The 67,587-nt window shown below is 39.8% G+C and overlaps 5 protein-coding genes across 5 annotated transcripts in view; 1 reads left to right on the top strand and 4 right to left on the bottom strand.

Moving 5' to 3' along the window:
• Positions 1–5,766: 5,766 nt before the first annotated feature.
• mapkapk2a (MAPK activated protein kinase 2a) lies at positions 5,767–41,479 on the top strand. Its single transcript, XM_034082568.2, has 10 exons — positions 5,767–6,524; positions 28,354–28,493; positions 34,398–34,462; positions 34,693–34,772; positions 37,091–37,217; positions 37,343–37,418; positions 38,015–38,139; positions 39,033–39,118; positions 39,244–39,324; positions 39,668–41,479. Exons 1-10 carry the CDS (start codon positions 6,306–6,308, stop codon positions 39,815–39,817), a joined length of 1,149 nt encoding a protein of 382 aa, XP_033938459.1. The 5' UTR covers positions 5,767–6,305; the 3' UTR covers positions 39,818–41,479.
• Positions 41,480–41,537: 58 nt separating this feature from the next.
• LOC117447349 (nanos homolog 3-like) lies at positions 41,538–42,466 on the bottom strand. Its single transcript, XM_034084056.2, has one exon. It carries the CDS (start codon positions 42,306–42,308, stop codon positions 41,694–41,696), a length of 615 nt encoding a protein of 204 aa, XP_033939947.1. The 5' UTR covers positions 42,309–42,466; the 3' UTR covers positions 41,538–41,693.
• Positions 42,467–48,049: 5,583 nt separating this feature from the next.
• Positions 48,050–50,137, bottom strand: il10 (interleukin 10). Its single transcript, XM_034083525.2, is given in 6 exon segments — positions 48,050–48,374; positions 48,376–48,441; positions 48,552–48,614; positions 49,344–49,508; positions 49,676–49,735; positions 49,860–50,137. Coding segments are annotated over 6 exon segments (552 nt in total). The 5' UTR covers positions 50,025–50,137; the 3' UTR covers positions 48,050–48,341.
• A 6,674-nt stretch (positions 50,138–56,811) lies between these two features.
• On the bottom strand, positions 56,812–60,449 carry il19l (interleukin 19 like). Its single transcript, XM_034082153.1, has 6 exons — positions 60,361–60,449; positions 58,305–58,484; positions 58,038–58,100; positions 57,752–57,904; positions 57,598–57,660; positions 56,812–56,904 (listed from the first exon to the last, which is right to left on the bottom strand). The coding sequence occupies exons 2-6, from the start codon at positions 58,461–58,463 to the stop codon at positions 56,812–56,814; spliced, it is 531 nt and encodes a 176-aa protein (XP_033938044.1). The 5' UTR covers positions 58,464–58,484; positions 60,361–60,449.
• Positions 60,450–62,208: 1,759 nt separating this feature from the next.
• Positions 62,209–67,587, bottom strand: part of prelp (proline/arginine-rich end leucine-rich repeat protein) — an 8,097-nt gene continuing 2,718 nt past the window's right edge. The window contains exons 2-7 of the mRNA XM_034083304.2: positions 65,586–66,021; positions 65,310–65,495; positions 65,029–65,186; positions 64,724–64,920; positions 62,949–63,024; positions 62,209–62,765 (exon numbers count right to left, since the gene is read on the bottom strand). Coding sequence (XP_033939195.1) covers positions 62,675–62,765; positions 62,949–63,024; positions 64,724–64,920; positions 65,029–65,186; positions 65,310–65,495; positions 65,586–66,017 — 1,140 coding nt within the window. The 5' untranslated portion in view covers positions 66,018–66,021 and the 3' untranslated portion in view covers positions 62,209–62,674. The remainder of the gene's footprint in view (positions 62,766–62,948; positions 63,025–64,723; positions 64,921–65,028; positions 65,187–65,309; positions 65,496–65,585; positions 66,022–67,587) is intronic.

Here is a 67,587-nt window from a genome sequence, read left to right on the forward strand (position 1 = left end):
TGAAAAAGGCCGGCACGTGCTACCTCTGAAGTCCTTCATGCCTCTGCTGGGACCCGTGATGTCCAGGCTCTGTTCCTAGATGAAAGGGGGATTCCAGTGGTCACATGGTCCCTGCAGGGCTATAGAGGAGGCCGACCATTTCATGGATGACGAGCCATACATGGTTTCTTTTGTCTCGACGCATGTGCACATTTCTATGGCATTGTGCAACTCTTCTGTTACAGGCAACCTGTACAGGAAGAATGCCTTTTCATGTTTGGTTTCACATGTGCAGGTGTGTGTGTGTGTGTGTGTGTGTGTGTGTGTGTGTGTGTGTGTGTGTGTGTGTGTGTGTGTGTGTGTGTGTGTGTGTGTGTGTGTGTGTGTGTGTGTGTGTGTGTGTGTGTGTGTGTGTGTGTGTGTGTGTGTGTGTGTGTGTGTGTGTGTGTGTGTGTGTGTGTGTGTGTGTGTGTGAGGGAGGGAGGGAGCGATAGAGAGAGAAAAGATAAGATGTGTGTTCTTGGTCCTCAAGGCTTGTAAGTGGAATGCACTAGCAGGCAAAGGTGTTCCAGGAGAATAATGTGAATGAACCACTATTGAAGATATACTTGAATATGAATGAGCTTTATGAATACATCATAATCAAAAGACTTCTGCAGCAAACCGACACACACAAACACACACAAACCACAATCCTCCCCTGCAGGCCGTGCTTCACTTGCACCTCGAGAGGCCTGAAAAGCAGAATTGTGATTGGAAGTGACTTTTCACCCTCTGTATTGTTCCACCACAAGACCGGTTTGCCTTGTAGCTGATAAAGTCTGTGACTCGGCTGTAAAAAAATGTTTACGACCTTAAATATGTGTTCGAAAAAGCAGAAAGCGAGAGAGAGTGCAAGAAAGGAAAGGGAGGATAGAGTCCTTGGGGATCTGGACATCCGTCTTCAAAGCAAGAAGAACACGGAAACCACCTCTTCTGTCCTCAGAGCGTTTTTTTATCATGCTTCCCTGAGGTGAATGAGTCCAGGCCGGGAGCGTATCACGACACAAATAGACGCACAAGTAAACAGGCTGACAGACAGACTGAGTGATAGACAAAGTCTCTAGTTCTAGTTTCTGCTAGTCTCTTTTAAGGCTCTGCTAAGACAGGCTATGTGCAAATAAATGCATTGCCGTGTCTAAAAGACGCAGATAAAGCAGGGATAGAATGAGATCATGTGTAAATGTGGACCCTTGCTGCTCTACATAGCAATTAGAGAGATTGGACGAACAAAGAGAAAAAAAAGAGTGAGTGAGAGAGCATACAGAAGGGGATCGTGTGTGTGTGTGTGTGTGTGTGTGTGTGTGTGTGTGTGTGTGTGTGTGTGTGTGTGTGTGTGTGTGTGTGTGTGTGTGTGTGTGTGTGTGTGTGTGTGTGTGTGTGTGTGGGTGTGTGTCTGTCTGTGTCTTTGTGGGTGTCTGTGTGTGTCTGCAGGCATAAGAGGGGTGAGCAGGTTCAACAGGTCCCATGTTGGGAGGCTTGCCAGTGTTCAGGTGCTAGAATCCTATATCAGAGCCAGTGCTGACCATGGGGCTATATCAAGTGCCGGCTAGGGTTTCAGCCCCAGGCGGCGATGGAGGATTATTTTGACAAAGACGGGTTCTGGCCAGCCTGAAATAACTGATCCAAACTTGCTCTGACTTTCGTGCACTAATGAAGAACAGTGGGAGGAGAAGAGGGAAAGGCGAAGTGAGATGCACCCCCTGCCCATTCCTGTCAGGAAGTTAAAAGAAGTGGTGTGAAACGGGAGAGCGTGTCAGGGGAGAATTCTGGGAAGCAGTGGAGAAAAGGGAAATGTCAGCACGCCAGATCTTCCGTGTATAGGCCTCGCATTCCTGATGCTTGTAAACCAGGGGTGAACTTTGGGATATTCATGCATAATCAATGTACAGAGTGATGTGAGCTTTCTTGCCTCTTTGATAATGAGAAAAGAGGATAGTGATTGGAGCCATGGCACCTTTCCCAGGGAGGACGATGTAACGAACAGGCTGTCCCGAGTGTCTGGGGAGCAGCTATAAGTGAACCTGCAGCTATGCAAAGTAACCGTAACTCAGGAGCGTGTATTAATTCATCAGCACAAAGCTGTCAAAGCTCAGGCAACAGTTTCCAATTTCAGAGCCTTCTCTCACATAGCCCGAGGTGCATATTATGTGAATGTGTGTGGACTCGAGCACATGTGGGGTTTTAAAGGTGTGTTCTGAGCATATATATGGGATCCATAAGGACATGTGATGTGCTTCTCTAACATAACAGAGAATAGTAAGAGTGAAATGTATGAGATGAACTATGCACAAGTATAGTGTCACTTGCAAAGTTAGGAATCTTGAATAAGGGAGTTATCAGATCATCTTAGCCTAAGGTTATGTGTACATAACGAATATTGTTTTCAAAGAAGATAACTCAACTTTATCAAAGACATGATGTACTGTCTGTCTAGCTGCCAATCAACAGGCAGCTAGACAGACAGCATTTCATGAATAGTTTTTAATTCCATCATACTCTTTCTGGCGAAGTATGTAAATGAAAATGAAAACCGTTTTTGACAGTCAACTCTACAATCTAACATAACAGGTATGAAGTGCAAAGTTATGGAAGGATCACATCACCGATTTTACTCATCAAGATCAGTTTACTCATCATGGGAAGTCATGACCCATTGCAAGAGCAAGACCCATAGTCAAGAATACAACTGAAAATGTCTCTCTATGCAGCTTCCAATGTGAACATTTTGTTTTTAAACATGAGGCTTGTGAGTCTGTGAACTTTATGGAAGTGCAGTACTAAATTGCTGGAGCGCCCCTTCATTAATAAAAGAAGGTCACAGTGTACTTATATACAAACACATTGGCCTTCAAGGCTACATAATAATGGCCAGATAAGACATATATTATAAATACCAAATGTGGATGGAGATGCAAGCAATCACTGGAACCCCTCTTTAACTTTGACAGTTGTGTTGATTTCCAATTACACCACATACTAAAAGCTTTCTTGTAAAGTAGCGAAACTTTGGATTCATCTATACATCTTGGATTGACAACTTCAACTTATTTTAGCAATATTTTTTGACCTAATGCAGTCAAGAAGAAGCACTGGGAGTATAGGGAAGCTTAGTCTTGGCCCCTTCATCCTATTTATACATTGCATCCTACAAGACTAGTGCACACTGTGGAAGCACATGATGGCCCAGAACAATGTCATCACACATAATGTTTATTCTCTGAATTCAGTAAACATTTTCTTGTCTTATATGGTGTTATATGTAATAATAATTCAGCTGATCTAAAGTCCTTTAAAAAAAAAAAAAAAGGCCAATGTGATTGAAGACAAAACACACACAAGTTTACTGTGTTAATGCTTAGCTGACAGTAAAATAAACTGCAATAAAAGCATTGTTGTGAAATTCTGTTTGCAGACATTTTCCATTTGTTTGAGTCACAGCTCGGCCTACATACACAACTGTGTAAATAGTTACCTGACATCCTGAGGCATTTAAAAAATGTATTCTTGGCCTTCATAGCTGAGAGATTTTCACGTCAATGTCACTGTTTTGTTTTGAGAACAAGGTGTTTGGAGTGTTTCTCCAGAAGGACAATTCCATTTTAGTGAAGTGTAAGATAAATACTCAATGCTGATAAAGAAACCTACTTCTGAATACATAAAAAAGTGATTATGTGACCTACAATTTACTGTCATATGTTACAAACCCAATTAATTTGCTTTTTGCACAATCACTTTAAGTGCAAGTCCTGAGTTAGGCTCTGCTATCATTCAAGGCACGTATTTGTTCTAATTAAACCTTAGACTGGTCTGCCATCTAGTGGTGACACAAAGTGCTGCATATAAATTCCAAATGTACCACAGCCAATGAGCTCAAGACATACACTGACTAGAGGCAGTGAAAATGTTCAGAGCAACCAATACAGAATATCAGTTTTATGGGCATATTAATGTGAAATGAGATAAAATACAATTCGACAAATAGAAGAGCAAGGTATAACTGGGATTCCTGCCACCCTCCATGATTGTGTGACTAAAATAAATGAAAGCCTACATTGCCTGATAGCCCCCTAAACACATTTGTATTTAAACATAATTGTAGAAAATAAGCTACTGTTCTGGAAGTCAGTGTACTGATGTGTTGCCAATGGTTCATTTGTATGTATAGTTCAATCTGTATAAGGCTTTCTGATGTCCAATCCAACTATGATTAGGCATGGGTCATAGACACTACCATAGTAAAATAATAATGTTTGATTAATTTTTATTTCTCAATATTATTTATTATGATTTGCCTACAGACCTTTCATTTACATTCTGACTTACAGGGTGAGGATGAGCCTAAAGGTTAGATTAGAGGGTTTAGGTTTTTGCAACACTGTGAACAGGCCATGATTGAATTAACATATTCACTGAAGGTCAGGGCCATGACTACTCATTTCATGTCTTTGTGGTTTTCCTAATTGTGGTGGCTTCAACAACCTAGTGGAAGTTTCCATTACACAGTTAAAAGTAAAGCGGTTGTTTAATAGGTTCATGTTAGTATTTTTAGACTTTTTTTAGACCAACAAGTTAACATTGTTGTATATAATTGGATTGTATTTTGGCAGCAAGAATATTTGAAACATACCTTTCCACACTGCCATTGACCTTCATATTTGGGATCAAAAGTTACAGGAAATAGCTAACTAAGAATTTAATTAAAAAAACTAAATGCAAATATTTAAAATGTTAAAGGAGATTACCAATAGTATCGTTATTATAATGTTTTGAGGCAGATATGTGTTTCACCTTATCTACAGTGTCACATTCTGGGCTGTCATCAGTAAAGCCACAATACGGTATAGTAAAACTAATCAAATTCAATCTTTTTTATAGTGAATTATCTTCAGATTATGAACAGCAGGCTGAAAAATACCACAGCTCTCTAACCTTGGGGTGTCCTGCTCTGGTCAGAGTACAGGATCTATTTGTGTCCGTCTCTTTTACTATCAAAACATTGCCAAGTGGCTCTCTTCAAAACAGCAGAGGGTTAACATGCTAATTTAAGACAATGATTCCCAAAATGAGGTCTGTGGACCCCAATGAGTCCATGACACTCTACCAAGGGGTCGGTGGGGTACATTTTCAGATGTATTCATTTAAATGATCATGATTTAATAACCTTTTTTTTACTTCATAGATGAACAAATATCATTTCAATTTAAAGAAAATAATAATTTACTTCATAGATCATGTTCAATTCCACACACTGTGTATTAATTTATACTGCCATTATCCATGTTTAATTTAGCTTGTGTAAATAACTTTTCACTTCTTGCCTTTAATACTTCTTTTTAGGTAAAGAGTTACTAAGCTTATTCAATTAATGTAAGTTGCATTATTTGTAGGCTATTGTGTGTTTAGATGTATTTGGAAGAAACATATATTTGTAATTCATATCTCTGGTGTTATTATTTTAATGTCAAATAAATTATTTCACAGAACAAAGGTCATTGATCAGGGGACTGGTGTCTTGTGAAGGGCTCCTTGACTGAAAGACAATGGTAAGTGAGATCTGATTTAGGACAACATTTCGTTTTCTTGATAGAATATAAAGGTGACTGGTTACTTTTGGCTGCATTGCGTCAATCCGCTCATAACTTTTTGTCATGTTTAACTCGCTCCCTGTCTTGGTGCCTCGGTGAGTGGCTCTGTTATAAACACTTCCTCTGTCGTACTTCTCCTTTAAGCGCCGAAAAATCCCCAGCCATGACGTCAGCAGTTAAACCTGCTGGGTGTCTGTCGGTCGGAAAGTGAACTGTGTGTTTGGCGTGCTACTGCTACTGTCGGAGTTTTACCCCTGTTGTCTGTCTTTCGTTAAGTGTTTTCGTCGTTTTTTTACTTGACTCGTAAGCTTCTACCTTTCTAATTTAGAAACCCAGTCCTGTCGCCGATTTATGGGCTGTTTTAGAAAAGTTCCTGAAGTGCTCTTTGAGGAACCGGTGGACGGCGGACACCACCGGAGATGGATAAGCTAACCGATAGCTGAGTTGTTAGCCGAGAATCACAGGTCAAGAATAGGATCAAGCTAGCATGCTAACTTAGCATTTAATCGGCTAACCAAGTGACTTTGTTAACCTGTAACGTCAGAACTACTGCCTGTTGTATCTCGGGCCTGGCTGCTACACCGTGAACACCGGAGGCCAGCTAACCCAGGAAGAAGACTCGGTCTGTAATTTTAAGGAAAAAGACAGAAGTGTTGTTAAGAAGTGGCTGTTGTTCGCCTCTCAGCCCAAACCAAAAGCATGCTATCCAACGCACAGAACCAGCCACTGTTTCCCAACCCGGCGGGGCAGCAGAACCCAGGCCAGTTCCTCCCCTTCAACGCGAGACCCTCCTTACAGATCAAGAAGAATGCCATCACAGACGACTACAAGGTGACCAGCCAGGTGCTGGGGCTGGGCATCAATGGCAAGGTGCTTGAAATCTTCCAAAAGAAGACTGGAGACAAGTATGCGCTGAAGGTGAGTTATATTTCGGGAAAATATGGGCCAGAAAGCTATAATGTTAAGTGTGGGACAACAAGTTGAAATACAGCAAGTTTGTTGTCCAAATGTGGGTCTAATCCAAATGTCACCAGCTACACACATTCATGTTGAGTTTCACGAAAGAGTTATTAAGACCTGGGAATATTGATTGATCAATTAGACCATTGACAAAACATGTATTGGCATTGGCAACAACTATTTTAATAGCTGATTTAATTCATTTTTTTAATGCAACATTGCCTTAAAGCAGGGGTCTCCAACTTTTCTCCACTACTACTACTGCTACTTTGAACAAATGAAAGTGGCCAAGAGCTACTTGCATCGCTTACATTTATTCACATAGCACTCATCAGTTGAATTAAGCTACTTTTGTGTGAAATCAATACCTAAAGCTTATCTAAAATCTTAACTACACATCAAGGTCCAAGAAAACGACAATTTCTAACATATTAATATGGACAACATAGTAAGTACTTCACTGAAGATTCACATACATGTCCAAGAGCAAATTACAATGTTTTCACGTCTTAGTATGGCCCACATAGTAAATACATCGCCTTAATCACCACCTTGCAAGCATCTTATGGCACGTGTGTAAAATAAGTACATTCACTATTTTTTACAGTTAGTGAGATGACGGGCGCTGCATGGAGTCCACCATAGAGGTGTATGCTGGACCCACTTAGGTTCACTCTAATGGAGTCATTTATGTTCATCAGTCAGTCTTGTTCTGTATTTAGATTTCATTCATGCCAGAAAAAGCTGCTTCACAAAGGGATGTATACAGAACCACATAAAGCAGACAGGTTCAGTGCTGCTTGGTGAATGTTCTTATAGTTGTCTGAGTCTACAAGGCTCCAGAAATGTTGTGAGTTTTGCTGAGACTTAAGCTGAACATGATTTTGGAGATTTATAACCTCCATCTCCACAGGATTGACACTGAACAGTGCAGTCATCTTTTCTTCTTCTTCGTGTTGACATGAAATTATAAACCATAATTAATCAATTATAGGTCTAGCCTCCATATATCTGTGTGTGAAATTGTTCCATCCTCAAAAACCAAAAACTAATACTTCTGCTTCTAGCAACGGTCTTCTGTTAAAAAAAGGACAGTGAATGTCTTGAATGAGGCTCACACACATGAAGTCTGAACACAGCAGACAACAGGAGTATTTACAACAGCATTATAAAAACAAAAATAGTGCATGTGGGTGCACACTTACATTCTCTGTCTTACTGTTGCATGAATCCCATGAATGTATGAGATTAAGTTAGCTTCATTATATCAATCAGTGATTAAGTGAATAATAAAGTTTATATCGGGTCACTATCAGCCATTATTTTCAGGAGGGGGCGGGGTTTGGAGGAGACGGTGATCGCGGAAGCTTTCCTCCTGCCTTCACAAACATTACACACGTTTTTATCAACTGAAAATAGCAAGAGGACATTCATACTCTGCAATCCAAGACTTGATTAAATCCACCAAAAACCTGACATGACGATAACGAGTGTTTTTCAAAAACTCAAATCCCTCCCTGTGTGTCTCTGAGCCGCAGCGACGCGGCCTGATTCAGAGCGGGTCATTCTGCTGTTGGTTCTGGACTGGTGCTGCTGGATAAAGCAGACTGCTCCGTGTGTGGTGTCGCTGTGCCGCTGTCACGTCTGCTCCTTGATCTCTGCGTCACAGACCAATTTTATATTTGTGTGACAGAAACAATTCTAAAATAAAAGGAGCAACGTTACTATGCTATAATCGAGAATCGAGCGGCGAGCTACTGAAAAGCTGCCCGCGAGCTACCGGTAGCTCGCGATCGACGTGTTGGAGACCCCTGCCTTAAAGTCACTGATTTCAGCTGCTTCATGTGAATAGTTGATAGTTTTTTTGTAATATTTTACTGAATACATTCACATTATTGGTTGAAGACACAACTTGACGTCATCCTACAACCCTTTTCTTACGTTTTTATATACTGACTGGAGAACATTATTTGCAGATTAGGATAACATTTCTTTGTGATGTTTTTGTTGTCCTTATGGGTCATTGTGATAGTATTGTTCTCCCCATCTTTTTATCATCCCTGTTTGATAACTTTAACTGTCATACACAAATGATATTGACAGTGAACCATGACTGTATGAATAGTTCAGGGTCTTGTCTTAATGGGTCAAAGCAGAATGCAGTTTTTAATGGTATTATTTTTTCTCAACTGATATAATCACCCTCCGCTCAGAAAGAGATTTTTTTGTTAATTAAGTCGTCTGTGATTTAAACCCCTTATATAGGATTAAATGGATTTTCATAGTCTAAGTTGAGTATTTCTTTCACCTTCCAAGCATTGATTTGTTAAATCTTATCATGTGTCAAAGTGTTGTGATCAGTGGAGTCCAGAGCCGGATATGTGATGTTGAAATTGTTTCTCAAGCTTTTCAATTGTAGTTGTTTTGATCATCCACCATTGAGTGTGATGATTCAACCCCGTGATAAACAAATATAGTTTTGTAGTTTCATCCTTGGATTTACATGTAGGTACTCTCCTGTGTCCTGTTTATTACAAACAGCTGAGGGGGGGTTGTAATGTCACCCTGCATCGTCAGGAACTACAGCTGGAGTTAAACCTCTGTATCGGTCAATGATTGATTAAGGACACACGTCACAACAGCTATACACGCACTGGTTACCAACATATGACCCAATGAAGAAGTTTATTACTATAGCCCAATTCACTTTCTTTATTATGATAGAAGGGATTCTTTTATAAAGGTTGTTATAGGTGTTGCACAAAATCTCCCCCAAGTGAACAGGGTCACCTCTTTCTGTTTGTGTTTGTTCTAAACATGATCCCACACACAAACCTGTCGGTTGTTGGTGTGTTGTCAAGTCTCTATTCACATGGCTTCTGCGATTCTTCGGACACTATTAGTGCTTTTTTAGAAAGTTGTGTTTGGTACAGCTTTTATTCCATCTAGTGTAACATGCTATTATTTGTGGTAGACATGGATATTGCAACTAAAGAGCTCTCCAACCCAGAGTTCCTGTTAGAATATTTGTTCGCCGGTCAACATGTCCGTTAAAGTTTAAATCTTCCGGACACAATTTTGAAAAGTGCCGGTCAAAGGTCTTCTTTGTTATTTATTGAGCTTTAAAACAAATTGATATGATTCGATTTTAAACAAACTAATAATAGTAGATTAACTACATTATTCAGAAGTGAACAGTAACTTATAATAACACAGGAATAATAAACGGAGCGCTCTCTCTCTCTCCTGACAGCCCGTCAGTATCATGCAGCTCGCGGATCAGTAATGAGTGACCCGACAGTAAAACTAAACATATCTATAACTAGTTACGGTAGTTTGAGAGTAGGGCTGGGCGATTTGGCCTAAAAATAAAATCTCGATTTTCTTTCTAACTAATGGACAATTTTCGATTTAAACCTCGATTTTTTTCTGTTTTTTTCTAAACAAACCAGACCAAGGCAACATTTAAATACATATTTTCTTTATTAACACAATAAAAAGTAGTCTAGGCCTATGTGAACAAATCAGTTGTTCAAGAATAAAAAAAATAAAATAAAAACAGCACCACGGCACTTGGCTGTCATTAATGTGCAAAGATTTTTTTTAAATCGAACTGAAAAAAAAATCTCTTGTAGGCCATCCCTGAAAAAACTTGTAAAATGAAATACAACAAATAATAAATAATGATTATGAAATTAATAATAAAAAAATACCCTCAAACAAAATAACATCCCTTTAACTTTCTAGGAAGTTGTCTTTCCACAGACCTTACACAGAACAGTTGTTTGTTCTATGTATGACCGCTTGTACCCGAACCACTTCCATACAACTGAAGTAGCACCTTTTTTAGGAATGAGTTCTTCATCTGTGTTCGTGGACATTTTTATGGTACATCTGTCGGTGAAGCGGTGAATGTGATTGTAGTAGGCTATGTGACTACCCGATCTGCAGCTCTGAACATGCGCACAGTGTTATAAATTAAAATCAATGTTTTTGATGGCATAAAGTACCTTAAACATACCGTCAGTTTAAATGCTGTTTTATACTGAAAAACCAGAAGTTCTCGTGCGCAGTTGTTTAGCTTTTATTCTGAAAATCCTTCATCTCCGGTTAGCATTTACCATGTGGCTAATATACCATTTACTATAGAGGTGAATTTAGTAGCGATATGACACGGAGTGTTGCACACCGAAACCTACTGATTTCAACACTACAACTACTGTATAGACGTTGAGATATTATTATTGCTGAATATTAAATGAAGGTACAGTTTATTTGAATACGTTTGTTTATAGACGTGGGTAGCATGAGACAACAACCGGAACTACCAGAAATGAAACCAGCCGTGAAGTTTTTCCTGTCTTGAGTATTGATTACAGCGTTCAAAACCATATTAAATGAAAAGTCATGAAAGAGATACGGAGGAGAAAAGGCGTGTTTAGTTATATATGTAATGTACAATGTCTGAGTCCTCTGTTATGCTCAACAACGAACACAGCATAACAACAGCAGATCGGATCGGGTAGTCACAGGCAATGTGGCTGAGTTTTGTGCGCGTTCTGGAAAGTGAGAGAGTAAGCTACTACGGAGTCCCTTAAAGCAAAACAAATCTGCGGAGTCTAGAAATGTTTTAAAATCGCGATTTTTCGGTTCAGCCATTTCACAAACCGTAGGAAAGTAAAAATGCAAATTAATCGTGAAAACCGAAAAAATCGCCCAGCCCTATTTGAGAGGTAATTAAAATATCTACGTGTGATATTCTAACCTGAAGTGTGTGTTTTGTAGGGCTGTGCAATTTAATCGATCTTGCGATATATATCGATATTTAATTTTCCGAGAAAGTATCGATATTTCAGCCGCGGGTATCGATACATTAAGTCTGATAACTGTGTTCGTTATACTCGCGTCCAGGAGAGAAGCTTTAAAAAGGAGACTAAGTGAGTCTCTGAGAATGTTCAAATGTATACTTTAATTAATAAAAAGCGCGGTAATGTTACAAGCAGAAGATGGTTCAGTCAGAAAAACAGCTGTGTTCTGGCTCTCGTGAGCGAAGGTAAGAGAGCGAGCTCCACCTTTCCAGCTGTTAAATATCCTCTGCTGAATCCTCCCTGTGGGCCGGTTGGCGCTGCTGGGGATCGGCCCTCCACGTCTCCAATGTTCGTTGTTGCGCATTACAGAGGATTCAGACATTGCACATTAAATATATAACTAAACACGCCTTTTCTCCTCCTTATCTCTTTCATGACTTTTCATTTAATACATTTTAAACGCTGTAATCAATACTCCAAAAATACCTCACGGCTGGTTTCATTTCCGGTAGTTCCGAATGTTGTGTCATGCTACCCACGTCTGTAAACAAACGTATTCAAATAAACTGTACCTTCATTTAATATTCAGCAATAATAATATCTCGACGTCTATAGTTGTAGTGTTGAAATCAGTAGGTTTCGGTGTGCAACACTCCGTGTCATATCGCTACTAAATTCACCTCTATAGGAAATTGTATATTAGCCACATGCTAAATGCTAACCGGAGATGAAGGATTTTCAGAATAAAAGCTCAACAACTGGTTGTGCACAACAACTTCTGGTTTTTCAGTATAAAACAGCATTTAAACTGACGGTATGTTTATGGTACTTTATGCCATCAAAACATTGATTTTAATTTCTAACAAGTCCCATTCAAATCCCCCGTGTTCCGCCACCTGCTGCACCTTTTAATTCTCCATTGTCCATTGTGATACTGCACTTTACAGCTAGAGTTTGCACTGTTTCAATAAATGAAACTAATTTTCTCACCACATCTTTTGATTAATTTTGTCCAGTATTTGCAAGCTGGAGACTCTCTGTCAGAGCCATATATTGTATAATGGATGCTTTCAGTTTTCAGTTGAATTAATTCAATCCAAGTCAATGGAACACTCACAAGATGTCACCAAAATCCCACTGTCCGTTTAAAATCTTTCAGAAAATGATATAAGTGTATCGAATTATATCGAATCGTATCGAATCGTATCGTTGGCTGAATATCGTGATATATATCGTATCGTTGGCTGAATATCGTGTATCGTATCGTATCGTGAGATTAGTGTATCGCGACAGCCCTAGTGTTTTGCTGATCTCTCTCTCCCGTCAGATTAGACTTTACTCGCGTTTATGTCCATATCGATCAGATCTAGCTAGTTCTAGATAATGATATGACTACCTGCTTATTAAAAGACACCTAAACAATAAGCGTCGCTATGCAACCGGGTGAGGCCGCAAAGTATAGCACAGCATTATGCATTTGTTTACATGTCGACCGGAACCCCGAGGCATTACCAACAGATCAACGCACAATCAACCCATCCAGGACATCTCTTTCTCCACATTACGTGTTAGACATTAGAATTGACTATTCTTGTCTGTCACATACTCTTTTGTCTGTCACATAAGTGCAACTGATGCGGTATTGCGCTAAGGGGAAATATATTTTGACCGGACGCTTTGACCGGGAGGATTTAGATTTGCCGGTCTTCAGCATATTTTACCGGTCGTAGTCCGGTAATTACCGGCTAACGGGAACTCTGCTCCAACCGCACATCAACGCCAACAAAGGTTTGGTACAAATCCAAAGCAATATCGCTGAATTGTGAGCTGTTATAAGTTCCCACATTTTTTTAGAGACACAAACATTTTACCTTCAGGGTCTTTTAAAGCAAGGATTGAACACCCTACACATCTTTTTTAATTCCTTTGCAGGTAGCCAGTAGCCACAAACCTTAGACATATCTTCCATTTCATCCCGGCTTAAATGTCCGGAGTCTTCAAGGCCCAAAAAATATACGAGGAGTAAAACATTTCAAAACATTTAACATATCATCCATAGGGTTTCAAAGGGGCGGAACATTTCCATGGGAAGTTAAGCTGGGGAATTTTAGAGATATTCCATATTTTAAATAAATAAAAGTTTTCCGCACTCTCGTGGGAATATCTCCCAGAGCGAGCTTAAGTTTCACTTTCGATTGCAGGATATAGCCCAGCGCAACACCTTCGTCACACATGTTGCCACTTGTTTGTACCATTTTCCGGTGATTTGTAATCTGTTCTAGAAAAATGTGTTTTTGGGGAGTTAGGTGGTCCGCGAGTGTATTTTTGTATTGGTTAAGTGGTCCTTGGTATGAAAAAGTTTGAGAAACACTACTAGATGAATACATTTGTATGTGATAATTGCAATTTAAAAATTAAATACATATATTACCCCATAATATCATCAAAACTTACTTCACTTTGTGTAGTCCACAGGCTCAAATGTGTGGCTTCATTTGTCTTGTGCTTTGGGCTCAAAAGTGTGATCCAGTCTTCTAGAAATCATCTGTGCATGTGATGGAGGAATGCACAGTGCCTGTAGGGCAGGGGTGCCCACATTTTTTTGGCTGGTAAGCTACTTTTGAAATGACCAGCTCACGAGGTCTACCAACCAAAATAAAATCCCAAATTGCAAGGGTTGCTGAATAACACGTTTTATTTATACATGGGATAACTACAATAGGGCTGCAACAAACGGCTAATTTGATAACCGATTAATCTATCTATTCATGAAACTATTCATTACTGTATGCCTTGCACAATTTCTCAAACGCTCTTATTTAGCCATCAACTTTTAGATTTAGCTTGAGGTTGTTTTAGGCATGTGGAAACTAACAATGAAGACAATAAAGATGAATACTTGATTCAAAAATACATATATTATTAAATTAACTAAACGGATTGTGAACAAAATTAACATTGCTTTTTATTTAAATTAAATAAATAATATTTCACATCAAAAGAAACAACAATGTTTTAACAAATCGTATTAAATAATCTGATGACAGAACTGTAAACGGAATAGCTGAAACTTTAACAAAATAAAGAGTAACTCAGTTACCTCTAATCATTAACCCATGTTTGTATCATTGTGTTAGCTCTGTGTTGCTGCTAGCATACATAACACCTGACGTGGAAACGTTACTCGTGGATGGGACAGCGCTACTAGAAAGACAGTCGAACCCGGTGCATTCCTCCGTCTGAATGTGGTGCGCTTTTGCTAAATGTTTAGACAAATTGCTCGTGTTACTGCCCTTAGCTAAACACTCTAGGCAACGAGCATTGTCCACCTCAAGACGGGTAACATTTAACCACACCTTGGAGCGCTTCTCTCCGCCATCCCCGCCTTGTGTTGCTGCATGTAGCAGCCGAGTGTGTGTGTAAACCGCCCCGCCCCCTCGCACACAGACGGGGGAGAGAGATCTCGTCTGGATTGGAAAGGTCGAAAATACACCGACCATAGATGCATTTGTTTGTCTTTTTGCATGTTAGAAACGAGTTGGCGACACTAAGACTGCAAGATAATGTTTTTGTAGCAATAATACATGACCTTTCTCAACTCGCTACTCGGAGGGAAGTCGCTGTCATATGCCTTGTGAACACTCCGATAATGCCTCTCCACGTTACCTTTCTTTGGCAGAGCGACGCTTGCTTTACAAATAAGGCAAATAACCTTTGAATGTGACATCACAACAAAATATTCTTCCTCCCATTCTGGGTGGAAGTGGTATATCTTTAGCTTCTTGCTCGGTCCCGCACTCATTTTGTTGTTTGTCTCTTGTTTGTCTCTTTAACTTAATTTGAGTTTTCCCGGCACTTGACTGATTTTGTATCGCTTTGCATTCTGGGTTAACAGACTGGAAAGCGATAGGTCGCTTTTTCTGTCAATCAAGTAAACTCCTGAATTAAGTGGCAGGGAGGCCAAGGGAGGAGGGATCAAAACCTGTCTTGTCTATTTTAACGGGGCTGGATTTTTTTTATGAATGACTTGCGATCTACCAGCATTGCCGCCGCGGTCGACCGCGGGGGCAATGCTGGTCGAACGCTGGTCGACGTACTGGGCACCTCTGCTGTAGGGGGTGTGGTCTCAATAGCCATGCAGTGTGCTATGGCATGGATATTCAAGTGTACTTGAATCGCATCTGTTTGTTTTAGTCAAGATTATGCTAAAATATACTTTCCCCAACTATATTTAAGTTCCCTATGAAGTGCCAACCTTCAATTTAGAAAATTCCCAGTTAATTAGCATGGAAAGTTTCCATCTTTGAAAATTCCCGGAATTTTGCAAACCAAATCATCCATAAATGATAATTACAGTGAACCATGACCGTAAGAACAGTGACAAAATAAATGAGTCAACGCGGGATACTGTTTTTGTATTAACTGATATAATCTCCCTCCTGCTCAACCTGTATTAGACGTTGGTTTGACACTATCTGGCTACGGTGATAACTCTGTGATAGAGAAGTTTAAAAGTGTCTCTTCACTGACTCCCTAGAAAACAGGAGAAACAATTAACATGGAGGAGAGTGTGGATGATATAGCAACTTTTTGGTATTTATGTTTTGGCTAAATTATCATATTACACGCTACAATTTAGGAAAATAAATGCCCAAATGTCCTTGCATCATACATGTACAGTGTTTTAATGATTTCAAACTGTCTTATATTATTTGGCCAATTTTGATATATGTGATTTGTCGTATCACTTTCAGTTGTGGCTTAAAACTATGTGTACAAAGCTATATGCTCAGTATTTGTGGAACTGAGTATGTTTTGTGAAAATCAGTGCTGCTTTTAGAAACTTTGATTTTGGTCTCAAAGGCAGTGTCAGATCAGGAAATATGGGGATACTTGAGAAAGTATTTATTGTTTATGATTTCACCCTGCATTTGCTTAATTTCTAGGGCTATGGTATCCCTTTGTGCAGAATATGAACCTATAGATAAGTATAAGCCTTTTTTTAGAACTATTTTTCTTTTGTATTACTTTTAATATAATATACTTTAATATTGCTTTACTATTGTCTGCTTATCTGTATTATTGTGTTGCATTGTTGGAGAAGCCTGTGACCTAAGATTTTCAACGACATAATTACTAGCTATGTTAGTTTGACAATAAAGAACCTTGAACCTTGATGATCAGGATTGCTGATAATGGTGAGTTTAACATTTCAAATTAATTTGAAAAATGCAGAAAGGGAATGTACACGACAGCTCATACGATACATTTCCTGAAGAGATAAAGATTTGATAAAAGCTAGTGGCGATATAATAGCAAAAGTGTGACAGGACCCGCTTTTGTTTTTTATGTCGACACAGCACCAACCAGTTGTTGCTTCTGCCTCTTAGACATTTGTGGCTTCTTTTCACTTCCTTGAAACCCTTCACATATTATTTTGTTCCCTTGTTGCACTATTGGCATGTAGTGTGCTGACTTCTCTAATATCTTGTCTTGCTGCTGTAAGACAGACTGTAACCAAGTAGATTGATACCTCAACTGAATGTAACTGTCCTTGTTGTTCCCTTCGCTGACGTCAGCTGAGTCAGCCCCCATCTCATTTATTGTATTCATTAGGTTTGCAGTAGATGCCAGGACAAGGGAATCAGCCAGACTGGCCCAAGGTGAAACTACCTTGTAAAACTTGTCTGTTGAACTGTTTGTGCTTACAGTGCAACTGAATAATGTGTGTCTCTCAGATGTTCTGTGGTTGTGGGAGAGAGACTGTGGCAGCGACATGGAGTCCAAAGGAGACTAAAGTTTTGAAAGTCCTGGAAATGCACATTTAATTTATAATGAATCCTTTTTGACTTTGTTGCTTTTGTTAGTAACGAAGCTACAGTATCTGCCCTTCTGTGCTGATTGATCTGTGTCCTGCCACACACACTTTTAAAGGGGTAGAGGCATCTATCTTACAGTGACTACAATTATATTCACACAACAAAACAGGTTATTGAGAGCAATCAGGTGAAAGTAAAATAGTAGTGTTAAAAGACACATAGAAGTGTGTTTCTGTGGCCTTGGCTGATACAGCATATTGGTCAAAAAGGAAAGTACAGTTTCAATAATCCATCCACTAGGTGCCAAAACACTGCACAGTTATGCAGTTTGCATTACAAAATAATTCTACCTTTTTAATCTGCACTTGAACCCAACACACGGTCTTACTGGATACCGTTGCATTTGGTTGTGGTCAAATTTGAGCGGTGTGTTTTTCCCAGAAAGCACTGCATTTCTTGTGTACGGACCTCCCACCTTGCCAATGCAGTGGTTAGATTGCAGTAAATGGAAAGATTTTCTACCAGATTTCCTCTTGATGATGACTCACAATGTTCATTTTCTTGAGTTGCCAAAGTGTTTGTAGTTGGCTTCAATTTGTGTACAATTATTATTGACACTAAACATGCACTCATTGGGATTACCTTAGTGACATATGGTATGTCCTGCTTTAGGCTGCTGCGCCTCTGACGTTTGTTCTGTATCTATTGATTATATTTAGAGGAGAAAGCCTGGCTGTTCCTTATGCATTCAAGCGTTTCCCACACAGACTTCATTTGGGCGAGCCGCCTCGGTATGTTATAAGCTGCGGAGGTATATTGCGAAACATTACCATTCAATGTTCAAGGTACTAGCCTCTTCCACAAACTATGACTAGAGGGGGAGGGGCAAACGAGGACAAGCAAAATGTTTTAAAAACAGATTCTTGTCTTTAAGCTTCATAACATTTGGTGTTAATACTTGTCTTTATTCTATTGAATGCTTAATAGTTTCTTTAACATATTTATTTTGTATTACCTTTTTATATATCTTTGAGCTGATATTGCAACTTATATTCTTAGATTGTTTATGTTTGCTCCACCAGATATACCAAAGAAAATTCCTTGTATGTGTAAAAGTGTTTGGTAAGAAACTAGGTGAATGTCGTTAAGGTGATGTAATCAGAGACAGAAGGACTAAATGTTGAGCCACATTTTGAGAGTCGTTGGCGTTGGAAATATGGATGTGGAAGTCACTGTGGTGAAATAAACACACCTGTCCAGGGTTGGGTAAGAAAAGAGGAACTGGAAACACTGGCCAGTTTGAAATGGCAGCGTTTTCTCTTTTCTTTATGGGGTTTTGATTTCTGAAATGTTCTCTTGGATTTCTACTGAACAGAAAAATCCAAACTTGATTTTAAATGGTGTCCTAAAACAAATGATTTCTAGTACACAATATACATCTGAGTTTAGCATTGACAGTGTCAGCATGTCGAATTACAGGTTAGCTCGGAGAGGAAGAGCCGTGCCCATGCTTCAATCATAAGATGGTGAGAGAAAGGAAGGAAAAGGAGGGAGGGAGGAAGGAAGGAAGGAAGAGGTTCTCTGCGTGCTCCTCTGTTTCTCAATAACTGTTCCATTAGAAGAGTGGCATCTAGAAGATGTCTTTTGATCATTGCTATTAGAGTGCCTCTTCATTATTCCACTATACAACTGATCAGCATACAATTAATAAATCATTTATTGTTCTCTGTTGTTGAAAATCAACAGTTTGATCTTTATGACTTTACTGGTTATCTTCGCTATTTCTGCAAATTACACTTTCACAAGATTTGCTGCTGCAGAAAATTATAACTAATTGCTAATTTACTGACCGAGCTAATGTTTAAGAACACAATCCAACACATCGATATATTGGTAGTTTGGATAACCATGTTCTTAATTCAAGTTTTATTTTGAATCAGACACTACTGAATTTGATTTTACAAACTGGCACATTGCTCAACTGGAACTTGTTTTATGTGTGAAGTAAACATTTTTTTTTATGTCTGAGTCATCCTGTAAAGTCATGGGGACCATTATCGTCACCAATCGGTATCGTATAAAACGATAAACTTGTCATAACGCCCAACCCTATTTAAGGCTCACGCTGATTGTCTGGACTTAGAGACCCACATTGTGTGCGTGTGTGTCTAGAGGAATGTGTACTTTCCCTTATCTTCAGGGAGATTGTTCTGTATCTGTTTGGCCAGTAGTTACAGCTAGACAGACTTAGGCTGGAGCCACCCAAGGACGATAACGCAAACGGACCGCAATCGTTATCAAAAAAGTCTTCCGTCCACAGGCACCAGAAACGTGACCGCTTGATAGAGCTGGAGACGCTGTAGTACATATGCCAGGCCTGTTAGTGGCGCTGTACTCCTGCCACAAAAGCAGCGAAGACGACTTCCCGCGCATAGTTGCCATGGTCGCCCTTCTGTTTATTCTCCGCTGTGGGCGCTCTGGCTCTTTTTCTCCCTCCCCGAGGCAAGCGTGTGCTCCTGCTGTAATTCTCTCCGGTAGTCCACCAGCAGATGAAAAACACCCTCCTCTCCGCCTCTTCCAAGGAACGAGGGGACCGTGCAGCAGAGTTTCAGTTAGATTCTTTTTCGCCGGTCAACATGTCCGTTAAAGTTGAAATCTTCTGGACAAAATTAGAAAAGTGCCGGTCAAAGGTCTTCTTTGTTATTTGTTGAGCTTTAAAACAAATGAATAACGACTCTATATAATCATATAAGAATAAAAAACGGAGCCTCTCTTTTCCTCCCTCTCTTCTGACAGCCCAGCAGCTGATCTCTGAGCAGGAGAGGTGGGGCTATTGCTTCAACGTTATTTATAGTCGTAAACACGGAGCCGTTTGCCCCCCCAAAGCGTTTCGTTTGCAGATCTACCCACCTTGGGACCCGTTAGCGTTTTCATTTTCTGCGTTTCCTTATCGTCCTCGCGTGGCCGGGGCTTTAGGGACTGTTAAGTGATCTAGTGATTGAGAAGACATTTTGTTTTCTTTTTCGTTATGCTTCTCCCGTTGTCCAGACAAGTGCTTATGCATAAACAGGACGGGCTATACGTTTGTGATATTTGACATTGTTATTATGGCAAAACTGTGAATGGTGTATACTGCTGTACCATCTGATTTCTCCTATCAGATTATTGTAAAAATATTTGTTAGACATCGGTCACAAACAAACGGATTATCTTAAGTTAAAGCTCCTTTGGTCAACATTCATCTTGGTTTTTGTAAGCTCTTTCAACATAATATGATTAACTGAATTGCAATTGATATGGCCTGTGATTGTGTGCAGTATTTACCAACCCCCACACATTGAACTTCTCTGTTGGGGGAAGTGTAGTTGGAAGGATGTGGTGTTGTAGTTGTGATGGATGGACTCAGAAGGTAACCAACTGTATCTGATGCAGAGTAATTTCCAAGCAGATTCAGCATCCTGTCGTACTGAAACAACAGTGTGTTTATGAATGGCTGTGGGTACTCTCAATTGACCCTTGAGATATCACTTTGTTTCTAGTAGTCTACAAACTATTCTCAGTATTTTTTGTTTGTTCTGCTTTGGTCTTATGATCAGATTTCAAATAAGGAAGCAAAATGGTTGAATTATGCTGAATGGTTTTAACGTTTAGGGGAAGTGAATGTTTGTCGCACTTCCAGAATTCATTCATTTAACTTTAAACGCTCTCTGTTGCACTTCTATAAACGTTGGCCAACACTGAAAACACTCATTTGTAGACAATCAGGTTTTGGTACATACAAAGTTGCTCAATCACATTAATTATCGGCGGTTTGCTATAACAGTGGTGTCTTCAGATTCTTGGGAGAAATAGAATAGGTAAATATTTGTATGTTAAATTAGGGCTGCCTTTAAAATAGCACTTTACAAACTCTTCTCCTTGTAGCTGTTAAATACAGTCATAAAGCCATAAAACCATCTGCCTGCTACCTTTTTCAAATCCATTGATCAAGCGTTTGAAGGAAAAACGTTGCACCACGGGCAGTAACAAAATATGAATGGCAGCGTGAACCCCCTGCTATTTGAAATCAGCTGATTACACACCAATCAGTTTGTATTCATTCAGCTGAACACACAAGTATCATCTGTTTCCTCAGACACCGTGGGGGATTCACACCATGAATCATAAGGTGAACTTCTAAAATATACCAAATTCCCTGTTTCACTTCTTTAGTTACAGTGAACTGTTCATTATTCCTATCTATCTTTGTCTCTAGCAACCCTGCTGTTGTTCTTTAAAGACTCTCCTCAATCTCCTTCTTGGTGCCCTGACATCTGTATCAGGAAGTGAGGCAGCTGTTTCGGTCTGTCGTACAGATGTCACACTCTCTCACTCCTTTTCCCCCTGTCAGCCACCCAATGTTTTAATGAATGCTTTGTGTACTAGGACACCTGCTGGCTAAAGATACTAATCTACAAGCTAGCTATCTGTGTTGAGAGCTGGATGTGTCTATTTCTCGCACTACTGGTAGTTTTATTCTGACTGGTGAGATCTTCAAACATGGAGCAGTCCTTTTTAAGAAGGCATTTTTTTTTTTAAAGGTGTGTCCATGCTGATTGTGAAACATATTTGTCAGTGGCATGATTGACAGCTGGAATGTTTTGAAGCTCTATGTACTTTTATACTGAGATATTATGTATGGTTCACTAGGATCGTGTGCACAAACTATGTGGAGTCTATGCTTTTTTAATACAGAGTCTGTGAGTAGAGTCAATATTTTTATACAGCAGGAGTTTTTCAGTAAAGTAGAAAAATGTAAAACTAGTTTGAATGCATTGGTGGTGTTCACGCCTACTTTGTGCAGCCCTGCGCGAATGTAGGCTTTTTGTATCCTCTTGTGACTATAGATTAATTGCTGTTTTACCATTTTAAATTCCCTTCACCTACAGTTTTACACCTTTATTACTTGAACATGCTAACATGAATACTTCCCCTTTTTAGTCCAAAAAAATAGTGCAGTTGTTTTTATGCATTTAACACACAGACGCACCAAACAGATGATACCAGTGTACACACACACACACACACACACACACACACACACACACACACACACACACACACACACACACACACACACACACACACACACACGCGTATATCTGATGGTTTTGTGAGGCCTAGCAGATGCCTTTAATCAGATCATGTCACATTGACACAAACATGTTTGCTGCCTCACTAAGCGCACACTGAACAATACACACACACACCCCCCTTCCAGTGTATTGTTGTTTAACCCTATTTGTCAGGTTAAGAGGCTTTCCTATTGAGCCAAGCTTAGCCTGTCACCCCTCAATAATATTTCCACATTTCACTGCCCCATCCACATGTCATGTATATTTTTCTCATACCACCATATGATTCCTGGCTTACGAGTAGACGGCAGGTGGAGGATGGGTGCTCCTTCAGCTTACACCCATCCCGCCTCCCACTGTCTTGCCCTGGGCTGGGGAGCTTCAGTGTTTACCCTCAAAAAGCCAACAGCAGATGGGGGGCTTTGCGGGCACACAAACACCAGCAGAGAGGTGACGGGGTGTGATCTTGTATGCGTATAGATTGAGCATGTGGGACGGTGTGAAGTCTTTGTTTGTGAACGGAAGTCTGCTATATTTAGATGTGCTAATGTTAGTTTCAGCACATGGTTCTTGTTTCCAGAACATGCATATATGCATCTTTGAGTTCCTCATGACCGTTAGGACTCAGGGCAATAATAGTTAGACAGCGGGTAACATTTTCTGAAGAGTCTCATAACGGGAGGAATTAAATATGAACATCAGCCATAAATGCATCACAAAAGACTGCCTCAAATGGAGTAAATACATGCATCTAAACAAATGGCAACGAGAGGAAACCATGTTATATTTATTATCAGGCTGCTTCCCACAGAAGTAGAGAAGTTAACCAGGTGAAGTGGAGACAGTCGTCAGTGACGTGAGTCACTGCCTGCAGTGCTACCTGCAGGCAGTGACTCGCGTCAGGAGAGGGCGGGATGGATGACTGACGCTGAATAACATCTGTGTTCTTTATTATTTCCAACATCACTCAATATTTTGACATCACAAATGTTATTTGTTTTATTGACATTTTAGATTCCGTTTTTTTGTGCGATAATCGGTTAATATTGGGGCTTTTCTGTTGTTAACATTAATGTTGCTTCTCTAGAATGTAACTTATTCCAAAAAATACCCCTTCATCACAAAACAACCCACAGAAAAATTCAACCCTAATAGGCCAGACTCAAATGAATGTTTGGGGGATCTGGGAGGATATCCTGACCTTCACGCCCTTCCGGCTAAGCTCCTGGCTGGCAGTTGAAAAGAAGCTGCTGGCAACACACGTGTCTCCGATATCACATGTCCATCTGCCCCAATGTCAACAGTAGAGTTGACAAGGGTCTCTTTGGCCTACCTCCAAATTGGGTCAAAAACGAAACAATGGTCATGGACGTTTATTATGTCTTATATTGGATCATATGACTGAACCTTTCCTAATTAAACCATTTCATACATGTGCTTGAGTGTGGGTCAGTGTAATGGTTTAACAGCGATACTCCAGATTTAACAATATTTGGGAAAACTACTAAAACTGCTCAGTTTATAAAAAGAGTAGCTCATTTTCAACCTATTTGTCAGTTTTGGCAATCAATTATTAACGTCTGTGTGATTGAGGTTTCTTCGACCTTAACATGTAGCACACTGATGATACAACAAGAGAAATCATTCAATGTCTTAAAGTACTTTATATTTTCGGTCATGTTTTTTCGGGACGGGACTTAATCAAGCTATTTGTGCTGTAATATAACTTTGAAAACCTTTAACATATTATGCAGAATGAGCTGTTGTTCCAAGTAATAACACAATATTATCTGCTTATAAATGGATTGTTATATTCACCACATTATTTTTGTGGCTTGTCTTTTTTTTTTTAACGTTATGGGTGAAAGGTGAAAGTATGCAGGAGCACAGTGCGTCAGTTCTGTCCGATGCCTAATGTTATTGTGTCCAAAAGGTCTTGTGTCGTATTGAGTTGTTTCACTCTGCTGTGACGCAGAAAGTCAGACCCACCTCTATTTGTTCAGTCCCAAAGTGTGGTTGAACCCTCTCACTGTTGAGATAAAGCAGGGAGTAATACAACATTATGCTATACCAACTCTACCAGGTAACAGAAATAATCATCTTTTATTGGTCAGTCACCCAACACTCAAACGTACATGCTTGTTGTAAGATTCAAGTATATAAAACAAGCCTTATTGTGTTTGAAATATAAAATGACGTCAGTGGCAATACTCAGATAAGAGGTATAAAAACAGCACGTTATCTTTGATGACCTGTCTGTTAAACTAGTGTTGTCGCAATACCAACATTTTGGTTTTGATACCGATACCAAGTCAAGAATTGCGATTCCGATTATTTTCCAATACTTTTCTTAAAAAAAGGGAAACAGTCTTAAATGTAATTATTGTGCTTTATTTCACACCAGAACCATAACACAAACTTTTAAACAATGAGAACAATAAACAAAATAAATGACAATAATTCGTATTCAGTCAAATTAAGCATCATCTCAAACAACTTCTTTGTTTTATAAACCGTTTTATAAAATATAATTTTTGTTGTAATAGTACAGTAATATAAATAATCATTGACAAAATGTACATTGCAGATGTTGGCCACATTGGTAAGTTAGCTAAAAAGATTGCCATATTAGACAGTTATCATTAGGGTTGGGTATCGTTTGAATTTCCACGATTCCGATTCTACTTTTCGATTCCGGTTCTCAATTCCGATTCTTTGAGGGGCAGGGTAAAAAAAATGATTAAGTTCTTGTTGAGAAAAACAAGCATATCTGCCTTCTCATGCATACCAGGAAGAAATGTTTGAACATTTTAAAGCAAAATGCTTCAATCTGGTGCACTTTAAGCAGAATTACTAGAGACTAGATCTAGGGGGTACAACTCTAAACACCCATATGAAAAAGATCGGTTTACATTTGAATAATAAAATAAGTATGTGAGCATAACCAATAACCCATAGCCAATAACAAATACATGTAACGTATTTTATGTTTGTTGTTCATTCATATCTTATTTTACTATTTTATTTATGCATATTTTTTTATCTCCAGTTTAAAACGATGTGTCTGGTTTACTGTCCTATAGTTTACATTGGAATGATTTCAAACCTGTTTTATCCCAATAATTATAAAGGAGTGCCTTGGAAATATGTGTTTACATAAATTGTGATCAAAACGTTTGAGACCCACTGAGATAACTTAGACTAAAGTGAACTATCTAAACACTCAGAGTCCTTTACCTCACCGAGCTGTAGTTATCAGCCTCAGTCTGACTGGAGAGGACTCTCCCTCCACATCATTGTAGAAACATCTTCTTCTTCCGTTAGAGCAGCTAGCACCAGATGCTAATAACAACAGCACCCTCCCTTTCTCCCTCGCTCACTCGCACTTTGGCTGTGAGCTGCGGGCGCCAGATAAGCCAACATCCCCCATTTTCATCACTTGCAGCGCCCATCGTACAGGGCGAATGAAACGTGTAACCGGGGTGAAAAAGGGTGTTACATTTACTTAATTATAAATGTTGTTACATCAAGGCCGAAAATTAGGATGAGCACCAACGGTCAAAACATTTGTTTTCCCTCCCAGAGCGAGGTGCTTAGCCAAGTTTGATGTGTTGGCTCCCTTGGTTTGCAGGGATCTAAAACATGTCTCACAGAAAGGCCTCGTGGTGTCCGTAGGCTTGCCCTCACTGTCAGAGATACAGCTCGAATACTTCCAAATTTCGCACTCCCACTTGCAGCCATGCTTCTCGTTTTCTCACATGCTCTGGCAGCTAGCGCGTGCACGAGAGAGGGGAGGCACTAGGCTTGTTTGAGACGAGCAAGACCTGCGCAGACCTGCGCAGTTGCGATCAACGTCTTGCTAGTGCGTTGCATGATGGTTAGTCATTTTGTCCGACTTGCTCTGGAGGCTCGCCCACATGAGTCTTTGAAATCTCGCGGGACAAAGACGCCCGCAGCCTTGAGAGCGAGGCGAGGCGAGTTGGCGCAGTTGCTCTCCACGAGCTGCGGAAGCGAAATGCTTGATGGGAAACGGCTCGCTGGTATCTCGAGCTGAGCGCTCATTGGTGGTTTTTACCACGTGCTGCTGATGAAACTCTCCAATTGGCTGGCAAAAGTTTGTTGTTGTTTTGTGTCAGTTTTACGTCGCCACATCCATTCCCATTTTTCATCATTGTTCCACAATGTTTATCATCATGAAATTAATATCTATATATTTTTTACTGCTTACCGTTTTCATACTTTATATATCTTAGCATATTCATACACACTGTTCATACTGCTCACAGGCTGATATCTAGTGTATTCGTACCCCACTGTTTATTCATCATTCAATTCATTCTATATGTTATTCTGTAGATTGTGTACATTACTTTCCACTTCACTGCTTGTTGCACCTGGTTAGAAGCTAAACTGCATTTCGTTGTCTCAGTACCTGTAATATGTGCAATAACAATAAAGTTTCTCTTTAAGTTAAACCAAATCATTAAAATAAAATCTATTGTAATGATTTGGACACGGTATCAGTTTCCCTTTTCAGCAAACAAAAAAATAGTTTTCAGACACTTGCATGGATGTTTTCAAACCAACCGCATGAACATGTTTATGGCTTTTTTGCTGCCTGTCAGAACAGTCACTTCAGCAGAGCCAGACATTCACCTCCATCACGGTCACCTGGCTCCTTTCATGTGCATGTGCTCATACTGACACTACTTTTTGCAGACGCTTCACTCTGCTGTCCCTGCAGTCGCTGCCCTCTGGACCGCGGCCCGCTGCCGTGTTGTGACCGTGGGCAGCGCTGGAATGTGAGACAGCAGAAACACAGACCATGGCTCATTGTCAAAACGGCAAGGCTGGATTTGTCCAATGACTGGCAAGGATATTTTAGGGTTTTACTTGTGGTATTTTATTGTTTATTATTCATCTATAAACAATCACTTGCACTTGACATTCCTACATCACTTATTCATAACTTATATCCAAAGTGCTTGTAGAACGTGGGAAAATACTACGATGACTCTGTTTCTTTAAACCTGAATTATTTATTTGAGTAGTGTGACCTGCTACCACATTTTTGATTTTGCATTCAACATTTGTATGCATTTCTACGTTAAAGTTAACATTACACTCTGTTTAGCTGTGTAGTCAATATGGTCTTCTTTTTTATTTACTCATAAACTTTAAATGATCTTATATTTACTCTTTGCGCTTGGCTGCATCTCATAGGTCAGAAGTTCAGGCCTATATTCGACCCAGCATCTCTTTACTACTCTCAAAGAAAAGGCTAGTTTCCCGTGACATCTCTGCAGAATTTTACATGCATTTACATTTACGTGATTCACAACTGGCAAGGTCATAACACATGATCCTATGTCCGATCCTTTTTTTAATAAAAATGTCATACTGGGTAACTTTGTTTTGCCGCAGTGTTGTTTGATGCATTGCAATACTGAATGCAACCTGGCAATAAGGCTCGAATCATGGCAGGAATCATAAGGCCAGGGTTCCTGAGTGTCCTTGAGCGGCATGCTGAATATCAGAGTGTTTCAGACATACTTCTCTGCAACTGAAGCTCATGTTTGACTTCCTGGTATCGGGTAGAGTAGAGTAAAATGACACTTTAAGGCAGTATTAATGTAGCATTAACAAATGGATACATATCTGTGTAATGATACAACTGTTTAAAGCGGTGCAATGACCTAGTGACACACAAAGAGGGTGCTACATTCACACGAGACCAAGTTTGAAAAACTCGACACCTTCTTTAAAACATTTTGCCAGATGATGGCAGCATTGGACCTGGTATTTAATGTTCTTTAATGTTTCCTACTGATGGGAAGCAGTAGTGGCAACCTGTTTGTCCGCAATTGGTTTCATGTCACTTAGTACAATATATCATTTACACCTCACACCCAAACAATGAGACCTGGTGTCCAGTTCTGTCACATTGACCAGTGCATATATGTAAAGGAAATAGGCAATTAAACAGTACAGAACTGTTTTGTTTTTATTTGATGTTAACCAGCCTCCTTTCATGTCCCCTGTCCAGATGCTGCAGGATTGTGCCAAGGCCCGCAGAGAAGTGGAGCTCCACTGGAGGGCGTCACCTTGTGCCAACATCGTGCGCATCATTGATGTCTACGAGAACCTCTATCAGGCCAGGAAGTGCTTGCTTATTGTCATGGAGTGGTGAGTGCACGGTCTGTGACACAAACATTACAATACCTATCCATGTGTAGTGGTTAATCAAATGACCACATGTAAATGCAGCTCCTTACCCCTCGCTCAAAACACTTTAAAGTGCACTTTAGCAGATATATTTGGGCAGCGATGATCCTCCTGACAGATATATATATATATACAGTGGGGCAAAAAAGTATTTAGTCAGCCATCAATTGTGCAAGTTCTCCCACTTAAAAAGATGAGAGGCCTGCAATGTTCATCCTAGGTATACCTCAACTATGAGAGACAAAATGAGAGAAAAAAATCCAGAAGATCACATTGTCTGATTTTTAAAGAATGTATTTGCAAATTATGGTGGAAAATAAGTATTTGGTCAATAACAAAAGTTCATCTCAATACTTTGTTATATACCCTTTGTTGTTTTCATAATCCTTGCAAGCCAAAATTGTAATTGTGATTAAAATACGATTAATTCAGCAGCCCTTAATAAAAGTAAAATGTTTAGATTGTATACATCCATCTGATGACTTCTATACATCCGAGAAGTACAACTATTTCCAGACTTGGGACTCATGAGCAAGAATGCCTAAAGGTGAAGCAATACCCATCTTAGTTGTTATCAGCAGTCACATTCATCATTGTAAATCTGTAGCGTATGACCGTTAGAAGAAAATGAACCATTTCTTCTAAATGAGATGGGTGTCTTTTCTTCGCCTTTAGATGTTCTGTATGTAGCACTTTAAACCACTAAACCCTCATCCACTTGTGACACGTGCAATTAGGGCTGTGGCTACTACAGTGCGGAGGGAGTGGACTTGTCCGCCTACACATTCAAGCAAAATGCGGCAAATGATGACTAATTTCCTTAAGAAGATGATAGCATGAAATGTCAATAATGAAAAGTAATTCTGATGAAACAAAAACATTTCCTTGAATATCACAGAGACGTAACACTTAAAGACTGAGGTATTCAGGGTGATTGTCTCCTGACACTGCACACATTGAGTCGTTCTGGTCACCTATATTCTGATATCTAAGTATTCTTCGATGTTGTGAAACGGGTCCCAATGACACTTTCACACCAACGCGTTTTCAGCTCCGGCTCGGAGCTGGAGCCTGAAAAGTGCCGGTTTTTCCTGTTCACACCGCAGCGGTGCCGCCTCTTAGCCCCGGAATCCGGTTCACTTCCAGCTCCAAAAAATTGTCGGTCTAGAGGCAAGAGCTTCGAAGCTAAGAGGTGGCGTCGCTTACGTCTCTCTTACGTCGAGGCGTGCATGAAACTAAACCCACCTCCCCTGAACATGGGTCGACTGTCATGCCTGCCTACAAGCAGTAGTGCTTATAAACACACTTTATAAAGTCAGGCAACACTAACCAGGCTTCGTGTGATTCTGTTTATTTGTACCTTACTTTGACCGTCCGTTCACTGTTATTGATCATTGTGGAGAGAGGCAGACGTTTTGTTTTGTATTATAGCAGCTATCGGATGGAATCAATACATGGGCTGCACAGGTTGTCGTGTCCGACTATCACAAGTAGAATCATAATAAGAATACGCCGGTAAAATGTGCCTGTAGAAAACGGCTTATGCCACAATAGGATAGCAATAGCAAGTAGTCAGTTTAGCTTCGGTTGCTATGCTAACATCACCCATGTTATACCAGAGAAACTTTCATAACAGCGTTGTGATGCCAAACAGCGTCAATTCAGACTGACACACATTCACTTAGGCTAAGGGGAACTGGGGATATGCATCAGCTGCTTGTGTGAGTTGGACAGTGAATACTTTAGAGCGGCCGCTGCAGTGTGAGCTAACCGGGAGCTAACGGGAGAATAAACAGCCAGCACTGCAGCGGTCGGTAAATGCTGCAGAAACACATTAATAAACAATGAACCACGGCACTCTGGAGAAAAGCATAAGGTTGGAGAAGTCGTTATTCAATTTAATCTGGATTCGTGTGATTTAAAAGCAACACGATCATCGACCCGACGCAGTTCCCCGTTGTTGTTGTTGTTGTTGTGAGCGCCGTAACGCCGTTGGGGAGCAAAGCAGCGATGTAAACGGTGACGTCATGACACAGCAGCGGCAGCACCAGTCGGGCTCTGGACGGTGTGAACAGAGCGGGAGCAGAAAAGGGAAACCGGAGCTGAACCAGAAAAGCTCTAGCTCGGAGCTAGAAAGGGAAAAGCGCTGGTGTGAAAGCCGCATATGTTGAGTCTGATATTAGTTTGATATTTCAGTGATGGTCCTTCGTTTCTATAACTATGTGCAGTGCTCAAGAGCACACTCAAGTACCACATTTGGATTGGGGCTGAGAGCCACAGACAGGCATTAGAAGTCGAAGTATTGATATGGGATGTTGCACGTAGTTGTGTTTTGTCTTTTAACTATAATGGTTCTCTTCAGCCTTTAATGATAATTTGCATAACCCAATCGTGCAGTGCTGCAATTAATGACATGTATCATATTCAGATTTAGTTGAGACGACCACAGGTTAGATGTGTTAAAGGTAGGGTAGGTCAATCAATCAATGTTTATTTATATAGGGTAGGTAATTCACTTCAGAAACACTTGTTATATCCCATGGAATGCTTAACATCCCGATAGCAATGAATACGTTAAATACTTTGACAATATATACTAGGGCTGTCAAGTTAACGCGTTAATAATGCGTTAACGCAAAAAAAAAATTAACGCCACTAATTATTTTAACGCATGTGTATTTTTTTTTCTCGGCCGCCCGTAGTTTCAGAGCGCATCGGGTTTAAAATACCATCTACAAGCTGATGCTGACAGCCCCGCTCCTGCCGCCCGCTTGTGGCAGACCACACTTCCACGCTCACCGGCAGGCACCGACTGGCCATCGGGAGGACCGGGAGGGTGTGTGTAATGTGGCCCGAGAGAGACCTTCCATGCATTGTTGTTGTTGTTGTTAGCATCTGGTGCTAGCTAGCTGCGCTAACGGATATAAGGAGCTGTTTAAATGAAAACAGAGGAGCGCTCTATCCACACAACTGCGCCGAGCACTTGACTTTATGCAGGAAGCCAGACAGCGGGACATTGTACGAAAAGTCAGCACACTCAGCACGGATAGTGCAACATGATTGCAGCGTCCAGGCAGCTCCCGTTCGAGCATATGCCTTGAGTTGCACATACTGTAGCTCCAATGATCCATCACACACACACACACACACACACACACACACACACACACACACACACACACACACACACACACACACACACACACACACACACACACACACACACACACACACACACACACACACACACACACACACACACACACACACACACACACACACCATTTGTATTGGTTGAATTGAGGCGAATATTTGTAATGTTCAGAGGTTGTTGTGTTTAATATTCATGAGAATATTTGTCATTGTTCAAATGATAATAAACATTAGCATAAAGCATATTTATCCACTCATATGTTGATAAGAGTATTAAAAACTTGAAAAATATTCCTCCTAAGGTACATTTAGAACAGATAAAAAATGTGCGATTAATTTGCGATTTAACTATGGACAATCATGCGATTAAATATTTTAATCGACTGACAGCCCTAATAAATACATAAAGTCATCTGTGGAAGCCGTGGCGCTGTAAAAAGTACAACCAATCTGAGCCGGCCCGGGGCAGATAACTGGATGGCCTACCTGCCTGTCAGCCTTCCATCTCGTGCACAAACTTATCTCGTGCCCTCATTGGTCATGTGCACGTTTGTGTGTGTTGAAGGAGGGGCTCTGTAAGGAACTCTGAAGGAAGGGACAGATTTGTTTTCTTTAGCAGATTAGAAAGGAAACATTGAAACACATTTTCTTCAGCACTCAGATCTTTTCGAATGAGGGCTACCACGTAATACTTTCAGGTCATTTGACTAGTTTCCCTAGGTAGATAATGTAGGTCATCTTTAGCAAAAAAGACTTGTCCATTGGTGTCCAGATCTCTTCAGTGATGGCTTCATCCCAGTGCTACCAGATGCTTCTGTTGTCCACCAGCAGACTAAATAGCTAACACACGATCTTACTCGATCAGAATATGGAGGAGGGGAGAACCTACGAAATGCAAAGTACGTATCATGATATCGATCTCAAAAAGATTTGGAAAAAAATAGCTGATGTGCATTGGGGCCTTTTCTAAACCGTTAGGATATGTTATTAGCACATTTCATCAGTCTTACTGACGCAGTGTCCTCACACAGTACACGAGACTCGACATGATGTAGACTGAAACTTTAGGGTGTTACTGGTTTCTGCCGTGATGGTGTCAAGATGTGCGCTCTTAAGAACGCATTGATCTAAGTATCTATTCTGCTGAGAATTCACACTTCACCACCAGACATGTTCAGAAACACAGGGTGTAGTCAGGAGACTTCAAGTTTCTCTGCCTTTGACCACATGAGTAATGTCAAACCACTGCACCAATTCTCACATTGCAACCTGAAATACCATTACTATGGCAAATGTGATTGATTTTTGGAAGTTAAAAGCATGTTGTGGTTTTGCAGGGCTGTCCCACAGCGCTTTAGTCTTTGGATGCTGTTCTCTCTTTTAACACAAGTATACCTTGAGAATCCGTTGATGTGGTCTCGCACATGTCGACACACACACACACACACACACACACACACACACACACACACACACACACACACACACACACACACACACACACACACACACACACACACACACACACACACACACACACACACACACACACACACACACACACACACACACACACATACACGTGTGACTGTGCAACCTGAAACTCGCAGAGTCAAACTGAGCAAAAAGATTAAATGAAACTTATCATTAAATGCTTTGGGTTGGATTCTCTCACACTCGGTCTCATGCATATTGAATTCAGGGTTAACAACCATTAGTCTCATATTTGACAGCGCCAGTAACGTTTTCTTTCATTCTTAGTCTTGTACGTTTCTCCTAAACACCTCTATTGTATTCAATTGTGCGTGATCTTCAAGTGGATCAGGGAATAGCAATTGTCCTGGTATTACATAAGGGAGCCATACTGTTGTCTGTAGTATTCTATACAAATATGGCTTTATTAAACAACATTATAACTTCATTATAACGGTTTTGTGGAATTAAAAAAAGTAACTACCTTGAAATCTGCTTAATCAAGACACACAGCACATGTCATGCAAGTTTAGAAATCATAACTCTCTGTTCAGCACTTGGTATCATAGCTGAACAGATTCAGAATGTAGTGTTCAAAGTCACGGTCACTTTGAACTCACAACACATGCCATAACTCAAGACTTCATATACAGTCATTTCGACGATTTAAATAGGTGTCTTCTTGATTGTAATCATGCTGTGCAGAGTTTTGAGTAGTGTGCAGAATGCTGAGCTGGTCTGGTGTGAGCAGTCATTCAGTTGGTTTCAGATCTCTTGCGTTGGTCAACCACAGACCACCTCTACCTGCCAAGCCAACCAGTCAGAGGATGAATGACAATAACTGCACCGCTGGCAGAGTGGGCTACGTTTCATTCAGCCAGTGCACTATGAGAAGAAAGCTTTCATCATGACGTGCTATTATTTCTCCTAAAATGTTTCATTGTGCAAAGGCTTCGGTTTGCAAATGTTGCAATATGCTCTTAACCCTAGAGCCTTTTTCTGCCCTGTTTTTACTTCACTACTCTATAATGCTGCTCCACCCACATATGATGACCTCCCATGTAGTCCAGGCACGATTCAGTGCAAATGCGTGCATGTTGATCAATAATATTTCAGCCCTAAAATGACCATTTGTATATTTAAATAAGAAAATTAAATAAAACCGAGGTTGAAGTGAGTAATGAGTACATAGGAAGTGAATCAACTTATTTAGAAAGACCCTGATTTTGTTTTTTGCAGCATGGACGGTGGTGAGCTTTTCAGTCGAATCCAGGACAGAGGAGACCAGGCCTTCACAGAGAGAGGTAAGAAGTCAGCATATGTGGACTTAAAACGATCAAACGTTTATTACTATACTGCTGTGTCTTATGACATGACTACATAACACGCAGAGGCATAAAAGGCCTCTTCGGACACCTGCTAAATATAAAGTAGTTTTTTTCAACCCCCAGACATAATGCAACCCCTTTGTATTCCATCACTTGAGTCACTTGTTATCTCTGTGTTAAAATGGCTGTTTATCTCTTCATTTTAGAGGCATCTGACATCATGAAGAGCATAGGAGAGGCCATCCAGTTCCTGCATGCAATCAACATTGCCCACAGAGATGTCAAGGTTTGTATTATAACTTTGTAATAAAGAATATCCATGCTTTTTTATGACCAATTCAAGAAATCTGAGAGGGGCTTTAACCAGTTAAACCCCACGGCCCCGCGGGCGGGGGCAAAACGCAACATCTTGCAAGAAACAGCGTCTGAGGGCTTAACATTTAATAAACTAGAAATGTGTCCTATCCACTTAATGGGAAGAAACTCAGCTATCAGACAATATTAACCATTTTTTGCAAAACGAAACATAAGGATAATAACAAAGGAATGCTAACACACTTAGCACAGAACTCACATTAAAATACCCTTATTACTTATCGTATCTGCACAAACAAGATATTGATTAGCAAGCTGAGATTCCACAGATTCCAGAAATATAAGAAATATATCACTGAGCGATCAGAGCTCGCTGCGAAACGACAACAACAACAACAACAAAATTAGCTTTACGGAGCCAAAATGTCTAAAAACTTCTTAACTTTGTGGTTTTCTGATGAAAAGTTGTGTTCAATGGCATTAAAACGATACAAATGCTGCTGAAGGTTAATCCAATGGTTAATCCAATGTGTCTGTCACTTTGAAATGATTACTGATAATCAGTGTTGGGACTAACGCGTTACAAGTAACGCGTTACTGTAACGCCGTTATTTTTGGCAGTAACTAGTACTCTAACGCATTACTTTTTAAATTCAGTAACTCAGTTACCGTTACTACATGGTGCGTTACTGCGTTAGTTTTTTTATATAGTCAACAGCCAGGTGAACAGAGATGAGAACTGTACTTAAGTACAGTACTTGAGTAAATGTACTTAGATACTCCTGTGTCACATGCGGAGACGGGCTGTGGGCGTGTTTGTGTTGTTTACTAACAAGACTGTCATGGCGGCGGCGAAGCTCAAGTCTAGTTTCTCCACCTGGAGATATTCTCACTATTTCACTTTTGTCGAGCACAAAGAAAAGAACGTTTTAGTTAAATGTAAGTTGTGTACTGGCGGGTCAAAGAGCCTATCTACTGCCCAAACCAGTCATTCAAATCTCTTAAAACATCTGCAAAAACAACATGCTGGGACGAAGCTAGTAGCTAACACCACAGAGACTCAGCCGACGCCACTCCACCTCCACCTGCACCGAAGCAACAGCGGCTGGATTTTAACAAAGGGACTGCTAGCCAGGGAAAAGTCGATAAAGCCATTGCACGGTATGTTGTAGAACACATGCAGGCTATTGCTACAGTGGAGTCACCCGCTTTCAGGGAGCTAGTTAGCATGATAGCATGTCCGGGCGGCACACCGGCATATGGGACGGAAAACTTTGTCCAACTACCTGGAGAAAGAATATACAAACATGTAAAGCCAGCTAATATCGATGCTATCCAGATTGCATATAATGCATGTCAAGTTGATCAATAGATTGTATTATACTCCAATGCAATAACAGTACTGAAATTAAGGCTATAAGGGCATTACTATAATGGGAGCCTTTTTTTAAGTAACTAAAACGTTACTTTTCACAGTAACGCATTACTTTTTGGTGTAAGTAATCAGTAAAGTAACTGAGTTACTTTTGAAATGAAGTAACTAGTAATGGTAACTAGTTACTGGTTTTCAGTAACTAGCACAACACTGCTGATAATGCATCATTCCATTTTTATGTCAATAAGGGAGATTTCATATTAGCTGCTACGATAGCTACTAGAGTGTTTGACAGCTTCCAGTTCCAGGGCATTCTGGCTACGCATCACTCATTCACCAATGTGTAATGTTTAGATGGATTTTAGGAACTTTCCCTCGATTCCATTGGCTCTAATGGTTAAAAAGAGGTGTCAATCTTCAAAATCCAACGAGGGGGGCCAGAGATATGGAAAATGCACCCAAATGACCCCAGAAGTGGGTTTTTACAGGGGTACTTATTATATGTTATAGTTTGGATTCCTAAAGCTTTTAGTCTACTATCCCATCATTCAAGGGTGGTTTTCACTATAAGTAATGTTTTCTTTTTGGACGGACAATACAAAAATAATAATAATAAATAAACACTATAATTTATGTTTTTTTTACTATGTTCAATCTGAATTTACTTTAAAATAAAAAGATTTTATATTGATTCTGACTTTTCTACATCCAACTCACAGGTGTATCATTACTTTGAGAAAAAAGATTATTAATTTACCCCTTTTTAAAAGTTAAGATATACTCATTTGTTCTGGGAATGTTATTTTCGAGCCTGTGGCCTGAAAAACAGGCTCGGGGCTTAGACTGATTTCCATAGCTATAGTAACTAAATAACTTGTTTTCCTTCTGGCCTGCTTCCTGTATCCTCCCTGCAGCCAGAGAATCTGCTGTATTCTACCAAGAGGCCCAATGCCCTGCTCAAACTCACAGATTTTGGCTTTGCCAAGGAAACCACTTCACACAACTCTTTAGCTACTCCCTGCTACACACCCTACTATGTTGGTAAGCATCTGCTTCTGTGTGAACTCTCATTCTTGCTCCACTTGTTGCTCATTAACAAAGAGTTCCAATGATTCGGGACACATTTACACTTGCTTTACCCTTTATTCATGTCTTCCTATCTGCAGCTCCAGAAGTTCTGGGCCCAGAGAAATATGACAAGTCCTGTGACATGTGGTCGTTGGGTGTGATTATGTATATCCTGTAAGTCTGAACCCTTTCAACACATTATACTATCATTTACTTGGTGCTTTAAAGGTCATCTGTTATGCAAAATCCACTTGTTCATGTCTTTTATTCATAAACATGTGTCCCCTCTGTGTAAAGACATTCTGAAAGTTTCAGGAAAAAAGATCCGCTCACTTTTTTGTCCTGATCCATTTATATAAAAACCTGTCTGAAAATGAGCTGATCAGATTTTGGCGAATTTATGATGTCATAATGATGTTTGGCTTGTGTAACCATTAGCCAATCACCAACCAAGGTAACCCCCCCCCCCCCCACCTCACCCTATCACCTGAATCTCCTCCTAGAGCACCATTGTGTTCTTTTAACCAAATATCTCTCAGAGGGGCGAGGGGAGTGGCTCCTTATTTTCATCTAAAGTAACAGACACAGAATCAGCACTTTTGAAACGGGGTTGAAACAGAGGGGATTATGGGATGCTACAAAGCATGATCTGTTTGGTATTTCTAGCCAAACACTTCAGAGACATGTTTTGTATATAACTGAGACCTATAATGTATTGATGAAAAACATTATAATAGGGAACCTTTAACTAATATTTGCATTATCAACAGCTTGTGTGGATACCCTCCTTTTTATTCTAACCATGGTCTAGCCATCTCCCCTGGGATGAAGAAGAGGATCAGGATGGGCCAGTATGAGTTTCCCAACCCTGAGTGGTCTGATGTGTCAGAGGAAGGTCAGTCCGCATGCATACCTACACTAAATGTGATAAACTGTTGACTTGGCCTTTTTCATAGAACTGGAAATAAGAACAAATAACATTTATTTTGATTGTTAACAGAGGAGCTCCTGCTGTATACATCTTAAATTGAAACAGTCATATATAGTATATAAGTCTGATATAACATCCAATTCATTTTACAATTGTATTGTTTCATAAGCTCCCGAAGGAAGTCTTTATTTAAGCCTTCACCTAAATGTGACAAAGCAGCTGGCTTTTGAAGTCAACTTTCTGATCAAGAAATGGAAACTGATGCAGATGTTTCACACGCACCTATCAACAACCACCGGTCACATTCACTGCAATTGAAAGTGAAGTCTTATTTTCTGAGTAATGGAAAGCTTTTATGAAGAAAAGAGAAGCTAACGTGGTGATTTGGCATATAGCGACCCTACTTGCGGATACTTGCCGTGTTGCACTGTAGTACTCTTCTCAAGCACAGTCATCATCATTACTCTCCGTGTGTGCTTTTGCCTTCTTCACTGTAGGATTTCTCAGTACTGTTCAAGATTACACCATTTTTAGCAGAAAAAAGCTTGGGGTTATCCGAGTCCATGAAAGAATGATGACACGCCCTCAATCAGAACATAATGTGCTGCAGCCTTGCCTCTAGAATCTCCCACACTTTCACACATCCCACATAAGAAAAAGAGATACTATGACCCCAACCTGAAGAGTATATCATGTTTATTTGTCATGTATAGAGATATTATGTCTCTCTACCTGTTTGTTGATCTGTCACCTTGTAATTGTATGCACTGTTTTACTGAAGTTCACTAGAACAGTTACTTAATCCTTGGATATGAATTTTCTTTTTGAATGATGTCAAACAATGATTGTGTTTGCAGCTAAACAGCTGATTAGGACCCTCCTCAAGACTGAGCCAACGCAAAGGATGACCATCACAGAGTTCATGAATCACCCGTGGATCAATGTAAGCAAATACTTGTGTTGTGCATTTTTCAGCTCACATTCCTGCCATTATTAAACTCGAACGCTCCGGCAGGCATCCATCCAGTGAAGTAAAATGGTGGTGTGTTTCTGTGTGTCTTCCTAAAGCAGTCGATGGAAGTTCCCCAGACCCCACTTCACACCAGCCGGGTGCTAAAGGAGGAGAAGGACGCTTGGGAGGATGTCAAGGTAAGATGTTTGTCATTGAATCAGCATTGCTTCTTGTATTGTAGCTACGTAATTCTTGGTGTTGATATATATCAGAAAATACCTTTTTTAATAAACATTTCAAATATCAATGTATTACTAATGTATGTTCTGTTTGTTAGTGTTAGTCTTGACAGGATGCAGCTGGTGGTGGTTTATCCTTAGCACTTCCCCTTTTCCCTAATTGAAATGTGTATCATCATTCATGTCATGATTCTGCAGCTAGCTTAAAAAAAGTGAAGTGTTATGATGTGTATACAAAAACCACAGTCTCTAGTTGTCCAAAGCAAGAGGTCTGATGAGCTTCTTTCCATCCATTCTTCAGGAGGAAATGACCAGTGCCTTGGCAACAATGAGGGTTGACTACGAGCAAATCAAGATCAAGACCATTGAGGACTCGAAAAACCCACTGCTAACGAAACGGAGGAATAAAGCCAGTAACCCCATGCAGGACCCCCAGTCTGCTGCCCACTGAAAAATGCACGCATGCATGCACATACAGACACAGGTTGTAAAAAGGAAGCAATAATTTGTCGACATGTGAGTCGCGTTGCATGGATTTTCTCAGTGTTTTATTTTTTCATGGCAAATTCTAATGTTTTGTAGGAGTGTTTGTTTTTATTACTCTACCATTTTAACAAACCCACCACTCTGCTCTGGCAGAGAGGATGTTTATCTGTGTTTTGACACCAGTAAAGAGATTATGAAATATAGAAAAGGAGAGGGAATCGGTGAGTTCTCTCGCCTCTCCTTTCCCAAATATCAGGTTGTGTACTCGGAGGGGCTTGAATGTTGGGATATGACATGAAGCCTTAGCATTAGCAGTAGTTCTCTTTTACCCAGCAGCCCTCGTTCAGCTCTTGCCCCAAACCTGTGAATGTTAAATCCAATGGCTAAATCCCAAAAAGAAAAGCAAGGGAAGGTTTCTTTTACATCGTAAATGCAACGTTGGCAGATGTATTTTGAACTGACTAGTGGAATGTAAGGACTCTGTCCCTGACAGTTAAGATTAGCTTGAAATAGTCACTTATTTCTGGGACTTGAAGTGGGAGTGTCCGTCAGGTTCAGTTTGTCTTTGTGAATGTCATGAGGCCTATGCACTCACAACGGTCGTGTGCCATTCTGACAGCACCTCACTCGTGGCCCCGCTCTCCTACCTTAATCTACGCTTGTTTTTCAGGTACATAGTTTCTAAGGCACAGAAGGACGCAACGTTTAGGACAGAAACCGGCCCGACTTTTCTGCCACATGTAGCTCATAGGAGAGTAGGAGCAAACCGATACTGTATTTTTTCATGGATTTTATGAACATATTAGCATAGGCCTTACTATCTAAAGCAGCAAATTACTTTTAACCCCTACCTACCATTTGGTTCAGGCTTTTACCAATGTTATGCTTCCCAATTTATAACATTGCAGATGATATATCAGGTTAATATTATGCAGATATGTCGGTCAGCTTGAAGTACTGCTTGGACCTTTTCCTTAGTGTGGATTTCTGTTAGCAGAAGTGTTGGAGAGAGAAACAATAAGGAGCGTTTGTGTGTGTTTATGTAAGTAGTAGCGATTCTTCTAGGGAATAATACATGGTTCAGACTGGGAAAGCTGGGAAAGCTCTTTAAGAAATCACTTTTTACTTTTGCCAACTTTCAGGAGGCTCAATGACGAAGTCTAGTCAAACTTCCCTGGGAGATTGAAAGGAAGTAGAACGTACTTAGGAGCTGCTTCTCGTCCCAGGGCAGAATCTCTAACAATACCACCAGCAAGCTGTCATCACACTCAAGTGTGATGGTTGGTTTCTCTTCAATGTTCTTGTTAACGCAACAGGAAGCTTCCAGCTCACTTTGGGATCATGGGAAATGATTGTGTTAATGTTGTCAGTTTAGTCCACTTCACTTTGTTAAATCACATCCACATTACCTGTCACATCGCACATACAAATCTCTCACTGTAAAAATGTTCATTGAATGTTTGTGACACTGTTTTGTTTTTCTTTTCATCCCAAACACCTATTTTGTAGTGGAAGCACAGAAATGTTTGTCGTTTTTTTTTTTTCTTGTCATCAAGTCTGTCCGGCTCCACTTGCTATACTTTTGTCTGCTTCAGCTTTGGATTAAAAAAACACATAAAACACAAAACTGCAGCGTCATCTCATTTTATTGCATTTGGAATGCTTTGTCTGTATGAAAAATGTATTCTTAAGGACATTCTTAAAAAGGAAAACAATCGAATCCTCGAAAGCACATTGTACTGTAGTACGTAAAACATTTGGAAAATGAACTCATAAAAACCCATGGTGACATGAGTTCAAGTTACATACAGAGTTAGCCTTTATTTTATGACATGAAGTGTCTAAGTGTACTTCGTGTACACGCAGTCGTACGCTCTGTCCACCATCGGGCAGAAGCGCTTGGTGTGGGCTTTGGCCCCCGTGGCTCCGCACAGGGGACACACGTACTGCCGCAGGTAGGGACACAGAACATCTCCGACCTGGTTCTTCAGCCAGTGGGATTTGCACACCAACTTGGACTCGCCGTTGTGCACGCAAAAACTGCAAGACATGCGCGCAGGTGACAATGGTGAAGTCTGGGTTTTCAAATGAGATACAGGTGGTGGACGAGACGCAGAGCCAAACGGCGAGAAGTCTGCCCCAATTGCACGATGGGAGCCTGTGGAGTACCACAACCCATCAGGTGGTGGACGAGACGCAGAGCCTAACAGCGAGAAGTCTGCCCCAATGTCGCCACGTTGTGCCGGGTGCGGAGCTTCGGTGGCCGGCAAGTAGGACCCAGCTGCCGTGTGCAGGATTATCTCTCTGACAGTGTCCACCAGTCTTATGTAGTCATTCCAGCGCTGGAAACTGTCGCTGCCAGACTCCAAGTGGCCCATTCTAGCGTTTTTTCGGAAAAAACTTCGGGTCTTGTGTGGCACAGCGCTCACAGAGGGACGAAATTGCGTACACAACATGTGGTTATCAGAGACGTACCCCCCTCTCGTGCCACTGCCAGGAGCCAATCAGTGGAGCTCATGGACAGCCTAAGTGACACAAACTGAACAGTGGTGGATCATGGGCCAGGTCATGGGTGCGGGAAGGGGGTGCGGAGCTCCCATGTCTGAATTATTATTTGACGGTTATTGCTGCTCCCGCTGTGCATAATCTGTGTAATATGTAGCCAATAAATTCCACATTGTTGGTAAAATAATATTTTGAACTACCCCGAATGTTTTTTCTGTAGCACTGGACAATTCTACCTCAATAATATAATACATTAACCGTGCTTTACGTGAACCTCATCATGACACTAGAGAGGACTACAGGACTGTAATTTCCCGTGTTCAGTGAATGCAACAGCAGAGGCCACCAGACCAATCAGAGTTGCATGGAAATAAAAGTGTGTGTGTGCGTGTGGCGCATTGTGTGTGCGTGTGAGAGAGTGACTGGTGCCAGCAACAGGGACCTTGTTGTTAGCATCTGGTTAGCAAGCTGCACTAACGGACAAACGGAGCTGTTTGTTCCACAACAAGCTGGAGGAGAGCTCTCCTCTCAGACTGAGAGGCTCAGGTGAGCTAAAGGACTCTCTGAGTGTTTAGATAGTTAACTTTAGTCTAAGTTATCTCAGTGGGTCTCAAACGGTTTGGTCACAAATTATTCAAAAGATTATTTCCGCGGCAGTGCGGCACACTTTCATATGATCATTATAGTTATAAAAAAAATGAGAGAATAAAGGAAAAACAGTTATGAAATACTATATAACAAGAATACAGTTTGAAAGGGGAGTGATTTGTAAAATATCCATAAAGAAAAAGAACATCTGCTTACAGTTGTGTTTTCATCTGGGTGTTGAGAGATGTATCCATAGATCTCTTAATGTTGCTCTCAAAGTGCACCAGATTTATGCTTTTAACTTCAATATTTAAAAAAAAAATCTTCCCGGGGGAGCATCCCCCTGGACCCCCCTAGAGGAGGTGAGGTCCGCTCCCCACTCGTAAAAAATAGCACTCTACCCCTGCCTATATGCCGTGAGCTGATGATCGAGCCTTCATTGTAACAGTCGCGGGTGTACTGTGTGTTTGCGTGTGGGGAGTGCTTTTGTGCGGGCTCTATAGTGCCCGTAATAGTGTTCACTGGAGTCCAGCACCTCAGCACCCCCACTCAAAATACCTTCCCGCGCCTCTGGGCCAGGTCATGTGATTTTGTGTTCCCATAACAACATGTCCAATATTTCTATGTGCCAGGCTAACACATGTGACGGAACTAGCTATATTTCAAAAGCTTGTTTTGCGTTACTAAAGGTAAGATTCAAGCCATTTAAGAATTATAATGTCTACATATGTCCACTATTACATTTAACTTGACATTTCTTGATCAAATTCATATAAAACAAATAAGATCTCGGACACTAGGGCGGGAGTTTTTGTCAGAGATGTGGTCTATTTAGTCTAAATAATGTTATGCATAATTTTTCCCGAAAGTAGAAATGGGTCCGGGTTCTTATGGGTTAAAAAAGTGTCTTCAAAAAGCAGAAACACCTCTAGTATAATTTTAAGATGTTTTGTTATATTGGTCTCCTTAATTGTATTCTTCCAAGAAGTCATAATCTCAACAACTTGTTTTATAATAAATGTTTGATTCTCTATGCAAACACCTGCTCGAGATAGCCAACTTGTCTACTTGTAACATGTGTCTTGCCTGTCCTGAGTTATTGGTACAGTTGGTAAATTATTGAATTAATTGTAATTAATGAATCTACCAAATTTAAATATTTTCTGCATCTTTGACCTTTGTCTCAACAATAAGATACATTTTCTTCTCAATCACATCTCCGGCTATGACTCGGGTTGACGGGTAGTCTTGGGATTTGTGGCCTTGACACGGAGTGCACAAACTCAACTCGTGACAGACTTGTATCACATTTGCTAGCATGAGTGACTCCGGGAATATACACATTTGCGTAGCAAAACAGTCTGGTGGCATTGAGTCAACCCAGACATTTGCCAACACTGGGGTGTTTAGAGCAGCTTCTGTCTATTGCAGGGTTATTTCTCCTCAGGTGCAAGACAGCAGGCGGCATGCCACTTCCAGCTTTGACTGTGACGAAACCTACAGTCATCTCTCGTGCTCTCAGGTAAATGAGAAAGGGGGTAGAGGGGCTTCAGGGGAGTTCCTCATGATCGTAGGCCTCTGGAGGTTTTACCCTTTTAACCCACCTGCTACAAACTTCAGGACACGTACCCATCCTGGAACATGGAGGGAGGACATTTTATATAACTTAGTCAGTCTTTATAGTGTGTATTTAAAATAAATACTATACAGTGTATTGGTACATCTCAGGAAGATAAAAATGACATACTGTGTGTACTTTCTCAAGTAATCGGTAAACAGTTCAACTCCTTAACAGGATTTCTATCAAGGAAAATCGTATACAATTTTACTTTATTCAAAAATAAGAATATATTATCATAGGTTGGAAACAAAAATGTGCCTATATGTAATTACTGTGTACATCTTTTTAAAGTTGTGGGGAATAGGATGGGTGGAGATTTCTCTGCCGAGGTGATGAGCACTTCTTTGAAGTGGCATGCTGATTCTCACACATAAACACATCCTCTCAGACAAGACGGAGTAGGTTGCCCTGCCCCAGACAACAAGTAGCAAAAGTGAGATGTCACTTACCTCTCAGCAAGAAATCTAGAGGTCAAAGTGGAGCTTTGAAAGATTTTCAGATATGATCAAATAAGAAAGCAGTTTCATCAGTTTTACATGTTCAACAGCCGTTTTCACATGTGCTGGGAATCAGATTGTTTTACTGTCAAGAGAAGCTCTGTGGTTACTGAGGTTGCTTTGATTTATTCCAGTAGTCTTTTGCTGATACTTTTAAAAACCCGTTTTAGGAGAAAAATGCAATGTTTTATAAGAAAAGTTTCATTGAGAAGTTAGGCTTACAGTAGTGGCATAGAGGCTTTCCACTGGCACCTATGTCATATCTGCCAATTTGAAAATGTAACCTATAATGGTCCTTCCTTTTTCAGTTAAAAAAACAGGAAAGACGAAAAGGAAGAGCAGTCATGAAGTTCATATTGGTGTGCAGGAAATGAAACATCTTGCACCATTACCAATCATCAGGGCATGATCGACACAATGCACTCATTTTCTATTATTATAGATTAATTTCAAACATTAATAGACTTGAGTCGGAATAGAAACAGTGTGTCACTTTGCTCTTAAGCATGCGTCAGCAGAATATTATGCTATCTTTAAAGTCCCTGTTTTTGGAAATAACATCTTGACTCATTCGTTGTGATCACAAAAATCACCTAAACACTGATTTTAAATAATGAATCAGAATGGATGTCTTTGATAATATTCACAACTGTATCACTGCTTTTCTTTTCATAAGATCTCGCTTTTCTTTCACCTTTTTCTCAAATACACTTCTCTAAATGTGGCCACAACTGTTGAAAATAAACAACAGTTTGATGTCATCCCCTGTAGTAAACGAGAGGCATTCTGTATCATGGTTACACGTTTTAAGATTCTGTATCATGGTTACACGTTTTAAGATTCTGTATCATGGTTACACGTTTTAAGATAAATGTCAACATCATCATACTAAGGGACTGTATGCAAATGATTGGAGGGAATCAGAGTAGAGAGTTGAACTGCCACTATGCACTTGGACAGGCTCTATGATTTCTGTACTAACATCTTTCAAACATCTGATTTGAGGAGGTTGTTACCAGCAGAGCTTTGCTTTGGTTTGTCTGGTTCCAAATAAATCCTGACCCTTTGACAGTCACAGTCAACGGGTAAAATTGGAGGTCAAGTGTATGTGGGCTGGTGTGTGAATGCGGCAAACTAGCGATTGTGTCTTTATTTTGTTTACCCCAAGTATGTTATTTTGAGATATTAAGTATTGAAAGGTATTGAGTCGAGGGAGGCTACAAAGACAATATTATGAATAGAAGGAAGAGCTTTGCTTTTTTTAAAACATTAATTGTCACGGTCCAAACTGTGTTCCTGTTTGTTCCCCTGTGTGTGGAGAGGGTGTGGTTTCCCAGGCAGCAGCCTGATTGCTCTCACCTGGCTGTCCGACTCAGCTGTCCCTCATCATCTAATCAGGACACAGCTTATCTACTCCAGTCTCCCAGCAACTCACCGCCAGATTGTTTTCTACATCAGTGGTAGTACATCCTCCTGGCTGCCCATTGAGTTATCCTGTCTGCGTGTAATTCAGTACCTTTTGTAACTAGTTTCTCTTGTGTTTCTACTGCAATCCCTCGGCCATCGTCCACCAGAGCTTCCAGCCAACCTGCCTGCTTCTTCCTGCATCATACCTGCCTGCCTTGTAATCAGTCCAGCCTCTCACTGCCTACCTCCACTCCGGACCTCCATATCACCAAACCTGCCTGAGTCTCCGAAGCAATAAACTATTTAAACATCTTCAGTCATTGCCTGCGCCTGGGTCCTGTTTAAAACATAATCCTAACATTAATAGGCCTACGAAGATTTTGTTCCTACTTCCATGTAATTAAAGTCCTTGACAGTGCTTTGCTGAGCATTTAGTTTGTCAAAGTAGGCCTAACAGTAACTGAGTAGACTTTGAACCCTAGACTTTCTTGTTGTGCTGTTATCTTGATGTTTGACGGAAAAGTAGGATGCCATTGTAGATTCATATTTTAGATAATAAAAGTAACAATTTTGTCTTTTATTCATGCACAATCCAAACAGTGATTCAGCTTTTTGTATCAAAACCCTTTAATTGTTTCTCACCTTGCCTTGAAACCGTTGCACTCTGTTAAGACACATCCAGTCATATCATACCTGATCTTAACCAGCACATTAAAAGCCTTAAAGAAACGGATATTAACACTGGTAACATTAAAACAGTCATGCCCTATCGGACAGTTGTTATGAATGATAGCTTTGCATTAAGTACTGCAATTGATAGACTGATACTATTTAGATCATCCCACGTTGACTAAGCCACTGGCTGATAAAATGTCTTAGAGTAGTTTCAGTTTAGAGGCCTGAGTCAAGTCAGGAGTCTTGTGATTTTGAGATTAGAATATCACGTACATACATTAAAATGTTATTAAGGCTGGTTTTATTTATTGCTCACAGAAAACATGTTATCGCTCAGGCTGAATGCGCTGTGGTACAGCAGATGAAACCCTAAAAATACCCCCTCTGGCCTCTGGCTCTGTCCCAGTGAAGAAGCTGACATATATAAAAGCTAAACACTGTTAATGCAGGGCTGCTCTTTTTAACCCTGTGTTACTTCTGTTTTAGACTGTGTGTGTGTGTGTGTGTGTGTGTGTGTGTGTGTGTGTGTGTGTGTGTGTGTGTGTGTGTGTGTGTGTGTGTGTGTGTGTGTGTGTGTGAGAGAGATTGCTTTTGCATGCATGCTTGTGTGTGTGAGTGTACACCGGTGCATATACCATGAGGGTGAGGCTTGAGAGTAAGGCCGGCTAGTTACAGTTACGGTAAGTAAAGACACAGCAGGGCTGCTGCTGGTAAGTGACGTATATGGGTCACGTTTGAGGTTAGTGCATCAGCCTGTTGAGTTTACATATTTTAGTGGTTCCCCACATATAGACGGCAGAACAGCAGGATGTGATGTTTTCAGTGCTCTACTATTTACCCAGTCCTCATAAATGGCACATTAGCAGCTGAATTATCTTTTAAAGAAAGAATCAAAAGAGTAATACATTGTCAACAAGTCATTTATTCTACTGCAATGCAAAACAATCTCAGTTATAATAAATACAAAAATAAATATAACAGTTTATAACAGACAGTATTGTTCGTAACTTCATATAATGTATGACGCAATATGGTCTTAAAACAGGAACTTGTCCTCAGGACAAAAGAACAAGTCTAAAAAAAAAACAAGATAATCTGCATCTTTGTAAATACAATATTACATTCAATAAATGGGCAAGCGTCAATGGCTGTCAATTTCACAGTAAGTTTAGGGTCAGCAGTTCTTCAAACAGTGGCTACTCCGTTTCTGTGCCGTTTAGAAGCCAGATAGGTCTCAATGTAGTTGAACAGTAGATCCAGCTCCCCCATGGCTTTATAAGGACCTTTACTATTCATCTGCAAACAAACACATGGCTCTGTTGGTTAAAATGAAAGGCACACAAACAGGAACTTTGTCTTTTTAAGAAATGTGTTTTCACAATTCAACCTGATAAGTGAACACTCACCTGTGTGTAAGTAGAGTTTAGGTTTTTGATGTCAAACTGTTTCTTGCAGGCAAAGTAATTTCTCTGGAAGAGGAAAAAGAATCGACTTTCATTAGACGCTCATGTCCAGAATACATCCCCCCTCCCTCCAACAGACGCACAGAATATAGCACTTTCGTCAGGATGATGCCTTCAGTTCTCTTCCCTTTTTCAAGAATGTGAGGATGCACAGCTTTGCATGATGCTGCAGTTGAGGAATGACTGACTAATACCATATTATGATCTGTCCTTGCTTGGTCATTCTTCCTCTTTCTTTCATGGTCAGCCATTTGCCGTGTCAAAAAACACTGGGAATATTTCTGGAGCTTTTTGGATTTAGTCCAGACCAGGAAGATGGTTTAGATTGTTTGGCTGTAGACATGGACTACATCTTTAACTAGTTGAGTGACACGTGTATTCCGGAATACATTACAGCTTGGTTGTTTTTGTGATGGAAACAGAAACGTGGACAGGCACTTTAAGAGCAACAATGGCCATAATGGCCCACGTGTACGTATGTAACTCTTGAGTAGCCACAGTGCAATAATTGAAATGCATTTTTCCATTTTATAAAATGATTTAAAGTTAGAGTTATAATGTTAGGTCTTCATACTTAAACTAAAACCTATAAATGTTTCTTACTAAGCATTTGAAACAGTCGTCTCCGCATGGCGAACTACATACTTTAACTAGGATCAAAGGCGTCCCTAGCCCGCACTCGGTGCATATAACACCTTGTCATGGAGGAGGAATAACTGCGAGTCAGGTACTCACACATGTGATGATATCTCTCTTGAGCTGGTCGAAGATGAGCTGGATGGACTCAATGGGAGCTTTTAAGTCCTTGATGTCATCGGTCACTCCCGCCATTGCCGTTGGCAGCACCGTGCTCAGGTAAAAGTCCAGGATGCTGTTCATGGCGTGGCAGGCAAATGGGCTCTGTAGGAGGGAGGAAAAGCCCTCGTTAAATTATGCCGCTTAACTCTTTACTGGCGTGCACGTGTCTTGCCTTGAAATGGTAGGCTCTGGTTTATTTTATGATAGCTTTTCATTGAGAAGCAGCGGCTCTTTACCATATTAAATGCTGAGTTAATGCTGAAACTTACTTTGAAAGAGTCCTCCACGCTCTGGTCTAGCAGCGCTGTGTCCAAGTCATCGTTTGCTTCCTGTAAACAGAACAAGGTGCGTTCAGTGACAGAGGAGAGAGAGAGAGTGCTGCATCACCTGCAGACCGTCAGCACTACATGCTGGTCTCACTAATGTCAGAGTAAATGTTGAGCTGCTACTCACATAGAAGTCTCTGATCTGGGAGTAGTCCTCTCTGAGCTTCTTTAGCCGGACTGGAAATCCCTCCACGAACTGACAGCACTGGTTGTTACACATGGGACTGCAGCAGACAGTGCTGAGGAGGGACCAGAGGAGCAGGAGGGACAGCAGGACAGACTGAGGAGCCATGGTGAGGATCAGGCTGCTGGAGCTTCTGGAGGCAGAGATGATGGAGTGAAGATGCTGCTGGATCAAGCTTCCTCACTTATGTGAGGCAAAATCTTTTGAAGAGCTCTGAAGAGAATGGTGCACATATTTGGGCTCATCTCTTGTTTGAATTTATAGCCAAAATAGGAGGGGAGGAGACTGACTGGAAGAGAAATGGTTAAACGTGCATGAAGGGAAATTTTCTTAGAATCCTTCTCAGTCTCACATATAGGCAACTCCTCCATATGAGATAATTGATACAAGGAACAAATCTGACAAAGCATTTTGAGAATTTTGATATCACATATTTTTGCTTTCCTTATTCATTTTATATTTTTAAATATTATTTTAATTTACACAACTGTATTATATTATATTTATTCAATTTACTCCAATTAGTTTCATCATCAGTGAGTATATACAGTATATATACATATATCAATATAGATACTTAGCTGCTAGCAAATCTGGTCAAAATGGCATCAGATTATCAGACTATTTCATGTATTCACAATAACGTATCCCCCCACAAATGGAAATGATATTAGGTTGTGGCTTAAGTTGATGACGCGGTGGATTCCCTCTGTTCGTCAGATGAGCTTTATATGATCGACACGAGTGAGGTCATGTGACGTCACTCATTGTAGTTTTTTGCCTGAAGTCATTAAGTAATTATTTCCCTGAGGTGAGGTTTACATATGTAAATATAACTATAGAATATAAACTAAATAGAGAAGTCGTTTTGGGACACTTAGAGGTGTTTCCCTTTACTTTAGTACTTTTTCTGTTGTACGGAATTCCCATTTATCCATAACTAACCTTCCGCTGTCTGTCCACTTTACACTTTATCTGACTCCATCTCTGTTGGGCAACATTGGCATTTTGCAAAGCAATGAGACACAATTATCGATGATTTGTCACTGTTCAAGTTAAAGTAATTTACCGGGTAATGTTGTTCTTTGAATAGAGTTAAGAATTGGTCATAAAGATCACACTGTGCTTCATCACATTTGATCATTCTGTTCTTTTAGTTGAAACGTCTCAAACCATTATACGAGTTAAAGTCCCTGAAAGGCCTAAATAAAATAACTTGTGAATGAAAAACAGTAAAATTGTCTTGTCATCATAAAACCAGAATTCAACCTCATCCTCCTATGGTTCTGTACAACATCACTCCTCCGCCATCTTTGCCAAAATCATGTTTCTTTGTGCGGCTGCTGGATATGCGATATCGAGAATTGTTATCATTTCATTTAATTTCAAACCTTTATTTATACAGATAAATCCCATTGAGATCATTGATCTCTTTTTCAAGGGAGACCTGCTCAAGTAGTTCCACATGAAACATAAAAACATAAATAGAACAACAAAAGGACATCATACAGCATCATTTACATAATTATCCACATAAACAGGTACCAATATCTTCCGATTGAGTAGCATCCAACCAAGCTTTAAAAACATTTAGTGGCACCAGATTGTTCAATTTCCATTTAATTTGCAGACTATTCCAAGACAGAGGAGCTGCGCATCTAAAAGCTGTGTTCCCTAAGACAGTCCTAGCAGTTGGCACATTTAATAAAACCACAGCATGCGATCTCAGGCAGTAGCCACTTACAATTTTCCGTAAGATCAGGGAGCAGATATAAGATGGAAGTTTCCCTAACATGGCTTTGTATATAAAAATGTACCAGTGACTGAGCCTCCGTACAGTTAGTGAAAACAAACCAGCCCTTGCAGGTACAGTGATGGGTTAATGCTTTACAGTTTGTCACAAATCTTAGTGCACTGTGATACGCAGCATCTAACTTGACCAGGTAATGGGCAGGTGCATTCATATAGACCAGATCCCCATAGTCCAGCACAGGTAAAAAGGTCACAGTGACGAACCTTTTCCTGGCCTCAAGCGAGAAACAGGACTTGTTTCTGAAAAAGAACCCTAGCCTAACCCTCAGTTTTTTAAGCAGGTTATCGACATGAAGTTTAAAAGAGAGACAATCATCAAGCCAGATACCAAGGTATTTGTAACAGGTAACCACTTCAAGTTTTATTCCTTGCGTAGTTACAATATCTAAAACAGGCTATGGTGTCTTTTTAGCTTTAGAAAAGAGCATTACCTTGGTTTTATCCACATTTAAAAGAAGCTTTAGTTCAGAGAGCTGAGTCTGAATAATGTTAAAAACAGCCTGTAATTTAACACCAGCCTCTTTAATGGAGGGACCTGCACAGTCCATCACAGTATCATCCACATAAAAATGTAAAGTAGCTTCATCCACATTTTCACCTAAACTGTTGATGTAGATGGAGAATAAAAGTGGACCTAAAACAGAACCTTGGGGAACACCATTTGCAATGTTCAACCACTCAGAAGACAGCCCATCAAAATGAACACATTGGGACATTTCAGAGAGGTAGTTTACAAACCACCCTACTGCATGGCTGGACATGCCTATACTGGTTAGCCTCTGCTTTAAAATGTGATGATCGACGGTGTCAAACGCTTTTGAAAGGTCAATAAATAGAGCTGCACAACTCTGCTTATTATCTAAAATACTCGCCACATCATTCACCACTTTCATTGTGGCAGTGATGGTGCTGTGTTGCTTTCTGAAGCCTGACTGATGTTTAGACAGGATGTCATTTGTACATAAAAACACCTTTACCTGTTCACTCACTAAGCGTTTAAGAACCGTAGCCAGAAATGACAACTTAGAGATTGGCCTATAGTTATTTAATAAGGTGGCCTCCCCTCCTTTTAGCAAAGGCAGGACATACGCTGACTTCCACAATTTTGGAATTGTGTTAGTGCTGAGGGAGAGGTTAAAAAGAGTAGTGAGAGGTGGAGCAATAAAATCTGCAGCTATCTTTAAAAAGAAAGGTTCTACGTTGTCAGCCGGTTTCTTAGGATCTAACTTGGTTAAAGCTTCACGAACAACATCAACAGTAAAAGGGATAAAACTAAAAGGGTTTTCCAACACACGTTTTTCAGAGTCACATACTGTAGTGTTCACAGAAGCAGAGTTAGTGACAGAATCAAATAGAGAACCGCAGGACACAAAATGCTCATTAAAGCAATTGAGCTTAGTAGCCCTGTCCGATATAGTGCCAGATGCTGTGGTAATGCACGGAGGTAGCTCATTACGGATATCGCAGGTGGATAGCGATTTAATGGCTTTCCAAAATGTTCCAGGATTATTCAGATTCTTTGTGGTTACTGACAGATAGTACTTTGATTTAGCACTTTTGATTTGCGATGTGAAGCTATTTCTTAGCTGTCTAAAACACAGCCATTCTACCTCTGAGCCTGATTGCCTAGCCTTTGCCCAGGCCTTGTTTCTCTCATGAAGGAGACTGGACAGTTCAGCAGAAAACCAAGGATTGTCTCGTCCCTTTACTCTAAATTTACGCAGGGGTGCATGTCTATCAATGATCTCCATAAAACCAACATAAAAATAAGACCATGCGGTTTCTACATCAGCACACAGATCGATTTGACCCCAATCAAAATCAAACAGATCATGCACAAAACCCTGCCCCACAAAATGTTATCAAACAGTATAGGTTATCTTTAAACATCCATGATCGTTTCAGGTGCACACATTTCTTCCATCGCTTAGAATATACTGACAAATCACCGAACACTCATTCTAGATTTAGAGGGAGGGTTTGATAATAAAGTCACAATGAAAAACAATTAATTTGATTATTAAAGACAAAAAGTGACATATTGACCTTAAAAATACACTTGGAAAAATGTATATTATTTTATAGGTTTTAGATTTAAAGAAGAACAAGGTCAGGAAACAATTGTACAATTCGTTTTCAGATAACTCCATTAATTGCAAAATCCAAATAACACCCGAAAAAAACAATTGCGAAAATATGCAGAAAATGTGGTTATTGTACTTGCAAATATAATTGCAGAGGCACAACAGAAAAATGCTAGCTTGTGTATCGCTAGATTTATTTAAATTACACGATATTCTGTAAATTGCTCAAAATCCAGAGAAACTGCTGATAAAACCGACATCACGCCCAAACATTTTTCACAGAATTAGGGAGTCATGAAAGTGCAAATATTTCATGTTTATTTGTGCTGCAATGTGTCGAGTATTACCAATCATTGCCCGCAATGGGAGTAAATAAATAATAAACTGAAAGATGGATGAGTGGGTTTTACTGAATGGTGCAACAGCTTTACAAAGAATAAGAATAGATTATGAAATGTAAGTAGGTGTGTGTTTAATTTTAATGTATGCTTTTCTAATGAGGCAATTATGCTGAAATTAATTGTACAATTTTAGGTAATCCTTAACAAAATGTATTGATCCACTGGAGGCTTCATGTCAGCCAGTACATGATCAGTGTACACTCAAACCAGATATAAGAGTCAGCGATATTTGTTGCACTGCTGATTCTGATCAGTGGGGCAATAGCTGAATCATTCAAACCTTATCTTACATATTTCACTCTTCCGATTGCTGAGTAACAGTCACAGGAACATCGTCTGGTGTGGTGACGATCTTCTCATGGCCCCTTACCTACTAATCGTAGTTTCTGATGTTGTCACTAACCGGTGATCTGAATCTGCAGTCAGCGATTACTGTTGCACATTACCTGAAACGTGCTGATATCATATCCAGTCAATTCAGCCCCTGATGGAACATGCATCACAGTGGAACACCAGACTACATTGATTTGAAATAAATACATTTTGAAGAATCGTAGCCATTTGCATGACCCTCTTAGCTTTGAGTCTTTGAGTCTTTGCACAATACATGAGCTTTACGATGTAGCATAGTTTTGTTTTCGTCACGTTTCTTTTATTTTACTGTGCATATTGGCTGCCTGCATAGTGTACTTTTATATGTGCATTTAGAGGAAATCTATCAGTTTTTACAAAATAGATTCACCACATACTCTTTCACTTTCACTCTGGTCGACTCTGTATGTCTGCGTCTGTTTGTGTGTGTGTGTAGCATTCAACCCTCAGAAGTCTGTTTCTGTTTTTGTCAAGCAATGATTGTAATGCAAACATAAATAATAGTAGTAGTGTGCTAAAGGGTTTACAGTTATACAATAAGGCTACACAAATAAAATGACACTATGATACATGTGTCAACGTCACAGACTCCAATCCAACTGAGCACAAATTCACATTTCTAACTGGGTGTTGTATGACAGTTAATATGTGGGTGGGCCGGGTGCCAATTATGAGGATTGTGTGCAATGGGAAGGAAACTTGGAGATTCATCTATGTTTCTTGTGAGTGACCCCTCATGGATTTCCTATGAATTCTTTAGTCCTTTTGACTTCCTTATTGAATCACCCTCAGGGTCAATGTGAGCTTCGATGTGAGCTGCCCTGTTGCGTATCATTTCAATAGAGCTGAGCATGCAACATTAGGTGGATGTGTTGCTGTAACCTGAAACTGAAGTTGCTCTATCCTGCTGAGCAAGCCTCTTTCTGGGAGGAGACGAAACTTCGGAATTCCCACAGTACCCATTATTCAGTTTGACTTGGATATTCTCTGTACATCAGATTTAATCGACTGGCTGCAGTGTGATGCTTCCAAAAGTACGACACCCAATTTTCCATACTGTAATTGTGCACAGTAGGGTGGAAATGCGTAAGCACGTGCATACATGGCTATTTGCATATGTACTTGAAATGGTGTTAACCGCACTTATGTAAGCACTGCTCATTGTGACAGCTCACATTTTCCCATGGTGTTCAATCATGTAAGTGCTGAATTAGTGAAAGTAAAAAAATAACACTGTTTCCTAATGCGATTTGAGTGATGATTCACAGTTTCATTGATTTTTGGTTGGATGTGAAGCAAGATAGTGGCTATGAAGAGGTCAGAAAGGGATATATAATCATTGAGTTGAATCACCGTGCTTCTGCTGCTGATGCTGCAGCAGCGTTGCATCAACTCACCTGTAAAGGATAAAGTAATGTTCACTCTTACCACTAGAGGGAAGTAATGCAGAGCTGTCATTGTGATTCGCTCTTTGTCGATCTACTGGAGGTATTTAAAGGTCCCCTATTATACTATTTTTCATCAATATATTATAGTTCTCAGTTATACACAAAACATGTATCTGAAGTGTTTGGCTCGAAATACTTCAGAAGTTTAAAAAAGTGCTCTTTTTTGTTGACTCACTAGCACCCTCTGCAGTCCACTTTAATGCTGTTAATGTTCGATTTATCTATCCCTCCATCCCTCTATCCATCTTTTTTCTATCTATCTATCTATCTATCAATCAATCAATCAATCAATCAATCAATCAATCAATCAATCAATCAATCAATCAATCTATCAATCAAACAATCTATCTATCCATATAGTAATGCAGAGCAGACATCTTGTCTTTGTCTTGAAAGAAAACGTAACTCAGTAGATAAGGTTATATTTTTTTATTGAAGTCTTAATAAAACCAATGTTTAAATGAAAAAATAGCACATTATTTCTTAATCATGCATAATAACCTTGCAGCACAGTAGAAGCACACATACAATACCTTAACAGCTCTATATACAAAATACATTTAAATTCATATACATTAATGTTCATGTTACATTCATGTAAAATATAAATATTGTATAAAAAAACGGTCCACATCTCAGTGGCTGACATAGACTTTAAGTTAATTCAAGTACAACATAGAGAAATGTACAATGGCGAAAAAAGTGCATTTTGGTGTTAGTGTGGGGATTCATCAGCTCTCTGCGACGTCAGTGTGGATTTTGCTGAGCTTCTGTCTGATTATGCTCGTGTTTTCAGGACGAGTCCCTCCATCCACTCCAGCACAGTGTCCAGTTCTCCCACAGCCTTCTTCGCCGCCTGGCTTATTTCCAGCTGTTCAATGGAAAGAGAGAAAGGGGAGAGAGAACCGTGGATTTAGTGATAAGTATTAATGTATAGAATTTTACATTTTGTTTGTATGGAGTTGGGTCTTTCAGCCCATTGAGTTAGGCATATCATATTTTGTATTAACTCATTTACTAACAAATAACTGCTAACAGATCACTTATATACTAATAAAGGACTGGCTTATCTAAAGCCAGTTGAGTAGCACTTGAAATACTTGGCTCTATGAAACCTGATGTTCTTATATGATTCTGTTTTCTTCAAGGTTGTGTCTTCCTGGTCGAATGTACTTATTGTAAGTCGCTTTGGATAACAGCGTCAGCTAAATGCAATGTAATGTAATTTAATTAATTAATCTTCAGTGATCATCTTAGCAAAATGAACCTTTCTTATTTTTCCACGCACGCACACCTATTGCTCTATACCATGACATGCTTCAAGGAAAATGCATATTAAGGTGGATACTGCTGTATATGTTAAAAAGAGTTTCTAATAAATCCTCGATATTGTATTTTTTTTTTTCAAAAATGAAAGATCTTGCCATAACATTTTAAACCTCTTGAGCTTAACTAAAAGTGATATCATATTGAGACCCAATCACAGCCTTTAGGTCTAACCTCTGCAGTCCACTGTTCAAATATTATAGTAATAGTGTCTTAATATTTTCAGTATACTACATACCTTGATAAACTCAGCATGCACAGTGTCAATTTTTCTCTGCGTGTCCTCGACACATTGGCAGTGCTGCAAAAACCAAAGCATCATTGTTATTCATTAAATTAATTCAATCCTTTTATTGTATTTCATCATTGAAGTTGTTGAAAAGCTAACGTACACATGCATGTATCTCTCTCCTGATGCTGACAAAGGAGTTGGCCAGAGCGCTGGTGTGGCGCTGCTGCTGGGGCTGAGAAGAGGCGTAGTTACTGAACACTCTCTCCACGTAGAAACGCAGCACGAGACGCAGCAAACAGCACTTCTGACCGTCCTGATAGAGACACAAAAAGGTCAGATCACAGCAGCTGTTAATACTCATATACTGTCTCTAAAGCCTTTATCAGTCTGTGGCTCAGGGCAGAGAAATACTTAGGATAGAAAGAACTGCATGGTTAAAGGCCCACCTGAACTTGTTTCATCAACGATTTGTTCAGAAGTCTTACTCCGATCTCACTGTCTCCTTCTATCTGTAATGCAAATATCACAAAGAATAAGAGACAATCTCTCTCCACTTAAAGGTGTCATCAAAAATCATTTCTGATATGGTTTTGGTGAGGTAAAGTGAAAGCCTCTCTGCATTTAAAGCTGCATATATCAGCTGCATCTGTTCATTTATATTATTCATTTTGAGCTAGTGGTTTTAAGAGTGTGTGTGTGTGAATTAAACTCACCGCATTAGATCGGATGTCAGTGTAATGGGTTCGCAGCTCGGTTGTGTGAACACTGACAGAGCAGCTGTTCAGGTTGAGGGTCCGGCTCTCCACAGGTTCACTCAGACAGCTGAGCAGGAGGAGCAGGCAGAGAGAGCGGGCGAGCAGCATCTTCATCATTTTGATTGTCTGGAGGGGGAGCTAACAGAGACATTTTGTTCGTTAAAATCACCTCCGGATAAATTACTGGTGGGGATCATGTATAATTGATTATTCCGTTCAAAATGTTTACATCAGTAAAGTAATCAGCAAACAAATTAATCACAACTTCCGGTAACACTTTATATTAAGGTAAACAAATTAACCATCAACTAGTTATTAATCAACATGCATATTAGCAGTATATTGGCTCTTTATTAGTTATTATAAAACACTTATTAATGCCTTATATCGTACAGTAATGAAATGTAAAATGGCATTTAACTGTCGAGGTATTTTGCTGGTGAGAGATTTGAATTGCTTTACCGTGAAGCTAGTAAGCCTACTATTTGATTTGTTTTAGATAAGCACAACATGTTTCATATGCAGACCTTATTTTCCTGTTCCATGTTAAAATAAACCATTTTCAGTGGTACCGCTGAGAAAGAGTACTTTTTTTGGTCATGGAAAATTAGGTAAAGGTCATGGAGAAGTCATGACCTTTGAGCGTCATTGATAAAGCGCTATAATAAATATAAGGATTATTATTATTATTATGGAAAAGTCATTGCAAATCATTGGTGAAAAAGTGTATGAACCCTGGAGTATGTATGTGTACATTTGTGAGAAAATCCTGAGCACAAGCACGGAATATTACTGCCAAAAGTCACGTGAGTCACGTGACTTTTTGCAGTAATATTCCGCCGTGGTTGTGCTCAGGATTTTCTCACAAATGTAATATTCCGTGACTTGAGAAGAAAAAGTGTTGTACTTGTAAAAAAAAGTGTTGCACTTGTAAAACCTATGCTGAATTTGTCTCTGAAACATGATTTATTAGAAAAATGTGTTTGTTTGATAGATACGTTTTTTTATTTGCAAAACTAAATGCATTAGTTTGTAGAGGTGTTTTGTATTTGCAAACCACACTGTGTTTGTTAGTGAATCACAAGGCATTTGTAAAACTTGTTTAGTTTGTTTGTGGAGTTATGGCAGGAAATTAGCTCCATACATATTGGTTATGAACAAGACTTCACTGAGGGAACATATTCTTAGATAGAAATACCTAATTAGAGTCAAACTACTAGCTTATTGGTTATGAACAAGACTTCACTTTAAAATAGGGAACATGTTTTTAGATATAAATACCTAATTTTGAGTTATTTAGACACAATTAACACTTATAGTTTCATGCCTTGTTACATAAGAATAGATCATATTGGTTAAGTGTTATTATGGGAGAATAACTATTCTTGTGGTACTACTGCCTTATTAGGCCCATATTGAGCAGAGGATATTAAGACCAAAACTCATGTTCAACAACTTCCTTACTTGCAATAAATAAGCACTAATTAGAGGGTTATTGAGGAAAAACTCTCAACTAATGGTTTATTACTTGTAGAATATGTTCATGTAGAATAAGGTATTAATAAGTGTTTTATAATGACTAATAAAGAGCCAATATACTGCTAATATGCAACTAGTTGATGGGTAATTTGTGTACCTTAATATAAAGTGTTACCCAACTTCCTTAAGCCCAAGGTGATGGATAATTCTTGTTTTGTGTTTTGTCTGATGCTGATTTTACAGTTAAAAAAGATATAACAAATATAAAAACGCCACAAATCCACACATTTAAGAAGAAACCAATTGTCATTTTTGTTGTATGATAGCAAATAAATGATACCAATATTTTCTAATATTTCAGCAAAGCAGTATGCTTTAGTAAAGCATTCATGTAACTATTCAGTGTACATTAAATACATGTGAAATACACCTTAAAGTTACATGGTATTAGCATACAATCTCTCATCCTTTCATCCTGTGGTGTTCAGGTACCCTCGGCCAACACCATCACCAGCACCCTGTGTTTCAGACTCACCTGTGTGTGTGTTTCTCAGAGGAAGAGTCCTGGGAGTGAGGTGCCTCTGTGACTCCATCCTGTCTCCTCTTATAGTGCAGTGAGGGGGATTTTTTAGCAGGTACAGCACAGGTTGAACACACAAACAGACACATTGGTTTACAGGATGAGGAAGTATGTTGCAATTAAAGGAACTGATTTCCCCTCCCTGATGTGTGATCATTGTAGAGGAACACATCAGTGATAAAATAATTGAATGAGCCATTCAGAATTTCCGAGTGTCGTCATTACTCTGCAGCTTTTAATTATTCGGCTGTATAAAAGTACACACAGCATCATTTGGGTAAATCTTAAAATCTTTTAAAATGTGTTCATCTTTTAATTAAGGGGGCAAGATGGGTGGAATTTGCACCAAACTGCTTTTTTGACCTCATATACCTCTGACTGATCACCATGTCTGCTCTCAAATGTAGATACATGTTCCGCTACTGAACGTTTAACCTCCTTCAGTGCGGTGTCTTCTACTTGTTTTCCTCGAGGAGCACACGCCTGTCAGACAAGTCCTGATCAGAAACACCTACCGGACCTGCTTACCTGCTTATCTGAGGCCTGTTCAATTTCCTTGCATTGGAAAGAATCATGTGCAGGGAACTCCAATTCAAGACAGGACTAACCACTGTTCATGGAAAATATATTAATATAATAGCAAAAGGAAGTGAAAAAATTCCAGGTGACAGGTGCATGTTAGAGCAATGATGAAATGTTAAAAATAGCTACCTGCTCTTCCCCGCTCAGGAATGCTTAGTGCTTTTTTCTAACCGCTAGAGGTTGACACAAAGCTTTTTTAAACTCTTCTAATTATCCAGGTCCCAAGTGTCAGCACTGCTTTAACAGCTGTTGAGTACATCACCTAGTGGTTTAAGATATTTCTGTGATACACTTTTACTACCTCAAAACAAAGTGTTACATTTCTTTCAGATTGAGTCACAGTGGCTCTTCACAGTCCAAATGTATTGCTGTTATAAAAAAGCAACAGAAACATGTTTGAACTAAGCTCTGAACTAAGTAACAACAACTCCTCCAGTACAGTAGAGTACAGTAATCCTTTTACCACCCCTTATTGGATGATGACCCCAACGTTGGGAACAATTTTGTTTAGCTTATAATGTCATCTAACTAAGTTGTAATATGCTTTTCAATATATTTTATTGATTCATTTGTTAATTATGTAGGTGTCCTGCACCATTTGGCCATTAACCCAAATGGGAATAAAACATTGGGCATCTATAGCAATTAGGGTTTCCACATGAGCAATTTTAAATACAAAAGGAACATTATGTATGCCATAATTATGTAGTCTCTGTATTTACCGGCTTTATTCCAGGTTTGACGACCACTGCTTTTACCTTAACCATACAATTAAGAAGAACATACTCATTTTGTATCACTAACTTTCCAAAGATACTGTGGCATAGGTTATGTTGGTTTCTTCTGATGGAGAGATGTCAGTGGACCACATTGGTGGAAGATGTATTGTACAATACTTTAGTCGAAGTAGCAATACTTACGTATTTAAATCTTCTGTTACAAGATAAAGTCCTGCATACTACTTTGACATTCTACAGTAAAAATACATAATTAATAGCAACACAATATAATTAAAGAACCAAAAGGAAAGTACTCTAAGCAGAATGGCCCTCTACAGATTAATATCACTGTTCTAAGTATTGATGTCCTAATATACATCATTGATAATGTTGGAGCTTTATTACTTTTGTACTGCTAGTTAACTTAATGTTAATGTTCCTCCACTAGTATACAGGATGGGAAGATGATCTTTATCCCTAAAAAGCAGACACGATCAATTGATCAAAGAAAAAAAACTTTTATTTTCCATTATTTGTACAAAGCTTATTTATCCAGAAGAATAATATACAGGAGACTAAGAAAAAAAGGAATACAAATACCTTTTTACATGGAGCACCTTGAAAATCACAGGAACATTTGAGACAGTTTCAACTACATGGTAGTTGTGTTTTAATCTTTGTGACATTCACTGCAGTTTTGTTTGTTACCCTTTTGGTAGCTTTATTTTGCTAGTGAACATAACTATTTGTGTAGCATGTCTGTCAATGTACCTGCCCTTTCAGGTTGTACTCATTCCACGTTGTATTTCTATAAACAAAACATTTATCTATCAAAGCTTTACAGTTTTTCATTTATTTCTTCCACTTCCATAAACACAGTTGGTTATACCTGGTTTCCGCCAAACATGCTTTGCCTTTACTTCCCTTTGCACACAGTGACTCATGTGAAGCCCTAAGGCAGCGTTCTCCTAAATGACAATAGAGTGGAGGTGTCTGAAGCACATGATGACATCCAGAGGGATGGGGGGGCTCAGGTGATTCCCATCCAATCGCAGGTACCTGACACAACAACAACAACAACAACAACAACAACAACAACAACAGGTGTTTAACATGCCACAGTGACAAACGACTTTTAAAACTCATTATTTCCTAACATCATTATGTTGTTCCTAGATTTTTCCTTTCAAAGGGTGCCACTGGTAAAATGTTATTTTTGTGTAATGCCAAGTTGTGACGTACCTTAGTCTGGGCCCCATGCTGTGATCGCTGGGGTCGGCCTCCAGGCTAGATGGACAGATCTGTGTGCCATTGATGCCTGCGGAAAACACAATCATTTCTAGTCTTTAAATGTTTCCTCGAGCAAGAACAAGACAAACTGCTCAATACATATAAGGATTTCTCTTGTATTAGACACTATCTAATCATGACAATTTATTCAACACTTTTAAAAGTCCAAATGGCTTTAAAACAAGAAACAACATAATACAAACATAAATAAAAAAGCATAAATCACTTAAGTAATACAATAATGTCATGCATTATAGCACTATTAAAACAAATAAGGATGAATGACTTACACAAAAGAAAAAAAGGAGAAATTACCTAAAATTATGCAACGCCTCACATTAAGATTTAGTTCGGAAAAGTCGAAACCTGTTAGTGACGCTGCAGCCTGAGGCAAAGCTTTGTGGCAATGTGAGCAAAACCTGTTGAACTTTACTCTGAACAGGGAAATACTCTTTGGAAGCTGCCGAAAAAGTAGTTTTCTTGGTGAAATAGGAATATTAACTTTAACCAGTGTGTGCCGAAATGTTTAAAGTTGCCGTATTAGAGACTCTTTTTATAAATTAGATCTTGGTTTTGGTGTTCATCTTACCTCAAACATTAGGATCAATCATGTTCTAACAGACTTTATACTGATTAAACTACAGGAAAGGGTACAGATTAATAAAATACATTAGGATTAGACAAATACAAGGTAAAAGCTACATTATATTTATTGGGCCACTGGGAGGCAGAACAACTCAAATACGTTGACAGAACCACATTATCACCTAATAAAGTTTTAAGAATGCTAGGTAGCCAAAAACACATTTCTACATGTATCAGTGCAATTTAATAGAAATCGATTTGAAAAGCCAAAATCAAAGCTGCTTTAATTTATTATTGGCCACTTGGGGGCAGCAGAGCATTTCGTAAACACAAGATTCACACATCATCCCCTTGATGTTCTTGAAATCGTTGCCTTTTTACCAGTTTTTATTTTAATTTGTTGTATGCTTCATTTAGTTGACAACAACTCAATGTTAAGGTTGACGTGAAGTCATTATGTTTATTGTTATCTTTAATCATTTGTTTTATTTTTATTTTAGTCTTAGTTTCTGTCATCAGATCATATTGAACTTAAGTCAATACGGTCTTTTCTCATCACAGTTAGTGTTCAAAGTCGTTGTGCCTTTTTGTCATTGTATTGTTTTAGTCATGGAATAAAAGAGATTATATCTAACAACACTTGCTGCCATTTACTCTCCTGCTATTTACACATCTCAGCGACACATAACAATTGCATTAGAATTGGGTTTCTGGTGACATGAAAAATGTGTCATATTATTTCAGGACCTGGTTTTTTCCACCAAACTCTGAAAAAAAATCTGGGTCTTGATAATTGCTCTTCTATTCTCAACAGCAAGACTTTGTCAGCATTTTAGTGACCTGCATTGGGTACCATTTATCCTATTTGACTAAAAACAGCTGATGCCACTTGAAATGATGACGATATGTTAGGGTGAAAGCTTTAAACCAAAACAATGAGTATTAAAACAAGCGTTTTTCACTGCATGTCGGTAGCCCTTTGATCCATTGTTATACAAATATTGATCAGTGCATCTACTAAAGGTCTCGTAAAGATGAGTGTTGTTGCCATGTATTATCTAAAAGTCAGTATAACAAAAACACATTTCTGCTACCTCTTACAAATCTTCAAGATGGTGCAGATTGCTGCTGTGATAACTTACTCTCGATGCTGTTGTGGTCGAGGTGCAGATGCTCCAGGTGCCCGTTGAAGAGAGGAACAGAAGCGAGCTGGTTGTGGGACAGTTGCAGGTCCAGCAGGGAGGTTATGTTGAACACAGTCTTGGGAAGTCCTTTATCACTCAGCTGGTTGTAGTTCAGCCTCACAAATGCCAGGTGGGTGAATCCATCAAAGTAGTCCCTGAACAACAATGAGAAGAACCAATGTAAACCATCCAACCAGTGTTCATTAATGCTGCATTATGTGTATGCAGGTGTGTTCATGTGACATCATGTGCACTGTACTTGCTTTGGTACGTCATCTATGCGGTTCTTGTCCAGGAAAAGCTGTACGAGGCTACTAGGTACGCCAGTTGGCATCTTTTTCAGGATGTTGTGGGCCAGATTAAGCTGCACGAGGCCCTTCAGGTCCTTAAATGTGTTCTTTCCCATGCCACTGTCACTCAGCTGGAAGAGAAGAACTCATTCATGTTTGCTTCAGAAATGCAATCACATTGTTGACCCTGCTCAAACCTTAACAGGAGAGTGCAGTAACATTGTATTAAAGGTACTATTAAAGTACGTTTTTACCTGGTTGTGGTACAGGTCAAGCAGAGTCAGGTTTCCCATGTGGCTGAAAGAGCCTGCAGGGATCTTAGAAATGCGATTCCTACCGAGGCGGAGTTGTTCGAGGCTTGCAGGGAGACCAGCAGGGACCTCTTTCAGGTTGTTACGCTGTACATAGAGGTAGAGCAGTGCTGGGACCTTCTCAAACACCTTGAATAGAAATAGAAACATATCACATTTTATGCTGGTTTCTTATTGTTTTGAAATCATGAAATTGTTAAATCAAGGAAACGTTCTGACATTTTTGTCTATTCGATGAATGCGGTTATTCGCCAGGTTGACCCAGCGGATCTCTGTGGCGTTGATGAACGGCTCTGCTGTCACTTCTGAGATGTAGTTGTTCTGCAGGTACAGATATTGGGTTTGAGGTGGGATGACAGGGATGTTGCGGATGTTGCGGTTCTCACAGTTGAGAGCATTTGGATAGCTTGGGGAGCATGAGCACTCTCGGGGGCAGTAGATGTACATGGAGGGGGGGCCCAGGATCACAGGGGGGAAGTCTGTAGGCTCCTGGGGCTCTGGCAGCGCCGGCTCAGTAGGCTTTGGGACAGAAGGCCTCCTGGTGATGCCCGGGCGCCTGGTGGGCTTCTTTTGCTCAGGTGTCTGGGTTAACACTGCCCCCAGAAGGAGGAACAGAGCCAATGCAGAGAAGAGTCCCGTGCCGGCCTTCATCGTCCTGTGAAAGACGAAACAGAGGTTGTTGATTTGTTGACTCAACTTGATGTACTGTGGCATGGGTTGAGAGGGATGGAAAACAGCTACCCCACAACACAAAGAAGCCGTCATTTTGGTTGTGTTGGTTTGCCAATACGGTCAGCTCATCCCACCCACACAGAACGTTTTACATCAAGTTCATCGCTCCTTTTTGTATTGCGAGCTCTGTGTGCGAGCTCTATGGAAGTGCTGCCTCTGAAGGGTACACAGCTTGCTTCCTTGATTAGCAGAGATTTAGAGGCTCGGAAAACATATTCAGGAAAGTCTGTGTATTCGTTTTTTGAGAGATCCTATTTTTAAATATTTCTACCGCAAGTTGAAAGAAACACATTCCAAAGTCCAACACATTTTTGTCCGGCCAAGTATCTAGACAAAAAACATGTTACATAAAGCAGTTTCCTTTGGATCCATGACACTGAGTGTAAGCCAGTTGAGCCTGTTGTACTGTAAATCAATATGATCAGCAGTCTGCTGACTGAATTACTGCACCTTTTTCAAACTCTTACATAACAGGAAATGCCGTTATTTCTGACTTCTGTGTCTTTGTTTACAAGAGAGTATTCTTGTTGCTTTTATACGATCTTCTACAATCTAGTTTCCTGAGTAAGAAAAGTACGTGAATCATTGGTTATTTTCATAATGTCAAAGTCGAAAGTCACATACATTCATATGTAGTTCCAGTTTAAATATATGTGTGAATGAGGATTTTTGAAGTGAAACAGAGTCAATAAGAAAGTAGGCAGTGATTTGTTAAATTTGATTAAATCCAAGAGGAGGGGTAAACACGGAACAGGAAATTAGTGCTTATGAGGGAGAGGAATGGAAAGGTTTTGGGATAAAGGCTCTATTGTCAGCACTTTTCCATGGGGAACTGCAGATCTGGTAGGTCAAGGCTCTTTAACCCATTAGAGGTCCAAAGGAAACTAAATCCCAATGAGACTCTGATAGAGGCAATATTTATCTTTTAAACCATTTTAAAAACAAAAGTGTTACAAGCTGATTGTTGTGTCTCGTCAGATTTGTTAGTATTATTTCTCTGTTTAGTTTATATTGTCAAGTCTTCGTCTGCTAACCCTTTTTTGTTGTCTGTCATTTCCTGTTTTACTTTGTTATCTCTTCCCTCATTTCAGGTAGTTCGACTCCTACCTTGTCCGTGTATTCACTGACCTGATTACCTGCCCCGCCCTTATTGTTTGCACCTGTAGAGTCCCTTGTGTGTTTATTTATTCTGTGTGTTCCCTGTGCCAAGTGCCAGATCGTTTTGAACCTTGTGATACTTGTCAGCCAGTTTGTTCTCTGAGCTACTATGAATTTAAGTTCGTTTTTTGTAAAGTCATTTTTTGGAGTCCTAGCTCTGCTTGAGTGATTGTATTGCCTTGCTTATCACCACAAGTAAAATCCTTTCTTGAATCATCTTTTGTCTGGAGTCGTGCATTTGGGTCCTATCATTTTTGTGTGCTCAAGTCGTAACACTGATCTACAAGAGGTTTAGAACTGACATGCATTTTAATGGTATCTTCTTAGATTC

Source organism: Pseudochaenichthys georgianus, chromosome 5, assembly GCF_902827115.2.
Source record: "Pseudochaenichthys georgianus chromosome 5, fPseGeo1.2, whole genome shotgun sequence".
Classification (NCBI taxonomy): domain Eukaryota; kingdom Metazoa; phylum Chordata; class Actinopteri; order Perciformes; family Channichthyidae; genus Pseudochaenichthys; species Pseudochaenichthys georgianus.

Excerpts from the sequence above, each read along its gene's own strand:
- mapkapk2a (XM_034082568.2), top strand. The coding sequence starts at position 6,306 with ATGCTATCCAACGCACAGAACCAGCCACTGTTTCCCAACCCGGCGGGG. Across the intron at positions 6,525-28,353 it reads GAGACAAGTATGCGCTGAAG|ATGCTGCAGGATTGTGCCAA; the intron begins GTGAGTTATATT and ends TCCCCTGTCCAG. Across the intron at positions 37,419-38,014 it reads GGTGTGATTATGTATATCCT|CTTGTGTGGATACCCTCCTT; the intron begins GTAAGTCTGAAC and ends CATTATCAACAG.
- LOC117447349 (XM_034084056.2), bottom strand. The coding sequence starts at position 42,308 with ATGTTGTGTACGCAATTTCGTCCCTCTGTGAGCGCTGTGCCACACAAG.
- il19l (XM_034082153.1), bottom strand. The coding sequence starts at position 58,463 with ATGATGAAGATGCTGCTCGCCCGCTCTCTCTGCCTGCTCCTCCTGCTC. Across the intron at positions 57,905-58,037 it reads CGTTGATGAAACAAGTTCAG|GACGGTCAGAAGTGCTGTTT; the intron begins GTGGGCCTTTAA and ends TGTCTCTATCAG. Across the intron at positions 57,661-57,751 it reads GGAGAGAGATACATGCATGT|CACTGCCAATGTGTCGAGGA; the intron begins GTACGTTAGCTT and ends TGGTTTTTGCAG.